This window comes from Phoxinus phoxinus (assembly GCF_949152265.1).
Source record: "Phoxinus phoxinus genome assembly, chromosome: 4".
NCBI lineage: Eukaryota > Metazoa > Chordata > Actinopteri > Cypriniformes > Leuciscidae > Phoxinus > Phoxinus phoxinus.
The window spans coordinates 19,657,210-19,718,157 of record NC_136879.1 but is presented as its reverse complement, the minus strand read 5'-3'; the positions used below and the strand labels follow the sequence as shown (position 1 = coordinate 19,718,157).

The 60,948-nt window shown below is 37.6% G+C and overlaps 2 protein-coding genes across 3 annotated transcripts; one reads left to right on the top strand and one right to left on the bottom strand.

The window, feature by feature from the left end:
* Window positions 1-426: 426 nt before the first annotated feature.
* On the top strand, window positions 427-15,061 carry LOC306996905 (protein sel-1 homolog 3). 2 transcript variants are annotated; one of them, XR_013797201.1, is made up of 25 exons: window positions 427-468; window positions 584-638; window positions 724-1,222; window positions 1,519-1,645; window positions 1,744-1,865; window positions 1,950-2,065; window positions 2,272-2,336; window positions 2,414-2,546; window positions 2,727-2,856; window positions 2,949-3,092; window positions 5,724-5,923; window positions 6,195-6,374; window positions 7,857-7,976; window positions 8,099-8,239; window positions 8,426-8,488; window positions 10,491-10,664; window positions 10,766-10,893; window positions 11,212-11,295; window positions 11,486-11,576; window positions 11,662-11,746; window positions 12,553-12,662; window positions 13,506-13,633; window positions 13,757-13,859; window positions 14,382-14,594; window positions 14,819-15,061. XR_013797201.1 is itself a non-coding variant. In XM_079609839.1 (24 exons), the coding sequence occupies exons 2-24, from the start codon at window positions 588-590 to the stop codon at window positions 14,526-14,528; spliced, it is 3,141 nt and encodes a 1,046-aa protein (XP_079465965.1). In that variant the 5' UTR covers window positions 427-468; window positions 584-587; the 3' UTR covers window positions 14,529-15,061. The 2 variants fall into 2 exon arrangements, 1 of the variants encoding a protein (XP_079465965.1); XM_079609839.1 differs by having other exon boundaries at window positions 14,382-15,061.
* A 1,954-nt stretch (window positions 15,062-17,015) lies between these two features.
* Window positions 17,016-28,267, bottom strand: trpc2a (transient receptor potential cation channel subfamily C member 2a). The gene is made up of 13 exons (XM_079610342.1): window positions 27,881-28,267; window positions 26,195-26,887; window positions 25,487-25,696; window positions 24,229-24,393; window positions 23,934-24,108; window positions 22,671-22,871; window positions 22,239-22,401; window positions 22,053-22,145; window positions 21,774-21,966; window positions 20,953-21,080; window positions 20,767-20,836; window positions 20,536-20,668; window positions 17,016-17,805 (listed from the first exon to the last, which is right to left on the bottom strand). Exons 1-13 carry the CDS (start codon window positions 27,893-27,895, stop codon window positions 17,483-17,485), a joined length of 2,562 nt encoding a protein of 853 aa, XP_079466468.1. The 5' UTR covers window positions 27,896-28,267; the 3' UTR covers window positions 17,016-17,482.
* Between the last annotated feature and the right edge of the window lie 32,681 nt (window positions 28,268-60,948).

Sequence of the window (60,948 nt, the reverse complement as noted above, 5' to 3'; positions counted from 1 at the left end):
TTCTCCAAAAATAGCTACATGGCCACAATCCTCAAAAAGAAAGGTGGCAGACGGACTCAACTATCACTCTGAGTTGTAATTCAGTAAATTCCACTTTCTTCTTTTTCTTTTTCAACTTCCAGTAAGGTGTGGTCAATTTAATTGAAATAACTCTTTAATTAGCCTAAACGACATTCATGAGCATGTCTGCATAGGTCACAGTCATATAGCATCATTTTAAGATCGCATTGAGTTTATTCTCGGTTTACACTACACGCACATTCTAATTCGAATTACAGGTCAGAATATCGCTTAATCGAGAATTATTCATGAGTAGTACGCTAGATTTGCATTCGAGGGTGGACCTGTCCCTTCTGTTTGCTTAAACACTTACACCTGCAGCTCAAACAGGATGTTATCCCGGGATCGGATACCTGCTTTGGCATTTGATCACGTGAAATCCTGCACTGCAACGGTTATTGGACGCGGGTATGGAAACCAGCCAAATAGCGCAATAATATGCGCGTCTGTGTTCATTTTAATTAAGTTATTTCGTTTAATGCAAATCGTCTCATAGCTGCCGGGTTGTTGTGTTTTTTTTAAGACGAATGATGGGAGATTTGAGTTTTTATTGGTTGAGTTTACATGTCATTGTTTCTGTAAGTAGCCTATTTCAAATGCAAATTAGTGGTAGACCAATAGTTTACATCCATGATTAAATGTGTTTTATTTGTTTATAACCAGATGCCTTTAACTGTCTGTCTGAGCCGATCCAGCACAGGTATTGTGGCTTTCCTCGACGCACCTGACGCGCCGGTCTCCAGTTGTCCTTTACGCGTTCAGTACACCTGTTATGAGTCGTCCGAAGTACACGTTCAGGTTCTGGTTTCGTTCGATTCTGGATCTACCTCAGTTGTTTTCCACAAATACTGGACCTGCGAGCCCGGTCGTGGCAGAACCCGAGTGGTGGTCGTGAGTTTTCCTGACTGGCTTGTGTACCGGCCCGATTGGATAACACGCAGTTCTTCTGACTGGGTTCTCAGCTGTTTATTGCGAGGTTGGATCGGCCCCTATGAATCCACCGGTCCGGGGAGGCTTTTTCGAGCCAGTGTCACGGTTCCCCTCGATGTTCACTCACCACTCAGTCGACCCTTCAAACAACACCTGCTTTGTGCTAACTGGGACACCGATCTGCTCTGGAGAGTCAGGGGAGATGGCATGCCACAGTGCGCGGAACAAAATGGTATTATATTATGGTACTACCATTGGACATGTACCTTGAAATTGTAGTAATAGCATTTGTTGTGGTACTATTTTAAGTATAGGCCTACCTACCTTGGGGTTTCATGTGAATAATATATTAATAATTCTGTATCATTGTGCACAGTTGACCCAAATAGTATTTGGACACTTAAGCAACCATTTGCATCAATGGCACAATAATATCCTTTTTTTGTGTGTGTTTTTATTTGCAAGCTTATATTAAAAGTTTTGTGTTGACGTATCTTATGTTTTCACACTCTTTTCTTTTCTTTTAAGAGGTGACGTCTCTTCTTTCCACATTGTATGCCTCTACTGGTGAGCGTTATGGCATCACCAAAACCATCCAGCCATTCAGAAACGAAGTTTTGGAAGGCCTGAGAATCAAATCTATCTATTACCCCTGGTGAGAGCTTGTGCATTTCTACTTATTTGCCAACCAGGCTTAAGTTTAGCACTTTAATCCACAGAATAACTGAGTTATTGTTGATTCTGACTCTTTAGGTGTGCCATATCTCTCTGGGTTTTGTTGACAAATCCTTGCAGTGACCGTTTGTGTGGCCTTCTGCACCACATTGACGTGAAAAATAATTATGCCACCCCTACCTTGTTCCTCACTGACACTGGTAAGGATGTGACAGTCTCGGAGAATTCTCACTCATTTCAGGTTTTGATAAATTACAGAATTGACCTTTGTCCGATTCGTTCAGGTAAGATTCACGTCCAGGTGCATGGAGATGCGGGGCGCTCATCAGCGTTCCTTTCATCGTTTAAGGTTCCTCTTCATCAGTGGTGTCGTATCAACCTGGAGATTCTGGGACGAATGGTGAGCTTGTGATTGGATGCGTGTGTGTAATAATATGTGTGATGAGCACACAGTACTGAATGATCAGTTGGTGGCACAAAATGGGCCAGTTATATGACAATAACATTTGTACACCTCTTTACTGTGTTTTGGCTCACTATTCTAGTGCAAAATGCTCCTGTTCTTTCATATTTGAAACTCATTATCATATGTTTCTTCTCCTGTAGGCAAAAGTTTCTATTGCATGTGCTAACGGACACCAAAAAACGGATATGAAAGCTGATGAGCACATGTAAGATTCTTCATTTAAAGCAGTAATAGTGAAGTTTCAAACTCATTGCTATAAGAAAGATCTGGTGTTTTGTGCAGATTTGGCATGAACATCATGTTGGATGACTCGCATGGCTATTTTGTGATTGGTGGAGGTAAATTCATACAGGGGATTGAAGGATATTACGGACCGACTACATTCTATCGCATACAGGGACTCCCAGCTGACCAGGTAGAATATGATTTTTTTTTATCCAAAGTGACTTGCATTGTATTCGCAGTATACCATTTTTACAGTTGATGCGTTCCCTGAAAATTTTACCCAGGATTTTTTTTATCGCTCTAGCAACATTTTGAGTAAATACCTTATTATATTCCCCTGGACTAAGCATGATATTTTACCTCTTCACAGGCTGAGATTCACCTTCCTCGTGTAATATCAAAGGTTAATATCACTGGATGGTTCCAGTCTTGTCAAAATTTCAAATCAGAGCTTTTCCTCTCTGTGCCAAGCCACTCGCTCACTTTAAAGAGACTGTCAGGTAAGTACCACAGATGTCCACCAGTCAGCGCTAGAGATCAAAATATGTATTTTTGTCATTGTCTACAATAATGAATGCATGTTCACATCCAGACAGCTGTTTGGACACATACACAGAACTGCTGCTGAATCACAGCACAGTAAACTCAACAGAGCAATGCATGTTCTTTGAATCTCAGACAAATCCTTACAGACGCCAAGTTGCACAGTTGACCAAACTGCTGTCACAGAAATATGGTAAGATTATATTTAAACAGTTTATTGATGGAATATCAAGTGTTCATATTATATATACTACCATTCAAAAGTTTGGGGTCGGTAAGAGTTTTTTTTTCTTTTTTTTTCTAGAAATTACTCCTTTTATTTCAAAACTGAAGATTTATAATGCTAAAAAATATTTCTATTTCAAATAAATGTTATTTTGAACTATATTCATCAAAGAATCCTGAGAAAAAAAGTATGTTTCCTCAGAAATATTCAGCAGCATGTTTTTTATCATTGATTATAATAAGAAATGTTTCTTTCTTCACATATTAGAGTTATTTCTGAAGGATCATGTAACACTGAAGATTGAAGTATTGATGATGAAAATTCAGCTTTGCCATCACATGGATAAATTGCATTTTAAATAGATATTACGATAGAAAACAGTTGTTTTTTATTACTGTTTTATTAATATTACTGTTTTAACTATTTTTTTATCAAAGAAAATGAGCATAAAATACTTTCAAAAATATTTTACTGACCTAAATGTTTAGGTAATTAATTTTAAAGGTAGCCCACTTATCATTAGTGTTGATTTTAATGGACAATACCATCCCATAAATTTACAATGGAGGAACCCAAGCAATATCTAGAAATTAGAATATATCATCCCTGGTGAAAAAGAAGAAGAAAAAAGCTTAAAGAAGGTCTAAGATGGTTTAAATCCATCTTGGTTTTTCATAGCCCAAATCTCCTCTAAGACCAGTCTACAGACTAGCTGGAACTGGGGGACCAGCAAACTAACTTAGACTGATCTAAGATGTTTTTTTTCGGCAGGCACATACTCTGATCCCCTTAGAAACTAAACTGCATAGCACTGATACTAGCTCTTAGCTTTCCTGTAGCTCAGTGCGGTAAGAGCATTGCATTAACAACGCAAGGTGGGTTCGATCCCAGGGGATTGCACATATCTATGTATAGGATAATGCAATGTAAGTCGCTTTGGATAAAAGCGTCCGCCAAATGCATAAATGTAAATGTAATGTAAATGATACACACACAGAACACCTTCGCAATCTTATAGCAATATTCTGGCAACCACCAGAGCGTCGACTGCACTGACTGGAGTGTTTTGAAGATGGAGCCACTGATTTCAGATGAGCTTACTGATACTGTGAAATCGGTTTCTGTGGGGACATGTGCATTCCCACCTGGATAACTCAACACATCATAACGATAAACCATGGTTCATGAAAAAATCAAACTGCTTCACTAATTCAAAGAAGATGCCTATAGAAGTGGGGGCAGAGCCTTGTATAAATGGACCAAAAACACTGACAAAGGACATAAAAGTAGCCAGGAGAAGCTACTCTGTGAAGTTTTCCTGTAGCTCAAACAGTAGAGCGTTGGTGCTTGCAACGCCAAGATCATGGGTTCAATTCCCAGGGAAATCAAGAACTGATAAGAATGTTAAATGTGTACCTTGAAATGCAATTAAGTCACTTTGGATAAAAGCGTCTGCCAAATGCATAAATGTGATGCAAAGTTGAAAACCGGTTCTAGCAAACGAAAACAAACGCCACCGTCATCTGCCTCATCCAAGATTGTGATGAGTCTGTATAGAAGAGCGGATGACAGCTGGCTGTCTGTGGTCACAACAACCTGGAGCTGAAAACGCTTAACTGGCTTAAATGGAACCCTAAGTCCTCACAATCTTCCTCCTAGTCCACACTTTCGTGACATATTTCCACTTTGACTGTTGGGAAGAAGTCTGCTGCAGAGCTCGCGGGCTAGCAGGATCGAAAGTGCACATCAAGGGCGCATATTGGCCGCAAAGGGAGGCACACGTGAGCACCCCTCTGAAACCTAAAACGACAAATGGGACAACTGACGGTCTTGTGGACTTAACAGACATGCGCAACCAGCGGCCATTGTAAGTCCGCATACTGCAAGTGCACATGAAGTGGGCCATTTGGGACAAAGCCAGTAATGATAGTGGACTTCAGGAGGACGACCTCAGCACTCCTCTCCTTTCCATCATGAAAACTCCTGGGCTCTACCATCTCTCAGGACTTAAAGTGGGACACTCATATAGACTATTGTGAAAAAGGTCCAGCAGGGGTTGCAATTCTTTCACCAACTGAGGAAGTTCAACCTCCCACAGAAGCTGCTGACACATTTCTACTCGGCTGTCACTGAGTCTGTCCTCTGCACTTCAACTGTCTGGTTCAGCTCAGCTACCAAATCATGCCTCTGAAGACTACAACGGACAGTCTGGACTGCTGGGGGAATAATCGGTACTCCCCTTCCCACTCTACAAGTACTCATCCAGAGTGAGGAAAAGGGCTCCAATCACTCTGGACCCTTCACACCCAGGCCACGTCCTCTTTTGCACTGTTGCCATCTGGTCGGCGCTACAGAGAACTAGAACAGCCAGACACAAGAAACGTTTTTTTTTACCCAGGCCATATTTTGTTTTTATTTTATATCTTGTCATTCTGTCATTCTCTCTGTGCACTGGAGCTTCTGTCACCAAGACACATTCCTAGTGTTTAAGCATACTTGGCAGTAAATCTCAGTCTGATTCTGATCTTCGAAACGTGCCTGTCTGTGCAAAAGCCGCTGCCACAATGATATGTACTTTTATTGTTTCCTCTATTGTAGGCAGGGTGAATGCTACAGCGGTAGGAAGGATGCTGTATGCTCTAGTCCTCCGTAAATTCAGTACAGCTCACAGTGTGGAGGTTATAACCAGGATGATGCCTTTCCTGCTGCAGTCTGGCTGCTTGGGAGACTATAGAGCACTGCATCTGTCCTCTGTGCTCTACAGCAGTGGAATCGGAGTCAAGAGACAGCCATACAAGGTGTGTATTTTGGGGTAATGTGGTGATCAGGTCACTCCGGTATTAATCTTCCGTGTGTAATTGTAATATGATCTCTGTGAACAATATCAGACAGCAACATAGTGTCGCCCAGATCCGGCCCACATCTGGTACGAGTGGAATCTATGTGCCAGATGTGGCCCGGATCTGGGCCGACACTATGTTGCTGTCTAGGTAAACAAGGCTGTATAATACAACAAAACGTGAATGAGAATTAGCCGATTGAGACGTAACCTGATCTGTGGCGCTGCAGGCTTGGCGGTTGTCCCTGTTGGCAGCTCAGAAGGACTGGAGATTGGCACTTCTGCGTTTAGGGCACATGCACCATGTGGGTGACCTGGAGACGACCCCTGACCGTGACCTTTCCTACGCTTATTACATTAATATTGCGAGACAAACCAGCATTGATCAGAAGAAACCCACCCCACAGCAAGTAAGAGGCTTTATTTAATTATTTTGCTTTGTAAGGCCCAATTACAAACCTGTATCTATAACAAGTCCCACATTTCTGTGGAGCCGCTAGGGTTGATGGTAAAAATAAATGTAAAAAAAAGATGGGATTGAAATACATTTTATTGTGTCTTTTGCAAAACATTTGCATTCCCTGAGAGATTCTGTTGTATTGAACTTGTTTCTCGGGGGAACGCGATTGTTTTGCTGAAATGAAATACTTTTTCCGGAGAATGCAATGTTTCTCGGTGGAATGGAAATTGTTTTGTGAGAAACGCAAATGATTTGCGAGAGAATGCAATGTCTCTCAGTGGAACCCAATACTTTTGCGAGAGAATGCCAGTGTTTCTTGAGGAATTGAAATTGTTTTGCGAGAGAATGCAATGTCTCTCAGTGGAACGCGAAAGTTCCTCAAGAGAACGCAATGTTACTTGGTGGAACGCTACTGTTTTGCGAGCGAACACATGGGTTGTTGTCCCGAATGACGCACTATGCACTTTTTTTCATTCAACATCGAAGTTTGATAGCCCCTTTCCCTCCGCTACGTAATTTAAAACTGCGTCAGTTGAGTGCATGCATGTCCAATGTTCCCCACTTTTGTTTTTTAGGCTAATTATGTGTATCATCCGGGTATTTATAATGGCCTTTTTTATTTTTGGAAATTTCAATCTGAACGTATTTATACTACAAAACTGCTTAGAAAAGTGCATAAGTAAGCAAATTGGGACACACCTAATGTTTTTCAGTGGAATGCAATACTTTTCCGAGAGAACGCAAATGCAACCATAACATAGTTTTCTTTTTTCCAAACACGATGTTCCTTTGAGCGCTCCATACATTTCATCCAGTATTATGGGTGGATAAATTAAGTTGTCTCCTGTAATAATGAATTTAACAGACAAAAATAAGGCTGTGAGGCACAAAAAAACATTGAAAATGTCTTATCTGTCTTATCTTATTAGACTGAATGCATGTGCTTCATTCTATTGATGCATTACATTTTAAAATAACATCTTCTGTAATACCTTTTGTAAAGGGTTAGTATAGATACAAATTCTGTCATTAATTAATTCAGTCACATGGATTACTTTTGTGATGTCTTTACTTCCTTTCTGGGCCTTGAAATTGTCAGTTGCGTAGCTGTCAATGGAGGGACAGAAAGCTCTCAGATTTCATTAAAAATATCTTCATTTGTGTCTCGAAGATGAACGAAGGTCTTACAGGTTTGGAACAAAATTATGGTAAGTAATTAATGACAGAATTTCAATTTTTGGGTGAGCTAACCTTTAAGTTCATTATGAAATTAGATTAAAGTGTAATTGGATTTTTATATTAAAGTGTGTTACCAAAAAATCCTTACGTGTTTACAATAGGGCCAGAAGTAGTCAGTACGCTCCTTTGCGCTTGATGTGTTGTGCAAGGCAGTTTCGATGGCTTTCTGAATAACATTTCATCTTCTCTGTAGACTTTTGTTGAGTTGATCCGTTTAAATGACGAGGAGACCCTGAAGGCCCAAACCAATGAAAACGACGATCTATTTCACTGGCTAAAGCTGCAGGCACGAAGTGGAGTGGCTGAGGCTGAGGTACTACAATTCACATCCAACAACAAATCAAACGCACAGAATCTTAGAAGATGTTATTCCACTGTACTGTGTGTCAATTGAATACATCCTTGCTGAAAAGGTTTGTTTGTTTTCTTCTTCAGCAAGCAATGGGTCGTATGTTATTCTGGGGTCAGCAAGGTGTGTCTCCAGACATTCAGACAGCAGTGAAGCACTATGAAAGAGGAGCCATCAAACTCAATGACCCCGTGTCCATGTACGACTACGCCATTGTGCTCCTTACGGTCAGTGACCTTTACATCTTTGTTATTTCTGATCTTATGTGCAATCCTGAATCATATATGTGATGGTTCATAAATAATATCTGATTTGGCCAGCAGAGGGCAGTCTTGCAAAACATTTAAGGTGAATACTGCTGAAGAGAAAGCTAAACCAGGCGCACTAAAAATCATATTTTCTTGTATTAACAGGGTCAAGGAGTTCCAAAAGATGTTCAGAAAGGTGTTACATTCCTGAAGAAAGCAATAGAACAGGTATGTCTTGTCAGTGGAACTGGCTTTTTAATTTTTTTTATATTGTTCTCTGAGGTCAACTTATGACGTTCGCTTGGTTTTTACATTTAAAAACATCAAAATGAATAAGTAATGGGCTATTTTCTACCCTGGTTTTGAGCCTGAAACGCTCAGTTTTTATGGACGTGCCACATTGAACACTTGGAAGTAAACGCACACTGCTATGATTGGATAACAGTTTTGCATATTATAATGAGTTTCATGTAATGCGCGAATCGGTGGGCGGGGCTAAACAGGCGGTGTTGAAGTAGCCGTTGATCATCTTCTGCGGAGGCGGTGTTTGATACCCTTTGACGTCATAGATCCCCACTTTGAAAAACACTGGTGTCAATAAAAGCTATTATTGGACAAACAAGGATGTTTTCAGTTCTGAAACTTTCAGGATATTAGGATAGTATTATGACCTCTTATATGTCAAAAGCTCAAGGAAAATTTGATTTCTCAGTTCATCACCCCCTTAAGACTGCGTCTTAAGAACTACCCTAGTGGGGGGGAACTATACTAAAATGTATTTTAAATACATTTATTTCGTACTAAGTTTACTACAAAACCATTAACATATATCACTTGGCACTCACTGATATATAATTAAACTTTATTGCACAATGCACTTCTTAATATAAAGCCTAATTGACCGTTCGCAAAAGCCACGCCCCTTAGTTATTGTTACTACGCCCGTCAAACAATTGAGAACCATAGCCATGGCTGGGTTGAGATCCATACATTAAGTGATTGGTTTTGGAGTAATGCAGCAGACGTATCCTCCAGGGCACGACAGAAAGTATAGACAGAATAGCGCACGGGAGCACATGCACAAAACAGTTTTGTAAAATTATATATCAATAATTTTTATTTGATCATATATCATTTTACAAAACTGTTTTGCGCATGTGCTCCTCAGTCACAACACTGCAATCAGAGGACGCGCTGAAACCATCAACTCGATGCTGTTCTCTTCATTCATAACTCAGCCGACTGAGAAGGATATATTTGTGTAAATAGTTGTGCAACTGCGCAAACTTTGTTTTGAAGTTTAATGTTTGAGTTCCAGAGGAATTTGTGACTGTGTACCTGTTCAACCACATCAAAGTTTCGTAATTAGTAAGTCCGTGCTTTTTCTCTTTTTTTTTTTCCTCTTGTTTGCTGACTGATGAGGGGCCGCAGTGCAGTAGTGAAACGGTGTTTGTACATGTAGCCTATTTTTTAATAATAGTTGCAAGCTATCATAAAATACAGCAAGTTTTAAGCCCGTGCAGACCTCATGCCATAGGCGCATCATTGCACTATCTTGCTGAAATCGGAATGTTTGACGGAGGTCCTCCTCCTTAGTTACAGTTGCTGAGCTAGGATTGGACAAAAACCGTTAGAGGGCGGGGTTTTGCGAACGGTCAATTGTGTCAACTATTAGTAAGGACAGTATGATCTCTGTATAATATCAGTGTTTAAATGCAAGATATTTAAAGTATACTTGCAATAGTTCCACTTTAGCACAATCAAATTTACGTAAGTATGTGTTTAGTTGGACCTCGTCTCCATTTCTGCACACTTAAAGTGCATTAAGTACTAAATTAGGTTTCAATTTAGCAGATTTTACGTATATCAGTTTAATATTCCAAAAGTACATTTGCAGGGTATTTATATTAAGTACATGCATATGTAAATGTTTTTGTTGTATACTTTGCATTTGAAATACATTTATTTTATGCTTTTTGGTATATTTATTTTTCACTAGGGTAGTTTGACCAACTAGCAGTTAGTTAAGATTCAAATTGGACCAACTTACCTTTTAATTGTCATATCTTGAACTATTTTGGCTTTAAAAAATAAACCGTTTGATTAGTTTATGCACACTGTTTATTAATGTTACTGAATGTAATAGATGCTTATGTATTTTAGTTTTTTACCGACACATTGACTGTATGTCACTCAATAGACACCCTTTAAGTGATCTGCCATCCCGCAGGGGTCTGTTCCCGCTCTCACAGCTCTGGGCTGGTACTTTGAGCAGTACGAGAAGGATTACGAGAAGGCGGTGCATCTGTGGGAACAGGCTGATGCCAAAGGTCACCCCGATGCTGCCATGAATCTGGGAGTTTTCTACTCTCAGGGCCTGTATCCCGGAGAACCTGCCGACCAGGTAAATACTCACACGCCGATGTGCTTTTAAACCCATTATATTAATCACATAAAGACTTGTGATATTGTTTTCCGTTAACTATGATTTTGCCTTTTCATCAGTTTAAGGCATACAAGTACTACTTGAAGTCAGCCCAGAGAGGACTCTTAAGCGGGGGCATTGAATTGGCCGACATTTGGATTCATGGGATCCCCGGCCAAGTTGTTCGACGCCCAGCAGACGCTGTTCTGTATGTAACTCAAAATAATATTATATATCATTTTTATTGTAGATATAGACCCAAGCTTTATCAACCCTTCATGCAACTTAACACAACTGGCTGAGTGTTCACTCTGTGTGAATGGGCATGATGCCTCTGCTACCCATAATCCCCTAGTGGCATTCTTTCTTAGTATTACTAGTTGACATTTTGTCTTTGCATTTGAATTGAAATCTGTCTGCGTCATTGAATCATTATTCTGCTGTTGATCACTGTAAAGCTGCATCTGTATTGTATAAAGCTCTATAAGGATATGCATTATTTATTTATTTTCTCTTTGGACTTTAGTTGGGTTAAATGGGCATCTGAACAGAATGGATATCTGGGAACAGTCTTGAGGAACGGACTGAATGCCTATTTCAAAGGAGACTGGTAAACCTTTTTGTTTGAGTGCAGATATTAATGTATAATTATCATAATATTAAATTACAATAAGAGAATCCTTTTAGATTTAATTTACATTAGAAAAGGATGTTGCAAAGGCCACTTTCTATTGTTTACCCCCCCCCCCCTCTCTCTCTCTCTCTCTCTCTCTCTCTCTCTCTCTCTCGTATTGTTGCAGGATCATGTCTTTGATTTATTACCTCAGTGCGGCAGAGAGTGGATTTGAAGCTGCTCAGTTTAATGTGGCGTACCTTTGTGAACTCAACTCAGTGAGTCCGTTCTAAACACTTGCTTTAGATTCAGATGAAAACATTCACTCGATTGGCTTTGATAGATGTTTTATATCTTTTATAGGGCTCTTTGGATCCAGCACTGGTGACTCGCTGCATGTTAAGATATTACAACATGTCGATACAGACTCAAGTTCCAGCTCCTTATGGTAATTGAAACAAATTTATGATTAATGCACTAATAATATATATATATTTTTTTTCATTTTATGTGTATACACATGAGACACTGTGTTTTTATATATATATTTATATATATACAGTATGTATGTGAAATTAAAGGATTAAAAAGTGATTTTAAGGAATAAAAAAACAAACGTAATTAGGACGGTAACGTGAGTTCTAGGTTTAATTGTAGCCTAGCTGTAAAGTAATCCATTTAAACTTTTTGCAAATTATATTTTAATTTAAGAAAATATGCACACATTCACTCTTATTTGTATGTCTTATAAGTCAAAAACACAAACGAGTATTACCGTCGGTCGCTGGACATATTTAATATTTGACAAATGTTTTACGATAGATGGGTAGTTACCTGCATCGTATACACTTTCACTGTAAAAACTAAAGTGTCGTGTTGTAATTCTCACTCGTCCTCAGTGAACAATAAGCCCCGCCTTCTTTAATCTGATTGGCCGTCTCAATAATTTGTATATTGACGAGCACTGTAAGACTGCTGAGGTTGGCCAGCCTTAAATGTACATTTAAACTGTTTTTGTCATCCTAACAAACAGTGTGTAATGGAGTGCAGCAGAGCAGTATCAAGAATTTAGCCATTTTTAATTATTATAAATACGAATATATGCCTGCAGTATAATATACAAAGACGAATGAGGGCGGCAGTCATGTCTTCACAGTGAAGGGCAGCTGAGGTTGGATGGCGTGCTCTTTCTCATGCTCCCTGCAGCTTAAGCTTCAGCGACTGCATGTGGTGACGAGTGTCTGTCTCTCTCAGCTTTGATCAGGATGGGAGATCTGTTCTACGGTGAACAGGCTTTGGGCAGAAAAGAGGTTTCTGATGCCGCAGAGATGTACAAGCAAGCAGCTCTCAAAAACGAACCACAGGTACCAGTGTCAGCTGATGCTCGACCTTGAATGATCAGGAAATGTTGTTTAATAAAATCTCAAGTCATTATTTGGGGAAAAGATAAGCTCACGCACACACTTATTTATTTATGTTTGTTTGTTTGTTCTAACACATTTAAATTTTTTTCCAAACTGCTTTATTTATTTGTTTATTTATTCATGATTTGTTTTTTATTCTCATATATATATATATATATATATATATATATATATAAACAAGCTTTATTTATCCTAACAGAAGTTTTTTTTTTTATTCTAACAAGATTTATATAACAAAAAAATACAAGCTAGATGTTTTTGTTTTAACAAGGTATATATTTCTCCTAACATAAATGTTTATCGTTTTATTCTCCCAAACTATATTTGTTTGTTCTAAAAAACTTTATTCACTCTAACATAAATATTTATTGTATGTATTGTTTTTTTAACAACCTATATTATTTTATTTAAAAAAAAAAAGTATTTGTTTTAAATTAACAGAAATATTTAGTTTGTTCTAACAGGCTAGATTTATTTTAGTTTGTTTTGAGCTATATATGTTTGGTTTAACAAGCTATATTTATTAAATTATTATTATAACAGAAATATATTTTGTTTTTATTATAACAGAAATATATATATATTTTAACAAGCTGAATTTATTTTTATTTAATATTTTAATAAGCCATATTTGTTTGCTGTAACAAGCTATATTTAATTACTTTCAGGATTTCGTTATTTTCAGTTTACTTAAAAAAAATAATAATAATAATTGTTGTGGTTTTTGTTTAGGGTTGTTTTCTCTTTTATAATATTTGAATATTCACATTTGCGTCTCCTCAGGGTTGGTATAATCTCGGCCTGCTTGTCCAGAACGGAGAGTCTCTGCCGTTCAGTGTTCTTTCTGAGCTCAATTTGCTCCACCTTCACTTAACAGACAGACAGAAGCTTCTCAGCACCCTGTACCAAAGGTAAGACAACATCTCGATCAAATCTCCTAAATCTCGGAGGAACCAACGGCGAATTAGTCTTCCTGGTTCTGAAGTCATACCTGCTCATACCACTCCGTCTTATTCTCCGTGTTTTTCCCGTAGATGTAGAGAGACCAATAGCAGCGACGCATACCTGCCGTGCACACTGGCACTGATCAACACACACCTACGATCTTTCCAAGTACATCAAGACACTGCTATAAAGGTCTGTGTATTTCTTGTCATTAAATGGGGATAGGGATAGTTCACCCAAAAATTTAAATAGTTTTTCTTACACACCCTCATGTTGTTGCAAACCTGTATGATTTTCTTTGTCCTGTTGAACACAAAAGAAGATATTTTGAAGACAGTTGGACCCCATTGACTTCCATAGATTCTTCAAAATATCTTTTGTGTTTGATAGAAAAGAGAAACTCGTACAGGTTTGCAACCACAATGAGGGTGGTTTAAGTAATGACGATTAAATCATGTTTGGGTGAACTATCCCTTTAAAGTGCAAATGTTGACTGAATGTGTGACTGGTCCAAAAGCATACTGTATCATGAATAATTTAGTGTAATTATAACACGAGTCAGTCAACGACAAAAGAAAGAAATAGCCTGGATGAGCTCCTTGTTATTTAAATTGTTTAATAGTGTATAATTGCATGATGGCCTCATGGGGACGTTACCGTGTTGACATGATGATTCATCTCTTCATGTCTAATGATGAGTCTGTGTTCCTGTAGCTCATTGCCACAGTGTCAGCAGCAGCGATAGGATCCCTGTCTTTTGCATTCGGACTCTTTAAACGGAGGGCAACACCTCTCCACCAATCATCTGCTTCCAGCCAATCCCAGGAAGAGGAAGAGGAAGAGGAGGAGGAGGAATCCTGACGGAAACTACTAGATAACTTTTATTCTTTTATTATACTCAGTGGTTTTCCTCAACGCAAAGCACTTGTTAACCTTTGCTTTTTAATAGGAATAATTGGTAACACTTTACGTTAAGCCTTTATGTATAATGCATTAAAAGTATTTTTTTTTACACCTTTATGCATTAAAAGCAATTTTAGATGTAACAAGGAATCTGTAAATAAAGTGCGTTTTAACTTTGGTTACAATTATTTATGAAAATATACATTTAGAATGCCTTTTATAATGCGTCATAAAGGCTTCAAGTAAAGTGTTACCAATTTTTATTTTATTTTTTTAAATCGTATTTGTCATTGAGAGAGAAAGTCTTATTTATAAACTAGTGGATATGATGTGAATAAGTTTTGTTGGACAAGTACTTTTTTGAAAAGAAAAAAGTTCTGCCTCATTTTTGTCACTTAAATCATTAGTGTTTTAAAAAAAAAAACTAAAAAACATGACAGGTAAAATTATTATTCTCAATAAAGTACTATTTTGAAGTTGAATTCCCATTGAACTTGTTGGCTTCTTGTTTCTGACACGTAATTTCATCTGACTGTACCACTTCGGTGTCTCAAGGCAAACTCACTGTTCCCCCTCTTGGAGGTACGGTGTCCCAGCGGGGGCCACTCTGACTCCCCAGGCTTCTGATGCAAACAGCAGGTGTGTAGCAAGCTGCGAATGTCATGTGCCCACGGCCACACACACACACCGAAGCTCACGGTTAATTAAAAACAACACCAAAAGCTGACTGATCCCCAGTGACCGGGAGTGTCGAGTGCTGAGTCATCAGGGGACCGCAATCTCACTGCGTTCTCTTGAAAATAATCTCATGCTTTCTGTGGGACACCCTCATGCTGGAAGCCTGCGTCTCGTCATAATTCATGCATTTCGTGGGCTAATTCACAGTATACATAATGTGAAGATGTTTTATTAAATGGGCTTTTCTAAACTGCTCGGGGAATATGGACTCTGCACACGATTCAATCAATGTAATAGCTAAAGAAACAAGTTTTAAAGCCCTCAATCATTGTGAAAAATTGCCTCTGCGCTCTTTGTCCCTTGCTGGCTTTTATAATTGCTGAACTTTAGATGATGTTTTTGACTTTAAAAGCCACTAAAGGAGCAAGTCATATTTGGCACTTTCCACAAATGGGGTACAAAATGGTGCTTGCAACTCTTAAATGTACGTCAAAGGAGGTGCTTATGGTCTTTTTCATCCATCTCAGGAATTCTTACTAAATATTAGCATTTTTGGTAACACTTTACAATAAGTTTACTACTTTAGTTAAACTAAGAATCCTTCTACAGCTTTTATTATCTTAGCTAATGGTAATTTCAACATTTACATATACATTATTCAAATCAAAAGTTATATTTGGGAACATTAGTTAATGCATTGTGAACCAACATGAACAAACAATGAACCGCTGTAATTCGTAACATTAACAAATATTAACGGCTACAGTAACAAATGTGCCCATGGTTCGTTAATACATTAACTGGTGTTAACAAATGGTGTTACTGCTTTTTTTTTTTATTCTAATATTTTGTATTACCAACTGTTGCTTTTCACACTGTTATCTTTTCCAAAAGTAAAAACAAACAAAAAAGTAACTTTACACTAAGGTTTATTAGTTAACTACACTAGTAAACCTGAACTAACAAGGACCAATATTTTTACAGCATTTCTTAATCTTAGTAAATCTTAATTTCAACATTTAAAATCAAAAGTTGTATCTGGTAACATTTAGTTAATGCACCATGAACATCATAACTTGAACTAATTAACATAATTAATATAAATAAATATGTATGTGTATATATATATATATTTTATTATTTTTTTTTTACTAACACTAACAAAGATTTATAAATGCTGCAAGAATAATTGCTCACTGTAGTTAGTTAATGCATTAATATAAGGATGGGACCTTATTGTAAAAAGTTAGCAACATTTTTGCATCACTCTTTTTTTTTAAACCATTAACTTTGAATTGGAACCAAACATTTAAGGAGATGGGAACCAACTTTTAATGTAATTTTAGGTAATATTATTTTTTTCTTTGTTCTGAAGTACACAGTTAAAAAGTTTGGTGTCAGCAAGCTCTCTCTTTTTTTTTAAATAATATTATTCATCAAGGATGCAGTCAATTGATCAAATAGTAAATGAATGACAAAAGTTACAAAATATTTTAATATCAAATAAATGTTATTTTAGACTTTCTATTCATCAAAGCATTGTTTCCACAAACATATTAGCCGTTTTCAACATTGATAATCAGAAATGTTTCTTGAGCATCATATCATCACATTAGAATGATTTCTGAAGGATCATGTGACACTGAAGTCTAGAGGAATGATACTAGAAAATTCAGCTTTGATCACTGTAATAAATTACATTTTACAACATATTTAACAATGTTACTGTGTTTACTGTATTTATCAAATGAATGTAGCTTTGGTGAGTAGAAGAGACTTCTTTCAAAACCCCTCATTTGTATCTTTTTCGTGGAAAGTGCTTTTTTTTTTCATTGATAATCATAATATAACACATGTTATATATCACTACAGTGAAAGTAATATGTGCTTTGATTTTGTGAAAATAAGTTTTTCATTTTTGGTCATTTAATTTAAGGTTCTAATATTTCACATTCATTGTGAAAATGTCCATAAGAAAACAGAGCACTCAGCAAATGTATTTATCTATGATATATTTGTGGCATCATCTAAACCTCATTAATCTTAAGAAAGATTTATCCATCTAGGCGTTTTAATTCAAATATCAATTACGATACAAATGACATATTAAACCTGACTACAGTATGTCAAATTTAATCAGAAATGTAAAGTGTTTTGAATGTGTATCTAGAAACTTCTTACTGGATATTTAGTCAGGGAACGGCAGTGCACTGCGCCACCCCAGTGTTTGTGTCTCATACATCAGGAGTGCTAGCAGTTTCTTCTCCTGGGACGGGCTCCACCCTCCCCCCTGAGACGATCTCTCCTTTCTTCTCCTCCTCCTCCTCTTCCTCTGTGAGCTGCATACTGATGTGCAGACCTGTATTTTCACACCCCATGGCCTCATCCTTATCAAAGTCACGGAAATTGTTCCTTGCCCCCATGATGTATTTGCCCAGAATGTTGGCCTGGTCTGGCTGGCTTTTGCGCCGCCACTGCAGCTTCTGGTGGAAGTCCTTCATCTCGGTGTGCAGCCGGCCCACAACTTTATTCAGCTCGGTGATTCTGTTCCCCACATCTGAGCATCACAACAACAGGAATTAGTAGCAGAGACAATGGCAAGGTTCAGAATAGCATTCCACTTGCTGCATGAATAATACGCATTTTATATGCATGAAATTCCTGGATGATAAACTACAAAGTGTTTTTCTTCTACTCTTTATTAGACTGGAAGTTTTGAGGTTTTATATTATAATTTTTTTTACACAAAATTGGTTTAAAAATATGAAATAACCATTTATTTCTGAGATGCACTAGCATTTTTAAAAACAAATCTCCTATTCTGCATTTACTTGACCAAAAATACAGTAAAATAGTAATGTTGTAAAATATTTTTACGAATTAAAATAACTTGTTTCTGCCACAGAATAAAATAAAAAAGGGAACCATCGCACAATTCACAAGATTTTTTTTTCCCCCTTTCAATTGCAAAAGAAAAATGTATCATGCCATTCAGACTTTTATTCTCAGAATGTAAGATATAAACTTGAAATTGCGGGGGGAAAAGTCAGAATTCTGAGATAACATTTATTTTAATTTCATAGTGGAAACAAGCTTCCATAATTTCAATATAGGCCTTTTTTTAAATATGTAAATTGCACCTATAATGGAAAAGCAAAAAAAAAAATTCAGGATTCTTTGATTAATAGAATTTTCAAAAGAACAGCATTTATTTAAAAATATACATTTTTGAAATATAAATCATTAAAAATGTATTTACGGTCACTTATTGTGTGTTAACTTATGTGAATAAAAGCCTAGGCCTAAATTCAACCTGTCCATCATATAAAGCGATCGTGTCTCTTCAGAAAATGTTGGACAAAAGCGCTCAATTCATAAGTATTAGTTTTACAATCTCTTTATGAAATCTTTGATGCGGAGTGATAGTTGCGTAGCTGTCAATGGAGGGACAGAAATCTCTCAGATGTCATCATAAAGATCTTAATTTGTGTTTCGAAGATGAACGAAAGTCTTACGGGTTTGGAACGACTTGAGGGTGAGCAATTGATGACATCATTTTCATTTTTGGGTGAACAAACCCTTTAACTCTTGATCATGCAGCTCAAACTCTTGTGCCTACCTTATAGACCCACCATTAAATCATTCATTCAACTATTTTCTTTGAAGGAGCAAAAATTTATATGTTTGACAAAAAACACATTATTTAATATACACTTTTTGTTTATTGATATGTTATATAAAATCGATTTCAATTTTGCAATATGCTGTTCAGGGTGAAACTGCTCACAGTAGAAACAAGTTGCTGCCTTGAATTTTTAGGTTAAACTAAATTGGTTAAGGCATTTCAACTTAAATTACATTAAACAGACCTAAACAAGTGGTTGAATCTTGTATAACTTATATTAAAAAAAAAAAGATTTTAATGTGTTGAAGCAATATACAAACCAGCCTGTTCTCACCCAAATGCGTCTCTATAGCACGCAGTGTGTTTATCGTGCAATTTATACGCGAAAATGAGTTTTTACGTGGATATGATACGCAGTTTTGCGCGTGCATATGATACGCACTTAATTTCGTGATATACACACGCACCCCACATCACTAATCCTACCCAAGCGTATAATACACACGCACCCTACCCAACCCTAAACCCAACCATGTGCTATCCATGCGTATACTATGCACGTAAAAACTCATTTTCGCGTATATATTACACGATAAACACACTGCGTGCTATATAGACGCATTTGGTGAGATCGGGTTGCTGTACAAACATATGTTGTAACTTATTGATCATATACTTTTTTACAGTGCACTCTTGTTTGTGAAATTGCTTAAATATAGTTATAAAAAAAGGCTTTTTTGCTCACATAACTTGAGTTTTGGAGGCATTTTTGTCACAAGCCCCTGTTAGTTTCAGACCCTGGTGTGCGTCAGTCAAGATACAAGAGCAATGAAACGATAGACTATTCCAGTTTCAAGAAAGTAAACAATGTGAAATTAAAACCCACTTACAACACTTGTACAACACTTACACTTTAGAATTAAATTCCTTACTGAAGGTTTACTGATTTAAAATGTAGGCCTATTATTTTCTTGATAAAACAAATGCGTTTATAAACCTGTGAAAACATTGCTGCTACTTGCTGCGCCCCTGGCTAGTATGCACTACACAGTGTTTACTGAATTATGATAGTATGCATTACGACTTCTGTACCAAGTCTGTACTGAAATTTAAAAAATGTGACTACCAGCATTTTAAACGCTCCCGAGTGTCTGTGTAAGCGCTCAACGAAGAGCGTCAAAGATAACGTGTTTTTGAAGCGTTGATGATTGTAGCCAATCACAGACACACATGTTGAGCACGTGAACACAATGGCCAATCAGAGGTGTTTAAGAATCCATTCAACAGTGCTCAAAATGCTAGTACTCTGAAATGCTGGTATCGTCACATTTTTTTTAATTTCAGTACCGACTTGGTACAGAAGTCCTTTTGACAACTCTAATTCCCAAGTGTTGATCCCAGATGATCAGAAGTAGACTAACTGACTGTCTTAAAACAAGTAAGTAAGTATTAAATAATCAGACACTTTTATCTGTATTCTAGTACACTTATTCCATTCTTTAATTACAGAGTCAGTTCCTCTGGAGAAACTTGTCATATCTTTGACCACTAGGCACAGTTAGGTAGTTTAATGCTGTATGTGTCACTCTTGTGGCTTTTCTTTTTTCCTGAAAACCGCATGCTTTTGGATTATTACCCAAAGATGCTGAAAATATGACCTACCTTTACGCTTGCTCTCTTCAAACTCTCTGCGTGCGGCTTCAATATAGCGGTGCACTAGAGCCTTGGTGACCTGCAGGCGGTATGGCACTCTGCCCTCACCTTGACCTCCGCTGTTATTCAGGGTATTGCTAGACTACAAAACAAAACAAAAAAGTATGAAAAACACCACCTCAGCCAAATTTAACCAAGAATTATAGAGGATCTAGTGATAGAAACCCCTCGGATACTCACCACAGATGTGATGGGAGGATATTCTGGGGCTTTCTTCTTACAGCAGCAGCAAATCTTTTGGAAGATCCTTCTACACAAAACAGCGAGGAACATGAGGGTTACATCTGGTCCTGAAGGTGAAGGACCACATAGAAGTTCACATACTCTGGGATACAAGGTTTGACATTGCTTATGAAGTTTCCCTACCTTAAGACATAAAAGAGAGCCTTTGGAGATGGGATGATATTAAAGGGAACTGGCATAGTGAGACCCTCCCTAAAGTAACTGAGGTAGAGTTTAGAGCGAGCAAACTTCCACTCGACATCTGCATCGTCCTGTGAGGAAGAGACGTTTTGAACAAAACATACGTAAATAGTATTAACCCTCATCCTTCCCGTACGTTTTGTAACAAATCCTTCCCTCGCGGGTCAAAATGACCTGGAGCTCTAAAATTATACTTAATTTTTTTTTGTCCAGAAAGCTTATTTTATTTCATTTTGATGATATTTTTTTCAATTTTTTAATGCAATTTTTTGGAGATTTTTTATTCTATTTACCTTTAAATTACTAGATTGCAATAAAAAATCAATAAATAGTATTTTAAGCACATTCCTCACATTCTTTCAACTAACTCTAAAAATATCTTACATTGGGTGTTTTTGCCGACCTATTGTGGGAAATAAAATAATATAACTCTTGCCACTAAGCAAATGAGCTGTTCCTCTGGGTCCTAAAGTCATTGCCCTTCAGTATGCATTCAGATACACATGTAGACATGATAAAATACTTTTTTGGTAAATATTTAGCCTTTTTTAGTTTGAATTTTGAGGTTTTTCAATGTGTACTGAAGCATTCCTTGCATTCCAATCATTCCTATGGTGGTCAATTTGACCCGTGAGGGAAGGATTTGTTACTTTTTTTTAATTCAAACCCATTCTTTTTTTATTTATTTTTTCTGTTTTTTGAATGCTAAAACAGCGTTTCCTACCAAATCATTTAAAATCATTCTTCATACTATGCATGCTCACCTCAATCCTCTGAAATGAGTTTGAGATCATGGCAATAAGCATGTTCAGGAGCACTATTACGATGAGCAGTGTGAATACCCCGTAGAAGATCCTTCCTACAAACTCAGCCAGAGCGTAATCATGCATGTCTACATATTCTTGGTTTGACATTCCAAACATAGTCCAGAAGAGGAAGTTAAATGTCTCGTTAAATCTTTAAAGGAATACAAGAGACAAACACATTTACAATTCATCTCCGACCAAACACATGAAATTACATGCAAACAAATTATGAATCACCTGCCAAGATGTGCAGAAACAACATATGGGACGTATATGTTATTAATTCCGCACAAAAATGCTGTTCCTATAATCATGAGGATGAACATGAACCTGTAGAGGAAGAAAAAACATTTGATGAAAGCCGCTCTCCTCTCGTGAGCGTATTGGACGTGCGATCGCGAAGATCAAACCCCGAGATCTGACCTCATCATGTCATCGATCATTCTTCCCATGGATATCTGCAGGGTTCCCAGGGACTCATGGGCCGGCAGAATGTAGGCGAGACGTGTGAAACTCAACATGCTGGTCACGGCAAAGAGAGTCTCTGCAATCAGCTGAGGATCCTCCTGTTTCCAGTCCTCTCGTACTGTTCACATACATGATCAACATATATACAGCTATAATAATAACAGTAGGCTAGTATTTTAAATAAACTTTTTTTACATTACTATTATTATTTTCATTTTTAAATGTATTTTTAAATACATATTATTATTATTATTTTAAATGTATTTTTAAATATATAATAATAATGTTTTTAAATGCAAATAAATAATAATACTAAAATTATGACAATTACTACTACTACTTAATTTAAATTTTTTTTTTAAATCAGCCCTCTTTGTGAGATGTCACCTGTGTTGGTGAAATAGTCACACAGCTCTTGTGTGCTGGAGTCCTGACAGAGGAAATGTCCCTTTAGCACGATGAGGATGCGCAGTGTGAAGGATGCCAGGTACATGCTCAGCACCATCATATCCAGAATGTTCCATAAATCCAAGAAGTAACTCTTCAAACCCTCGAGCCAAACTTCCTTACACTCAAACCAGAAGAAACCTACCAATATAGAAAATGAAGATAATATTTAGATCATAATCATTATCACTCTCCCTTTCGTATATAAGTTCCAACCATCCATATTAGCATGTGTATAACTAGCTTGGATGTTTATTAGTACTTATAAAGCATGTGTTAATGCCTTATTCAAAGACAATTATTTATTAGACGTTTAAAGGGGTGATATGATGGTTCTAAAAAGAACATTATTTTGTGTATTTGGTTTAATGCAATGTTTACATGGTTTTAGGTTAAAAAAAAAGGTAATTATTTTACACATAGCTACTGTACATTATTGTTGCTCCTCTATGCCCCACCTTTCTGAAAAGCGTAGATTTTTACAAAGCTCATCGCTCTGAAAAGCGCGGTGTGCTCTGATTGGCCAGCGATCCAGTGCATTATGATTGGCCCGAATACCTTAAGAGTGTGACGGAAATGTCACGCCCCTTACCATATTTGGAACATCAGCTCCCAAAGCAATAATGACAGGTGATAATGTCAATTCGAGCCCAAATCTGATCTGGAAAATGCAGATGGCCAAGATGATCGATCAACTTTGCCAGCGTGACTGGACCAGAACGGTAAAGTTTCATTTATTGGGGACATAATTACTGATTATACTGTCTTTTTAACGCGTCGTGCTACGGGTGTGAGAACATGTGAACATAAAACTATGTCTGCATTTGTGATCGTAGAAACAACGGCGGCAACAATAAAACAGCGAGAATCATAGACTGTTAAAAAAATAGGCGAGAATAAAAGTTACGCCTTCTTTATTTGCGTATACATTTGGGTGGTGTTATGAAACCCCGCCCCCACACACTGACGTAGATTTGTGGGGCGAGTTTGAACGAAGCGTTTTAGGAAGGCGTGGCTGAGCCTTAACTTTTACAAAGAATATCTCTTTAGGTTTGACACTTTGAGCTTTGTAACTCTGCAGATCTTATACGTACACTAACAGCTATACACAACACACTAAAGAAAAAGGAAAACAATAAAACGCATCATATGACCCCTTTAAATGATTTTTTCTATGGATTCTTTTGGGGCAACATGACCTACCTGCAACCCATATCATGTGAAGAGAGTTGTGGAGAATGTTCTGCTTCCGCGAGGCGAAATCGCTACGGTAGATCTCCATGAAAATCGACTCCGTCAAGAGAGTGATGAGGAACCACATGTATGATGCAGAGTGTAACAGGAACTTAATCACGGGAACCTTCAGCAATTTACCCAGCTGGTAAAACAAAAATAACTCATTGAAACCTGTATGAATGCTGTTTACATCAGCCGTGGCATTTGGTTTCTTGATTATTAGGATGTCATTGAACTATTATCACCACGGACTCAAATTTACCTTGGACTTTGGGGCGATCCAGTAGACAAGGCACAGAACCGGCATGGTAATGAAAATGCCCAAAGACACCAGCAGTTTCCAAGTAGTTCGACTTCCCCTCCAACCTGACAGGCTCCCGCACCAAATGGAGGAGAGCACTTGCTGGCAGATGGGATGAGTCACAAACTAGACGAGGAAAACAAACAGTCAGGCCTCCCAGCCAACTGTCAATCAATCAGGCATCCCATACGGCATCAACGCAGGGGTCAAACGACTGTGAGCTTTTGAAAGATGAGGTTCACATGCCCTGTGTTTCTCCTCAAATACATTAGTATGTGTGGGCAGTGTGTTACCATAACCAGGGTTATTATTTATATATATTATTATTATTTATTTATTCATGTCTTTCAATCTTCAATGAAAATAACTTCCCCTCCCTCTTGCAGCGACATCTCTTCTCTTATAACGTGTTTACTGACAACCTGTTACTCAATTGAGATCGACCAATAGCAAACTACAAGAATCCAACCATCCAATCAATTGCCCTTGGACAAAATCAAGTCCCACCCTACGTTTTTTCTTGTTCAAAAAGCCGTTTCCCTCTGATATAGGTCACAATAAGGAGGAAAAGACTATCTCAACTTTCATTTTATGCCAACTTTAAAGCTAAAATGCAAAAGAATAAAAACTAGATTATTTTTAAACATATTTAAGTAAAACGTTGTTTTTGATCCCAGAACAAAAGATATGCTGTTGTTATAATTTTAGCTAGTAACAGGACAGTCTGTTATTGTCTGGGTGCTATACTGCTGGCGACTAACAACCAACTCTTGCTTGTATACTCTTGTGTAGCTACTGTATGTAACGGAGGCCAACCAGTAAGAGCTTGGCGAGTAAACCTCACTCCCCTGGCCTAAAGAAGCACGCTAGTGACTGATGATAGAGACTGCAGTCTTTAGCGTCCTTGTTCGCATGCCCACCTCCCATGCCAGAGACACATGAATCCCGCTCGGAGTGGGCCGAGTAGGACCGGTTACGTGTATGTACATTTTTTGTTCTCCCTTGTCATAATTTTTTTGCGAAGCATTATTTTGCTCTGCTTCAGCTATGATAAGGAGACATCCACTCTTGCATTGCGTGTTCATGCATTTTGTGGGCGGAGTAATGAAGGGAGGGATCTCTTACTGCACCTTTAATGTAGGTCTTTAGATTTAAAAAAAAAAAGTTGTATATATTACTTTTTTCAGTTATCTCCTGCAATTAAACCAAGATGATTTACCTGTTTTTGATTGTAGTTGACCGCCTGGCGAAGACGAGCGAGGTTGGGGATGCCTTCCTCAAATGTCTGTTCATCTAGGCCTAGTTCTTCATCCTCGCTGTCCCCCTCGGCACTGTTGAGGATGGTGGAGACCTCGCTCTGGTTCCGGCACATTCCCAGAAGCTCCACAGCAAACTCCTGACACAGCTGTTCCAAAGCCAGGTACTGAGGCTAAACATCAATAAAGAGTTTGGAGAAACAAATGCTAAAAATCAATTAAAGCGTGCAAGAGATTTGAAAATGGAGTTGTCTCTGGCATGATTTCAAAGCACAAACAGACATGCTCGCAAAGGTTTATCTGGCGGTAATGGCAACAGATTTGTTTGCTTAAATTGTTTTTACCTGATGAAATAACACAATTAAATCATTTACATTACTTTATAGTGTATGTTAACAAGTTATGAAGCATAATCTGTGAAAGCACATGCATGTAAAAAAAAAGAATTCAGTTATGGGTAGCAGATTGGTACATGAAAAACAACAGCAACATAGTGTTGGCCCAGATCTGGCCCACATCTGGGCCGTGTGGAATCCACGTGTACCAGATGTGGGCCGGACCTGGGCCGACACTATGTTGCTGTCTGGCACTTTGACTCTGACGATTTGTCTATTGAATTTGTTATTTGTGATGTTTACAGAAAATTAATGACCATTTTTTTCTGAGCTCACCTTAAATTCTGGTTCTTTCTTAGACAGTTTGCGCAGTTCTCGGCTGTGGTGGAAAGCGCTGAGCATGGCGTCTTCCGAAGTGATCGACAAATATGCGCGGCTGGCAATGCCTCTGTACGTATTTATACGGGACAGCGAGAACTTGAGCAAGTCGTATTGGCGTCCGTTACGGCACTCCAAGCACGCGCACGAGATTGAGTGAGGCATGGGAATATCATGGCCTCTCTGGGTCAGCATAGTTACGATCTCATACAGGTCCTTCTGGCAGGCCAGCGTTAGTGGCGTCACTCCCGGTGCGAACTGAGAATCGTCGATGGAGTGGTCGAAGATGGCCATGCTAAAGGAACGAACGTCCATCTTATTGCCTTTTTCCTGATCCAGGCGGTCCAGGAGGTGTTTGACGTATTGTGGCTGGTTGGTGTCGACAGCCACCAGTAGAGCTTCATGGATCTGACGGAAGTCAAACTTGACGCCCAAAAGAAGGGAAGTCATGATGTCTTCACCGCCCAGTCGGATGGAGAGGTTCAACGCTTCCCTCCATAACCGATCCTCAGACTCTTCCAGTTGACGGATGATCCCGTCACCAAGGGAGAGGAGACTGTCCACCCAGGCCATGTTGCCCTCTTGGATAGCAGGGATCAGCTCCGGTGGAAAGTGAAGCTTTTTGTTCACAATCTCCCGCCAATTGTCTGACTGCGCAAAGAGACGGGACACAGGAGATGTTAAAAACACCAAACCAAACATCATTAAAGGGGGAGACCTCAAGAAGCAAACCAAAAAAACATAATATCTGATATTTAGATGCATTACTCTCACGTTAATGATACTGGTGACTTTTTTTGTGTGTATTTTCACCATTATAACTTACAATGCCGTTTAAAAAGTTTGGGGTCCGATTTTGCCCCCCAAATAAATTAATACTTTTATTCAGCAAGAATACATTAAACTGATCTAAAGTGACAGTAAAGACATGTCAAATGTTACAAAAATATATGTTAATCAATTCTGAAAAAAAAAAAAAAAAATCTCAGCTTCCACAATATTAAGCAAAAAGGAAAGTTCTGTCATCATTTACTCATGTTTTACCCTCACGTTCTTCTAAATCTGAGTTTATTTTTTCTGCTGAACACAAAAGAAGACATTTTGAAGAATGTTGGTAACCAAACAGTTTCTTGTCCAGATTGACTACCATAGTATTTTTTGTATATACTATGGAAGTCAATGGGGCCCATTAACTGTTTGCTTAACTATATTCTTCAACGTATCTGCTTTTGTGTTCAACAGAAGGTTTGGAATAACTTGAGGGTGAGTAAATGATGACAGATCTTTTTTTCATTTTTGGGTAAACTATCCCTTTAAAGTTTCTAAGCGGCTTGGAAACCATAAATGGCGTACAGTTCTTCTAATAAACTACTCAGCAGAACTACTTTCAGAATGAATCAGAATTTAAAAAATGAACTGTTATTAAACATTGCTATATTTTACCATATTGACACAATTAAAACCAATGAGCCACTCAAATCAATCACAGTTACAGTGATTTTACGACTTTTAGGCCCTCCACTTTGCAATGTGCCTACAAACACCCTTTATTTGTGATAATTTTTTTTACTTTTGGAGCTTATTGCATTTAATTTAATTGCATTTAATAATTGATTCATTCAAATATACCCATCTGAAACTCACCGTAAGGTTTTCCATATTCTTTATAGGAGCACCTCAAATCAGTCAACTTCTCTTGAGAAAGACGTCAGACCAAAATAGCGAGCAGCTCTCTCATGTCAGCTTGAAAGGTGAATCCAGAAAGGAACAATGTGGTTGTGTAAGACCCGTTTAGTGATTTTGTGCCGCTGTACCAGCCTTGTTTTTGTCTACTGATGTATCATCTTGTTCTGGGAATTAGCCTGTACCACCCACTCATCACCAATAACAGAAATGCTCCCTAAGGAGAACACTCATTAGCACACAGTACTGTTGCATTTCATTTGGTTAATTACAGTTCAAGTTCTGCCTTTACAGTGTGACTTTTGTGGCTTGATACGCTATTGAGCTCTAATGATTCAAGCTATACCTTGACATCTTGGGGGAAAATTGGGAACGTTACTTTAAAAGTGATGTTACAATTAGTGCTGTCAAATTGATTAATCGAGATTAATCGAACCCTAACATAACATATTGTGTTTATATAATGTGTGTGTGTGTGTGTATATATATATATATATATATATATATAATTTTTGATATTAGGACAATATAGTTCATTTATGTAAGTGAGGATAGCACTAAAAAATGCTGGGTTGTTTCAACCCAAATTTGGGTAAAATATGGACAAACCCAGCTGTTGGGTTACATTTTTAAATTAAAAATGTTAACCCAACGGTTGGGTTCGTCCATATTTGACCCAAATTTGGGTTGAAACAACCCAGCATTTTTTATAGTGTAGAGTAAACTGTGACATAATTATACCCAAAAATACTGTATTTTTTTATACTAAAATACAGTGGACTACCAGTACAAATTTTTAAATGTTGGGACCAAAAATTATTCAGACACTTTGACCTGACCATGTTTTGCTTTAATTACTAATTCAAATTAAGCATTGCTTGGTTATTGGTTGACCTAAATTGGTATTATCTAATTGTGTACTTAAATTTAACAGCTGACAGCTATTCAATCTAATTCATTTGTGAGACAGTCCATAACCAGTGAAATATCAACTGATTTAATAACTCTGAGTTCTTGTCATATTTTTCCATTTTCTAAACTATAGAGAATAAACTGTGATAATTTGAGAAAAGTTGAAGGTATCTGAATAAAGTTTGGTTTGACTGTATATATACTGTATACACACGCACACACACACACACATATATTATATAAACACAAACTTTTGTCAGATATGATTAATCGCGATTAATCGATTTGACAACACTAGATACAATATGGTGTTACTCCCTAAAAAAGAAACTAATTACATTACTTAGTTACTTTTTATGGAAAGTAATGTGTGTGTTTTTTTTGTGTGTTTTTTTGTGTTTTTTTTGTTACTGATAAGTTCTTTTTTGCAAGTGTTCAACACAGTAATGCATTCAACAACACAGTCTATATAACACACACTGTAATTTTCTTTTTAAAAACACATTTAGAATAGTATCATATTTGAACACTTAAGAGTATTTCCTGACCATAGAGCTATGAATGCCATACAAAATAAATGTACCTAGGCCTACTGTACAAAACTTCTATTGAAAGTGGAAAGTAATGTGTTTTGCACAATTTGCACGAATGAGTACTACATTAGGACTACAATGTCTACATTATGGAGAAGAGAGAGTATTTTTAAAATGTTTCACCAAATTAATTAAACTGAAAAGTAATGTGCATTACTTTTTTTTTTAAAGTAACAAAAATTTGAATGTGTAAATTTATAAAGTAATGCGTTAATTTACTTGTTACATCAAAAACGTAATCGGATTACATAATGCACATTACTTGTAATGCATTACCCCAACACTGACTATCAATATATATAGGACAAGACAGCATATTATGTTCTCTGCTACCACAACACATGTGCTGGCATTGCTTTGCAGCTTGTCAAACTTGGTTTAGGCTAAACTTATCTGGACTTGATTAGCATGGGAAGGGTTTCTCTGAAAGCACACAAACAAAAGCATTAATCATTAAAGATCTATGTCGCCTCCATCTCAGTCGTCATGATAATCAATTGATTATGACCCTTTGCCACTTCTCTTACCGGCCTAATTTCGAGAAGTACACCCTACGTCCTTTAGAATGTGGCAAATTAATTACCCCGATGGAGTCTGGTGGCCCTGTCAAACCCCGTCTGGAACCACGCTCCGCTGCGGCGGCTGACAGCCTTTGCAATTCTAATGAGTGGTCATTCGTCAGCCTCTGACGGCTGGACAATCCACTCGATGTTTAAATCTGCTGATAATATCAAAAACATGCACTTGCCGTAATCCGCAAATTATTACTTAACTGTCGATCATATTAGTTTGAACGTAAACAAGATTTATATGGCTACTCTGCACAGTTTCCATGCATTTATACATTTAAAAAAAAATCTTCCACAGAGATTTTAAAGAGATTCTTCAAGTAGTTAACGGTTCATTTTAGAGCAATTCTAGTGGTTTTCTCTTTAGGACACAATGGTTTAATGCAATTGCTGCTGTTATTAATCGGTTTACATGTACTTGCATTGCACTACCATCAGTCTCGCTTGGAAGGTAATGATGACAAATGCATCGGCTTGTACAATATGAGACGTGTAAACCATGAGTTTGTTTTCTCATAGTCGTGTTTCAATCTCTCATGTTGGAGAGATTGATTAAGGAGTTTTGTTGTTGTTGAATTGGGGATAATTTTTGCAATGGGGATAATAATAGTTTCTGATTAGCATTGCAACTCAAGGAAGGCAAAGTAGAGAATGGAATAATGTGGTTGACTGTAGCCTTAAAGTGCCCCTATTATGCTATTTTAAAGGCTCACAATGTTTGTTTTGAAGGTCTCCTACAACAGGTTAACATGCATCAAAAGTCAAAAACAGTTTAATTTTCTCATAATATACATTGCATGTTACCACGTTTCAATGAGTCTCAAACGACTTGATGGATGAATCAGTCTATCTAAATCCCTCCTTTCCGAGAGGCTGCTCTGCTCTGATTGGCCAGACAGCTCAGTCTGTGGTGATTGGTCTACCACTTACAGCGAGTATCGGAAGCTTACGCTCATTACCATAACTGAACTTCAACTCCATCCAGAGGCTTCCTAAAACTCAGCGATTGAACACACGATGACGTCGATTTCACCATATCAATCCGAGCGGAGTCCGATGCTGAAACATTGGAAGAACTATTCATTCAACCCGAACCTCCATCGCAAGCACGACTTGAGCAGGACGTTTCTCAGTGATACACTACTCAGTTTGAAGCACATTATGAGATGTTGTAACTGTAATGCCTCACCATCAGCATTAACAAGTGTGTCCATCAACAAACCGATGTGTATATTTCTATTTTATTGGGGTGAACATGCGGTGAAAAAGGTGTGGTGAAAAGTGCTAAATTATTCATTGGCAACAAGACTCAGAGAGTAGTTATTCTGCTAAAACCTTTATCTTTAAAATATTTTGGTCAGTTTTTCCAATTGAAGGATATCTTTCCAAAGAAGGCAGTCCCCTTCATTAAAGCTGGAGAGAAACCCCGGGCATGCCCAGAATTAACAACAGGCCTCCTCCATAAAGCCTCAGACTGGCAGAAAACAGCCGAGGTTCCCTCAGAACATTGCAACAACAAGGCTCCGCCCAGACATGATAGTTACCTCCGAGGTTTCAAAAAATCGAATCATGCTGGAACTCACGGTGCCTTGGGAAGAACGTATTGAGGAAGCCAATGAGAGGAAACGCGCTAAGTACCAGGAGCTGGTTGAGGAGTGCAGGGAGAGAGGCTGGAAAACCTTCTATGAGTCGGCTGTAGAGGCTTTGCGGGACGTTCACTTTGCAAGATCCTCAGTCGTTTGGGCGTTACAGGCCAAGAAAAGGGCCATTCAATCCACAAGCGAAACCGCAGAGAAGGCCACAAGGTGCTTTGGATTAAGAGGGCTGATCCGTGGACTGCTATTGGGACGCAAGTCAGAGTTTGATCAACCCCAGCTGGGTCACCTGGATGAGGGTGTATGATGTTGTGAGACCCGGAACACCCAATGATCCCAGGATACATCACTGCGTCCCAGTGCATCCATGAGATGTTTCTGCATAGTTAATATATATATATGGGGAATATTGCAGTAATTTGGGTTTTCATACAATGTAAGCCATAATCATCAAAATTATAACAAATAAAGGCTTGAAATATCTCACATTGCATGTAATGAGTCAATATAATATATTCGTTTCACCTTTTAAGTTGAATTACTGAAATAAATGAACTTTTGCACGATATTCAAATTTTTCGAGTTTCACCTGTATTTATATAATTATATATATATATATAAAAAAAAAAAAAAAATTTGCATCTCTTTTTAAATGTGGCCTTCTATAATTGTGGTACTAAACACTTTTGTTTGGCCATGTATACCTTTTTTTTTACCAGGTCTCTGTTCAATCTCTTTATCCATCAACAGTTCCTGTTTGCCTGACTAATGTTGAATACCCCTGTTTTAAGATCTTACAAGGTTACTGCCATCGTATTTTCTTCGCCAACATTAGGCAAAGCTACATAGGTAAACATTTCCCCCAGAGAATCAAACCCATGACCTTGATGTTGCTAGCACCATTCTGTAACAGTTGAGCTTCACTTCACTCAAAGAATAGCAGTTTCAATTGAATGGCTCCCCTCCACCGAACCGTTCCAAGCCGGAATCGTGCAAGTATTCAAGCCAAACATTAAATACATTTAAAGGCAAGTTAATTTGAGAGTGAGACAGGCCGGCACAAATCCGAAACAATGAGTCTGAAGGAAACTGTGCAGATGCAGGGCCACCTAATCAAATTGCTTTCATTAAGTCTGTTGAAATGACAGAAGCTTTTACTTCACTTCTATTGGATTACCAGGAATGCAGCTCTCTTATGACAATCTGCATTATCCAAACAATTTCTCTCCTCCTCCTTTACTCTTTTGCCTCACCCCCCCCCCCCTCTCTCTCTCTCTCGTGAGCTCCATCTCTCCCTCGCTTTGCAGATGGGATGAGCCTGGGAGGAAGGCAGAGTGCTTTGCCAGTTGTGTGTGAGAGAGGGCAGGAATTCCAACCGTGCGCAAACTATTCCGAGAGCGCGGGGAATAATACATCGCGGATGCGTTTTCAAGCTCTGCTTTGAAGACACCTGCTGATAGAGGTAAGCCAGACGAGAGGAACTTCATCTATGTCTCTGCATGCGGGTTAGTGTGTATGTCACATGGCGTGTGGATGGAAGTCAGTCACAGTGCTCTCACATTAGTCTTACATTACTGTTGAGTGCAGTTTAGAGTGTATATTATGTGCTATTCAATATCATTCATACAGTGCGTAATCTGGCAGTTTTTTGATTGGTACATATCAACTTTCACAGTTGGACTTTATGTAAATCCATTGTCAGTCTCTGTATTGATTGGGACACAGCTTGAATTCCTATGAAGGCAAAGCATCTTGACGGATCTGGTGTGTTAAAGAACCAAATGTTTTCTTGAATTTCAGAGTCTCGGCCAGATTCTGCACACCTCTGTGGTTATACTAAGACATTTGCTAGTTTTTTCTTTTTTTTTTCTTCTTCTTTCTTTATAAAACTCTCGCATAGGGCCAATAATTGCAAAGGTTCCAGAATTACAGTACTTTTATGCTTTATTTGTCCCTTTTAAGGGAAATTTGTTTTGGGCAATACAGATGAAGCTGCACAACAAGATTCCCACACCAATAACAATCACACAGTCGTTTTCGCTAGAGTTTAACAGCCAAAGGAACAACATCATTTTTACAGTGGTTGTATCTAAACCTTGGGGGTACAAAAACGTCGACCAGATGGAAGTGGTTCGAATTCTGGATTGAGCGCATGAGAAGGGTCCAGAGTCATTTTCCTTGTCTGTTTAAAAGTAATTTAGTTGAATATAGACTGTAAACCCCCCAGACCAACCACCTTCATTGCCGTACGCACCCAACGGTTCAGCTGAGATTTAAGGGTAAATGTCAGATTACCAAACCAGATGGAACACAGTAAGATGGATTCAAGAAGGCATGATAAAACAGCAACATGACCCTCTGAGCAACTCCAAAAAGTATGAGCCTCTGTAAAAAGTTAAGTTAAAAGAAAATGTCAACAGATTATCCACATGCACCTCCCAATGAAAGTTAATTATTAATAAGTAAACATAAGAAGCAACCTGTCTAATGGGCTCATCGTTGATCATGATAGGAGGTTTTCTACAGTCATTTCCTCTGTTTTTCTAACGTTAATTACAAGACTGTGTTCTTTACTCCATGTAACAAATTATGCAATCTGCAGTATAATTTTTAATGTCCTTATCCTTATACAGAAGACCAAGAATGGCATGTATCATATGAAAATTTGACAACAGTATTCAAAGGACTCCTATTACTTATTGGTACAGTGTAAATAAGAGAGGACCTACACTCAGAAAGAGTGTGCTTGACTCTAACTTGTTGAGTCCTACCAGTAAGAAATGCATGGAACCATTTGATGCCAGATGGATTGACAACAAAACATTTAGTTTGGAGAGCATACGGTGTGGCTGCGCGGTATTAAAAGCAGAGCTCAGATCAAGAGAAACATGCATGAGTTTGTTGCTTGGAGACACGCAAGCCTTGTCGATTTAGCTTCTTTTGGAACTATTTTCATTGGTGGAGGGAGAAAAAACGGTTGCTGATACTCACTCTCACTGATATTGCTTAAATGGCTTGTCTGGCTTCTGATCTGGCTTCAATATAGTTATGACACAAAACATCTGTTCACCATATGCAATAATTCATAATGTGTTTATAGTGTATTTTTTGCATGGTGTCATTTTCTTATGTCAGAGACTCTTCCAGTGGAAGGAGACCTCTTGATTAATTTGCTTAAAATAACATTTAAAATCATTTAAATTATGTAACAGGTTTTAAAGGTTAATGATTATTAATCATATTTATTATTTAATGTTTTTAGTTCTTTATTTTATATAGGCTCATTTATATATTGGCTTGTTTTTTAAAAATATCTATTTTTAATGTGATGGGTTTATTCAGATATTAGTGATGAATGCATTTTATTTTATTATGTAAATGTATAATTATAATTATTAATATAATATTAACTTATTTTTTTAAATGTATCTTTTTCATCACGAATATCCCAGATATTAGTGATAAATGAGTTTTATTATATTATAGGATTATTGATATAATATTTGCTTATTTCTTTTAATGTATCTCTTTTTAAATGTGATGATTGATGAATTTGATTTGATTATTTAGGTTAATTTATATAATATTATCTTATTTTTGTATGCATCTCTTTTTAAATGTGAGCTTATTCAACATCCCGTATATTAGTAATGAATGCAGTTTGCATGAATGCATTTTGGTTTTGTTCTGTTTTTTTTTTATTTGTAGTTTTATTTATATAATATTAGCTTATTTTTAATGAATCCCTTATTAAATGTGGGCTTATTCATCATCCCATATATTAGTGATGAATACATTTTATTTTATTTTACTTCATTTTATTCTTTTTGCTTTTGTTTTGTACATTTATTTATGACATTTTCTCATTTTTACATGTATCTCTTTTTAAATGTGGGCTCATTTAACGTCCCAGTGATGAATGCATTTTTTTTTTTTTAGGTTTATTTAGTATATATTCATACTGATACCTTTTATAGTTTACTGCCTTTAAGACAACTTTGTTTTAGATGCTTTTAATGCCTGACTTACAAGGCAAAAAAATAAATAATCTAATACCAAAAGAGACATTTCCATCAGGGCCTAATGCAAGAACACCTTAATTTAAGCTTGGGGAAAATGTTTTAAAACTCATAATAAATGTTCACAGCATGTCAAGCTTACAGCAGAGGAGAATTTAATTGGTTTGTGTCAACATCACCATTGAGGATCTCCTCTCCGCTGAGTGAGGCTCCTAACGGGTTTTGTGATTTGGCAGAGGCCTGCCACGCTCAGGGGAGTTTGCTGAAATGTTTGCCGAAATCCACGGTGGCACACTTGCCCTCCAAGACCTCGACTGTGTTTTATTTTTATTTTTTTCGTCTTGGCACTCCGAGGCTCCCACATAATTACATTCTGACAGGCCGATGGACAGCACGTCTTCTGCGTCCACACCTCCGCAGCGTGAACCGATCCAACAGCGTTCAGAACCACGGACAGCTCCTTAAACATATCCTGACGTGACAAGATAAAAGCCGTGTAATTGTGGATGCCTGTAAGGCTGTCGTTATGCAGAGCAGCCCATTCGATGGCTAATCTCAAACAGGTTGTTGTGTTTGAGAGCCGTGGCGCATGTTGATCTAGCAGACAGAAGGAGGAGGAGGAGGAGGAGGAGGAGGAGGAGAGGGGAGAGGATGACAGGAATCCAGGCGCCTGGCTGTAGCCGTCCCACTCTTCACCAATCTGTCTCTCCTGGGCCTGTGTCCAGCACTGCCCCGGACCTCTGAGCAAGAGTCATTGACCACCGCCATCCACGCTGAACTCCAGCCCGACGTGGAAGTAGATATTGATCAGGGGAATTAGTCTTCTCTGTGGCGCCTACTTCTGTCAGTGTAGATGCAGGTTTGAAACTGAAAGGTTCTTGTGATATCGACTAGGGTAGAGTTTTAAAGGGTCAGTTCACTGAAAAGTTTACATTCTTATTCGAATCGAGTCACATTTGTTTGTGTAGCACTTTTCACTCTCGTTTCAAAGGGAAATCATAATGTTAATGTGTGTTATATCTTGTAGTTATTTAGCAGATAAGAGCTGGGCAATAATATTGTTTACATTTTAAAACAATGTAATCAGGCAGTTGAGATATGTTAAATTTTATATATCGCTCTATGCAAGTATACTGTCAGGGTTCTGCCCTTTTCTGTTCCTGTCCTCCATCCTGATCCACCCTGGCTGCTGTTTTCAAGACCAGGCAGTGTGACTGATACAGTTTCCGGTTCCTCAAGCTACTGCCTGATCTCCAGCCATTATCTGGTGCTTCTCCATCTCCTCCATTCTCCTGCATAGCCTTGCCCGGGTCGGATCTCATCTGTCTTCCCTTTCTCCTGTTGACTGCCCTGTCCTACTGTTTGGATCATCCTCACTCTTAACCATCCCTATTGTGCCTTGTCTTGTCAATAAAAGTCCTTCCCTTGGTCATTCTGCATCTGGGTCTTCTTTCTCCATATGACTGCTGTGACAAAACCTGACAGTATCCTGTACTTATGCAGATAAAGACACACATCCATAGCTGGACGATAGGCTATAATGTGCTTACATTTTGGGAAAAAAATCAGTCATGTTGAGATTTGCTATCTAGTATATTGCTTTATGTGAGTATACTGAATGTATGCAAGTCAAAATGAGGCCAACTCTTTCCAACTTTATAAATATTTACCTTTTTTTAGCATTTAAGATAGATAAGAATGGATACACGTGTTGTTATATAGGCCTATTTGTTATTCGTTATTAATTGTATTAATTAGAGGTATTCATTTATTGTGGACATACTGATAATTATGAAATGTGTGTGGTTTTGTTATTTTTAATCACTTTGGTGTAGTCATGACAAGCTAATTACTATTTGGTGATCTGTGTTAGAAATATGCTGGTCTTTATTTTTCATGCAGTTACTGTACAATGAAAGAGATTAAAAAAAAAGCATCATTAATCAGTGCTGGTCAACTTTTTTTTTATACTGAATACTCTGATTGGCTGGAGGGAGTGAAATAATACAGGTAGTTCCAAGTCAGTTCTATCACCGTTCTGTATTAATGCGCTGCTTTGATGGCGCACACGCGCGTAGGCCTACATCACTGCACACAGAGTTCGGACTCGATCGTGATACGCACACACACAGAAACAGGAAGACAGAAACTTGTTGTCGACGCTGCCCCGCAACTTTTATTAAGAATCGCTACATTATATAACTTTCAGTTTCAGCGGGGGACAGACGTTGCTAGTAGAAAGAGGCTGCACTGTGCACAGACACAGGTAATTCTCTCTCTCTCTCTCTCTCTCTCTCTCTCTCTCTCTCTCTCTCTCTCTCTCTCTCTCTCTCTCTCTCTCTCTTAATAGGCAAATTAATTCCAATACATTTTATAATATAATCATAAATGTAGCTTTACCGCACTACTTTATCTCTGTCAGTAGAGACAGAGGAGTGGTAGCTGAGAAGACAAACTACCGTCATTGTAACATGTCCAGTCTAATTGATGTTAGATTGATGTTGACGCTTATAAGCGCTGCAAACATCATTGACAGCTTTAAAGGATTAGTTCACTTTCAAAAAATATTTTTTCTTGATAATTTACTCACCCCGATGTCATCCAAGATGTCCATGTCTTTCTTTCTTCAGTCGAAAAGAAATGTAGGTTTTTGAGGAAACCATTCCAGGATTTTTCTACACTAGTGGACTATAATGGCAACCATTATCCCATTCCCATCCTATTCAAAGGTTCCGTCTCAAAGTCTCTACACGATCCCAGTCTAGAAATAAGGGTCTTCGTGAAACGATCGCTAGGCTATATACTTTTTAACGCAATTGCTCGTCTTGTGCTGGTCTGCGATGCTCCACGTATTACGTCACATCACGTTGGAAAGATCACGAAAAATAAATAAAAATACAAATAAATTAAAACAAAGATGTCGGATGATTTTGAATTTGGAGGAGAAAATGAGATGGATTTTTTCCATAGACAGTTTCAGAGTGTTTTTTGCCCTTCCCTACTTTTTTGAACCGGAGTACAAAGACAAATAACTTGGATAAATGACGTGAACCAACTATCCAACGTGCGTGGGCGTGGCAGCCCAGCACAAGATGAACAATTGTGGTTAAAAAGTATATAATTATATATTTTTTTAGAAAATGGCTGTTCATTTCACTAGATAAGACCTTTATTTCTCGAATGGGATCATGTAGAGACTTTGAAGCTGCATTGAGACGGACATTTTAACCTTCTTTTGAATATTGGGATAGATGGTTGCCATTGAAGTCCATTCTGTGTAGAAAAAGCCTGGAATGTTTTCCTAAAAAAACAAAATTTATTTTCGACTGAAGAAAGAAAGACATGGACATCTTGGATGACATCAGGGTGAGGACATTATCGGCAACATTTTTTTTGAAAGTGAACTAATCCTTTAACTTGTCAATGATAGCAAATGACCATGGTATAGGGATAATCCACGGCTGTGCATTAAACGCTTTTGCTCTTTGCCTCGATCGTGGATTAAAACCGTTGAATGTAGCCTATTCTGCTATAGTGGATTACTCCTAGGCCTACTTATTGACAATTGAAAAAAAAAAAATCTCAAATTAAAAAAAAATAATACTTAAAATAATTAGCCTATTTATTATTTTTTAATACACTTTTAAGAGCAAAAAAAGGACAGAAAAATGCCATAAGTATCACAATATCACTTTGTTCTGTTTATTTCCATATCCTGACCAGCCCTAATATTGAATTAGACAATGGTCAATCGAACCCATTACCCGGGTCTGTTAAATATTTTTTCAACAGTCTCTGACAAATGTGCAAGGCTTTTTGTTTTTCTTTTTTCTTTCTTTTTCCTTTTTATTTATTTATTTATGCTCTAGCAAATTTTACAGGACACCTAGCAGTGTGAATCTGATCTATACAAGCCATAATTCTTGGTAATGATGTCACAGTCATGCGCAATTTGCAGTCAGCCATGAATGATTAATTCTGTGACTGAAACTGTCCAGTTATTAGAGGTTATAGAGATAAAATATTCAGTATTACGCTGGTCACGTGATCTCAACATAGCGGCTCCCATGAGACAGACTGCTTTATATAAAATGCAGAAACTTTTATTAAACCACTAAAATATATACTGTATTTAGACAGTCTTTTTAGCCCTATTTTTAAAAGTAGGCCTACTATTATTTTTTATAATATTAATGGTGTTACAATACGTCTAATGCGCATTCTGTCTATACATTCTAACTGTAAAAATAGTCTCTTTAATTTCTTCATGCTCAGTCTTGACTTGTGTATATGCAAATGCCTGGGCTTTTAATTCCAGCCAAGGAGCTATTGATGGAGAAATAAATTAAATAGTTGCGATGTGAAATGGAGGCTTATGATTGTATTTACCCTTTGCTACAAGGCAAGCATGTCGAGAAGTGTAAGGGTGAGTGATGGGAAAGTTAACCAAGTCAGGCATTATACATCACTGGTCTGACTGACCCAGACTGAGTATCCATGAAAGAGAGAGAAATCAATACAAATCCATAAATTGATTTGTGTTGCATTTACAGTATGCTATTGGTTCTTTCATTTGCATTGCATTAACTGCAATCATTTAAGCATGTTAGGGACTTTAAGGATTGCGTGTCACTGCCACAGCCGACAATGAGGAATGTCTCATACATAACGTGTAGTAACCTCCATTTCATATTGTACCGAGTAATAATTGTGAGCTGCAACTTCTGCCAGTTTTTCACTTAAACCGCAGTCCATGTCAGCTGGGCATGTTTTAGTTATTGGCATCATAAAGACATAATACTTCATTAAGTGTAATGGTAACTTCATAAATTTAGGCCTGAATGCGCCTCTACAAACATATCGTTAAAATTTGATGAATTGTTGGTTCATAAAAGCTTTGTGTTTAATGAGTGGGACATTCCAGACCGCGAGTTATATTTCATAGCAGTCGTCTTACTCTCAGTGAATTAAAAAAGAAAGCTTGGCTACGTCTTGCATGGCGGGAATGTCGCCTCTGATGAATTGTGCGCGGCTTTCTTTCAGAATTAGTCCTTGGATATTGAAGTAATCACGTATTGGATGCGTCTTACTAAATAAATGTTTTGTAATATCAGAACATGTCTTGACTTTCAGATATCCTTTGAGATATTAAGAAAAATGGGAATTTATCTTGTGACCATGTCTCGGTTACATTCATAAACTTGTGGATTTTATATTTTGAACCACTGACACAATGTTCACACAACACAAAAAAGGAACTGTACTCTTTTATATTTAGTACTTGAAATATGAACTTTATGAATGTCAGGGCAGGGTAGTGCTGAGGGTACCAGTTTTGGGGAAAGTAACTTTTAAAAGTAATGCATTACATTACTTCCTAAAAAGTAACTAATTGCATTGCTTAGTTACTTTTGTGTTATTTTTTCTCATCTGGACTGGGCTTGCTTGTTTATTTTTTAACAACAACAAAAAGTTAATTGTAGGCCCTTTCACACCCAAAGTGAAATAAATAAGTTTTAGACTGAAGGAATTGCAAATTCACACCTGTACAGTAGAGGGCGCCGCTCAAACAAACATTTCAGGAAAAACAACAACAACACACGTGTACCTTAAGTAATTATGCTTATCCATATGGTTGAATTTGATCATCAAAGGCTTAGCAGCAAAGACATAGGTTAATAAAGTGAGATTAAACATAGTGAATTTCTGTTATTTAACATATTTAATTACTGGAAGTTTGCACAATATTCTTAATTTACATTCCACAGTTTTTATTAATTTAGATGAATACTGAAATCTGTTTTTGTGCACGTGAGTAAATGAGTAAATGTACAGGTGAAACTCGAAAAATTTGAATATCGTGCAAAAGTAAATTTATTTCAGTAATTCAACTTAAAAGGTGAAACTGATATATTATATAGACTCATTACATGCAAAGTGAGATATTTCAAGCCTTTATTTGTTATAATTTTGATGATTATGGCTTACAGCTTATGAAAACATTTTCACAATATTCTAATTTTGAATTTGGGGTTTTCATAAGCTGTAACCATAATCATCAAATAAAGGCTTGAAATATCTCACTCTGCATAATGAGTCTATATAAGATATTAGTTTCACCTTTTAAGTTGAATTACTGAAATACATTTTCTTTTGCATGATATTCAAATTTTTCGAGTTTCACCTGTATGTTCATATATAGTCTAGATCTACAATAATCATAATGTCCACACACAGCACACACAACCCCTCTGCACTCACTCATGATTTCTCTCAACACGAGGACAGGAGAGTTGTCAGTCAATACATAAGAAAACAAAGTAACATGCGTTTCTTATTTTAAAAGTAACAGTTGTTTTGTTGTAAATTTAAAAGTAATCTGATTACATTACTCTTTAGTTACTTGTAATGCATTGACCCTAACACTGCTGCTGACAGTAAAATACCGTTTATTTATTTTGTATTTTAATTAATTAATTTATTGAATAAAAGACTGAATTCATTATTTTCAGATTACCGTACAAATATGTGCTATATAAAAATCTTTCAATCTTTCCTATCTGGCAGTAACCAATGGTGTCATGGCCACCCACCCAGACCGAGCGAGGTGTGCTGGTGTCCTAGCTGGGCCTCCACTCCTCCTCATCTCCTGTGTCCTGTGGATCCTCTGCACACACTCAGTGGATGCTCAAGGGCAAGGTAAGAATCAATATTTCTTTATCATTCACGGATGCTTGTTCCTCGAATGTTACGAGCACAAATGCCAATGTGAATGCGGCAAGAGTACGCTACTGCTTTTGTGAAAGTTTGGCCAGATTGACTAAAATGACTGGTGTTGTGTAGTGATGATACTCGAGTGTCTTTAAGGATGATTGTATTCATTATTCTTCAGCTGAAGGTTGAAGGTCATCAAAAGACTTCTGTTGTGTGTGAATATATACAAAAATGCAAAACCTAGATTTTTGCTACACAAGAAAATGTGAATTAGAAATGCACAAAACCTTTCATTTGTTTTCACACCAGATTTCTTTTTATATTGTCATCAGATTTTAATTGTATGTCATACTGTATGTCAAATTGTTTTTTATGATACAGCAGCAGGAACAAAGTATGTGAACACTTTTCAAAAGTATACGAGTACTTTTGAATGTCCTGACAATCATTTATGGTGAACTAAAACGTACTTGAATGTCATTTCTATTGCAACTTGTATTTACATATATTTTAATATTAGGAAAATATTAGTAATTTTAGGAAAATATTAGTTCGTATTAGTAAAATATATTATCTTTAAATGCAATATCAGATTCCAATCACATATTTTACATGTGCTTTAGTATGTTAGCCAACATATCGAAATAAGTGTACTTTAAAACATGACAAAATATTATTAAAACATGATTTAAAATGCACTTTAACGTAAAACTTTTAATGTGATATTATTCTAAAGTGCACTTTTTAAAAGTTACTCAACACATTACAATAAGTGTGCTTTTTAAAGCATGACAAAATATTAAATCAATAATTTAAAATGCACTTTAAAGTAAAACTTTTAATTTGACATTAAAGTGTACGTGTGTTAAGAAACATAACCATGAAAGTATAAGTTCACTTGCATGGCCTTTTATTTCAGTTTTTTAAAATGACTTAAGATTTGAAGTACATAAGTGCACATTCAATACATTTAAACGCACTTATTTTAATACCATTTTAATACCTTAGAGCAATAATTTGTGCCCCACTATAAACTATTAAATGTAAATAAGGTACATATGTCCATTTAAGGCCATCCCTTATAGGGAAAACTGACAGAACAGCAGTTTCTTTCAGATTTCCCCCCCTCCGTTTGGCCTAAAACACTGTGTTCCTAGTCATCCAGTTTGAAATGTTGACTAGAAACATGGAAGTCCTCCAGATTTTACGTCGTGGCGTTCTCTCCATATTTACGATTCTTTGCAGCTTTTATCCACTGCCTACAACACACTGGATCCTTCACTGGAAACCGAAAGTAAATCACTCCCGCTAAACATTCTCTTTGAATTCTTACAACAATACAAGTCAACTAAATCATTATGACTAAAAGTTTGCTAAGAGGTATTTCCTCCTAAAGCAAGGCGGTACTTGACTCTGATCAAGCGTATCCAATAGTTGCAGACTGGTGGGAATGGCCTTGGACGGCAACATGCCCAGTGCATTATGGGTGTTGAAGTTTCATGTCTATCTTGTATTGTTCAACTGGTCGAGGTTGATATGGGATGTAGAAAGTAATTAGTAATAATTAATGCAATACTTTTTAGAGAGAGTAACTGATATAGTAATCTAATCACACTTGAATATGTAATTAGCAGCTAGTTAATGCCTTTTTTAGAGTAACTTACCCAACATTAGCAGCAAGTTATTCTTTATTCTTCAGCAGTGTGTCAGATTTCCTTGTGAGCACATCAGAAATACTGTCATTTAGCTGATCATCTCTGCCATCCCGGTAGATTTGAACTCTGCTGTTTGACGCCACACACGCTGCATGCGAGCGATTTTTCAAAACTCCTTAGATGACTGGCTGACATCTTGCAGCAGCCGTTACTTCGAATCTGCTCCATGCCAAAACTCATTTCTCATTCTCTCAAGTAGTTTGCACACTTTGGGTTCGGGTCCAGTTTTAATTGGCGTCTCCCAGTGAGACAAGGCCGTGTTGCCCTCTACTGTCAGTTCCTCTGCAGACTTCCACCTCTCCAGCAGCCAGGCTTATTTATAGCGAAGCCGGGAACCGCCACACACACACACACACACACACACACGCACACAGACCCATTCGCTCATGCAGCTCAGGGCTGGAAACAATTTGAGAAGTTCTCCTTTTCCCTTCATTGCCAAGTACCGTTGATGCGCGAACCGTCTCCGTCTACAAGGTTAATACCGGGCCTGTTTTTTTTTTTGTAGCTTGGAACGGCGCGATGGTTTAACATTCAGCCCTCATACGAGCAGGGACTGATTAATGGAACTCAACTGTGGCATATGCCAAAGTAAAATATGCGGGAGGGCGATAGAGACAGGCTTGAATGAATGAGTGAGTGAGGGCGAAAAGAAGAACAAGTCGAACATAACGCATAACAAATCCTCTGGGATGTGGTGAAGCTTCACTGGGCAGAATTATTTGACAAAGCTGACATCAGGTTGCGCTGGTAGTTTGCGATGCGTGGCTGAGGGTTTATTTTTAGCGTGAGGCGACTCGTAGAAGAACTCATCTGCCATGTAATCATTTTTCTTTTCTGCTTCTCCTACGAGCTCGGATATCTTGCCTGTGCAACTTTGATGTCACTGAATGGAGATGTTCAATTCAATGGCTTGGAAACCCATAATTATTTAAAAGCAAAACATTTTTCCTTGAATTTTGTTATTCATGCTCCTCAGCTGTGACAGGTGTTGCTTTTTTTCACCCTATTTTCACATTTGTCACTTTGAAAATGTTATATATTAATATTATAAATGCAAAACCTATATACAAAATTATATAGTTATCCACGATATAGTAATTCAGTCTGTAAAGCTGCCTTACAATGATTTTGAATTTTGGAAAGAGCTATATAAAAAACAAACAAAAAAAACATGATTTTGCCACTTTTCAAATTACTTCCATGTTTAGACTTTCTTCCTTTTTATACCTGTAAAATATGCAAATAAATAATGGCCATACATTTTAAACATTTTTGATATATGTACTTTTATTCAGCAAGGACACATTAAATTGATCTACAGTGACAGTAAAGACTTTGAAAAAGTTGCTAATAAATGTTGTTATTTTTAACCTCAATTCATCATAGAATCCTGGGGGGAAAAAATCACGGTTTCTACAAAAATGTTAAGAAGCACAATTCTTTTTAACATTGATAATAACAATACATTTTTCTTGAGCATCAAATCATCATATTATAACGATTTCTGAAGGATCATGTGACGCTGAAGTAGTGATGCATTCCCTTGCCATTACATAATGCCATTTATATTTTAAATTGTAATAATATTTCACAATTGTACAGGTTTTTTATCATACATATGGTGTTTGGTGAGCATTAGAAACTTATTTCAAATATATCTTTGAATGGCAGTGTATATCACATTGGTCTCCTGTAGACCAAGTGAGAAAAGTGTTTTAAGGGATTTCTAAAAGTCTACAGGCCACAAGTTTTAATTTAAACACCACAAAAAAACACAGACTGATGACTGTCAGTACAGTTCAGGGTTACAAGGGACAAACAGTGCTTTGCGTTAGTACCAATGAAGTTTACCTTTCCCAAAGAAACTCAATTATAGGTGGAGGGAGAGTAAATCACATTTTTGGCTTTTTGGAAATGACTTCCTAAATCGAATTATTGCTCCATTATCCCAGAAAACAATGTTTCCAGTTTTGTTGATACCTTTTAGGGACGTCGGCAATCAGTTTGAGGCAAATCTCCTATTTGTAGTTGCCGGGGAGGTTTATGTTGGGATGTTCATCTATGAGCGGATTCCTTTCTCCGCAGTAGCCGCAGGATAACTGCATTACGGGACATCCATCTTCGTTACCTGGACTCTCTGGCTCCACTGTGGCTCTGTGTCAGGTTGCAGCTCTTTACCGGAGGAGAGAATGTAACGCCCCTCATGTTTGATCTTGGGTCAGTGGAGATGTTTTCCGCTTGTGATCGTCGGCGTGGATGACACGCTGAGGGTTTCGGTTCTTGATCCGCTGTCTGGAGGACTGAGGCTCACTTTGATGTGATGGAGAGCGTGTGTATTCATATACTGTAGATGACGCATGTGTAGCGAGGTGTTTAGTTTGCTCGCGCACAATTAAAGCTGCCAAAAAGCTTACTATAGTGGAATATACAGTATGTATTTTGTCTTTTATTTGAAGATGCATCCCTATGTACACTGTTTAATGAAGACATGCTGCACCAAAGCTCAGACAATTTGATTTGTACACAAAATAAACAGCCACTTAAGTGTGACTAAAGTTTGCATGCTTAGTTTTTGAAAAGCATATTGCAAACATGATAATTGACCAATTTCCCCCACCGATTAAGCCGACTTTGAAGTTTAAATTGGATCGAGACCTTTAAAACTCATGCTAATCCTCTGAGCTAATCATACTCTAAGTTTTTAATCCTTACTAAAAAGCAGTTTCTCAGCTGAGGCAACTATTTACAGAGAAGAAATCATTTGATACAATTATTTAAGATTTCGCTCGTGTCTGTAGCGCAAATAATGAGGCTTTAGGTGTGTGTTTAAATCTCTCGACCACACTTAGAGATCATTTTATGGATTTAAGTTTAATTGATCAATTTTGTTTTGATCTCCTAGTTTGAAAAATGTTAATAACCTGTTAAACATGAAAGTATTATGCAATCATTGATGATATTTCTCCTTATATTGAACCTTTTTGGCATTCTTTCAAATTGAGTCAAGAACTTAGTATAGGCAATAGTAATGATAGTTCTGATCTAGACATATTATGCATGGATTTCTGAATGATTCAATCTCGCAATTCAACATTAACTGTTTAAATGTATTCATTTAGAGACAAATTTGCTTCACGCGGTTGTCACTGTCAAGTCAGACACATTTAGACAGTTGTAGCTGTGTTGTTTGGATAGGGTCATTGATTATTCAGCATTCCTTGACAGTGCCTGCACTCACAGGTATGTTGGTGCGCTTTCTGCAATGCTGCAAAGTCTGTGATTTATCATTCTTCACCGCCATCAGTATACTCTTGTACGCAGCTAACAGCTGTCCTACCAGATGTGTTCTCTCCCCAGGGACTCTCTCTCTCTCGCTCTCTCTCTCTCACACACACACACACACACACACACACACACACACACACACACACACACTGTATGTCCACACCTAAGCGCATGTACACAATTTTCCCCGTTCTTTCTCTCTGTTTTATCATATCTCTTTTTCTTTTCGTTCCACCTTGTGCTCAGGTAGCCAGCTGCTCTTGGCATTTACAACACCTTGATAAGCCAGTTGTTGTTTATATATGTATACAAGACCATCTGTATCCCTGTCAGCCTTCTTTTACTGCCTGGATGAGCTAGTGGTCCAGAGAGAGGGACCTCCAACAGAATCAGGACACTGCTGTCCGCCAACTTTCTTAGCAGTAACTAATGCTATATCAAGTTTTTTTCAGAACAGAGACACCTTGGCAAGGGAGCAGTGTTATTTCAGTATTATTTGTATACTACAATAGAATATCTTTAAAGGTTCAATCAGCATTTACTTTTAAGCCAGAGACACACCCAAGTCGACGGTCGGCCGCTGGGCAACGTCGTGGCAATTTTGATCATCGGACGATTTCGCTTTTTTTCCCGCCACAGAATAAAAATTAAAAAAGCATGTTTATATCTCGCAATTCTGACTTTATAACACGCAATTCTGGGAAATAAAGTCGAAATTGCGAGATGTAAACTTGCATTCGTGAGGTAATAAGTCGCAATTATCTTTTCAAATGTTTTGTTGTGTGGCGCAAACGAGCTTCCATAGTTGGCTCTAGTCGGACGGTGTCATTTTATTCCCCCGACAATTCAACATGTAGAATCGACGCCGTGCCAACGTTGAGAGAGAGAACTCTGATTGGCTGTTCAGTGCACGAGAATAAGAGCAAAAGTGATGAAAGCGAGCACAGAAGTCGTGAAAGCGCAGACAGAAGGTTGTTCTAATTTTACGTCATCTTAACTGAGCACTCCACTGCGCACATATTTTCATAATAACATGAGCGGAGTAGAATAAAGAACATGATCAGCATGATTGATATTCAAAACAGTAAGTCATTTGTTCCCCCGACGCGAGGCAACAACACAGTCGGCTTTCAGCAGCGCTAGTTCTTTGGCGTTATTTTGTTGTGTCCCTACCTTTATCTTTTCAGTTTAATTTGAGTTATTAATTTATATATAGTTATATAGTTAATTACAGTTAGTAATGTTAGTACTTCAACAGAAAGCTGTCAAATGGCTTCGGAAGACTTGTAGGCCACACAAGCTGTATGAATTTTTACGATGCTTTTATGATGCCTTTTTGGCCTTTTGGAGCTTGACAGCTCATGGTCACCATCCACTTTCATTTAATGGACGAGAGCAGCATGAACGTTCTTCAAAATCTGCTGGTGGTTCTGGAACAATATTAGGGTGAGTGAATGATAATTACGTTTTTTGTGTGAACTATCCCTTTAATGTCATTGTCATATACATTTTCCTCAGATGAGCTTTGACAATAACTAAATTCCATCATGCATGAGACTGCAAATGACTTTACTCGTGTTAAACATTGCATCTGGGTTTATTTACGCTTATTTGCTGAATACAATTTGATGGATTTCCATGGGGGCGTCTTTTTCTTCACTGTAGGCAGACGTGTAAAAGGAGCCAGTGAAGTGTAATACGCCTGAATGCAGAGGAGCAGTAGAGGTGACAGCACCTCTGTGCACATGACACTGTCCCATCTGTTTATCAGCCCCTGTGGTTTAGTCCAGACTCTCACGTCTGCGATACAACTGCCCGTCAAGGTGAGCTTTCTGCTAATTTGAGCGAGCCTGACACAATAACCTTTAGCACAAGACAACTCCTTCAGAAGCTGTCTCATAATCACAAACTTACAATTATGACATGACATCTCTTTAAGATCTGGGTCAGTTTTTTATGTCCCAATGAAACCATACTGAATATTTGACATAATATGTTAATCAAGTTTCATGCCGCATGGTTTCCAATGCATTGATTTACCCCAGTTAACACAAATTCATAATGATTAGTACCTAAGAATAGGAATAAGAATAGTCTACCCTGTTACATTGGCGCATTTTCTATATAAAATCATATGCGTATGCCCAAAATTACAGTGGAAGTTGCATTCCCTCCAAGGAAATGATGTAACTTCAAAGGTAAGTATCAGTCATAAACTTTTCTCTCTTTTTTTTCTTAGAAGGCTTATCTAGCATAAAACGTATGCTGTTGTGTCACTTTTATACTGGACATGAAAGTGTTTATTTTTACATGAAGATTAGTAAATCTTAATATTTTGCTAGCATGTTGGTCTTAAAACATCCACCCTGTTACACATTGCATTTTAGATATGTCACGTAACAGACAAATTTCTTTTTAATGTTGATGTGAAATATTTTGCTCAGGATTATTAGGTGATACTAGCCTGAGCTTGACCAGTGTGTTTTTAGGATAACTAAAACAAAAAAAAGAATTGAATTTTAAAAATGTTTTCAACAAACATTGGCTTCTCAGTCCAAATCTTTATGACCCATTTGACCCTTTTACACGGGCAAAATGCCTTTGCATTAAAAAAATAAATAAAATAAAAACACTGAATGCTAGCTATTCTAAATCCGAATTCGGAGCGGCACAGAACATTAAAAATGCATTCTACGGAGCCCCTAAAGGGACATGGTTAGGTTTGCTGTGGTAGTCAGTTACATTACTGTGAAGATAGTAAGGAGAGATGACTGACAGGACGATATTGGAGGATTTGGTGCACAACAGATCCTGAGCGTCATTGACAAATATCTTATCTATCTTGTTAAAGTAAAGTATGCGTGATCACGAATGCGCATTCAAAAACGATTTTAATACCCCGCATATTGATAGCGGCTCCCTGATGCCTGCAAATCATATACAATATAATTACCCAAATATAATTGTGCGAGAACGCAAAAGCATTGAAATATTTTTTTTCCTCCTGTCCCATATTTTTTCCCATCCCCATGTCCCTGTAGAGGCTCTGTTGAATGCATAATTTCCCTTCCGAACAGTAGTATTTGGCTCCGGGCACATCCCTACTGACAGGTATTCTTGATTTCCTTATCCGAACTTGGGAGTTTTGAGTGATAAAGAGTTCACGTGGTTAAAAATAGTTCTTTAAGAATCGACTTTGACTGCTATAGCAGGGGGAAAAAAAGACTTTGAGGGGTGCTGAAATAGATCTTTTTGTGTGGTGTGGATGTCCTAATTTCCAGCACTTTTTGACAGATCTGGGATCAGCGTGACATAAAGTGTTGCTGCTCGAAGCTGTGGAAAGTGGGATAAGGATGTGTATGAAACTATCATTCAGAAAGTCTGCATTGATGTTTAAAAAAAATACAGAACATTTTGTAAACTCTCAAAATAGAATGAGAGCCTGTACAATGGTTGCTGCATATAATATTAAAGGGATAGTTATATAGATAGAATATTTTGCCATCATTTCTCACCCTCATGTCGTCTTGCATGATCTTTTTTATTCTGCGAAACATATACTATACAGATAGTGTAAACCGATTGTTTTTCCCCAATACACTAAAAGTCTAATGGAGTCCAATAACATGGTGGGAAAAGTAGGGTTCTATATAGAATCCTAGGGTTCTTGACTCCATTTTAGAACCAAAAAGGTTCCATAGATAGAATATTTTGCCATCATTTCTCACCCTCATGTCGTCTTGCATGATCTTTTTTATTCTGCGAAACATATACTATACAGATAGTGTAAACCGATTGTTTTTCCCCAATACACTAAAAGTCTAATGGAGTCCAATAACATGGTGGGAAAAGTAGGGTTCTATATAGAATCCTAGGGTTCTTGACTCCATTTTAGAACCAAAAAGGTTCTATATAAAGAGAAAGATCTTTAATGATTGCATTATAAAAGGTAACACCATTTTACAGTGTCCTTGTTACATGTAGTTGCTATAGTAATTACTATAAATTATGAATAATTACATGCAACTAACCCTAAACCACACCCTGATCCTAACCCTAACCATATAGTCATATAACTGGTCCAATTGACTTCCATAGTAGGAAAAATAAAATACTATGGACGTCAATGGGACCAGTCAACTGTTTGGTTACTGACATTCTTCAAAATATCATCCTTTGTGTTCAGCAGAAGAAAGAAATTCATACAGGTTTGAAACAACTTGAGGGTGAGTGTATGATGACAGAATTTTAATTGTAAAGTGAACTATCCCTTTAAATGTATAATTACACTGTAACATGGACACCTTAAAATAAAGTGTAATCGAAAACCATTTAAATGATTATACAAAATTGTTTTTTGATTGCATTTGTGGGCAGTTATCATAATAAGCGCACTTGACTGCAATCAGAAAACACAAACCCTTGCAAATTCTCCTCAAGGAAAGTAATTGGAGTACTTCGTGTTCATTACGCTTCTCCACCATACAGCATATTGTTCTACATTGGCATGAGGTACGTGTCAAAAATTGCTGTTGCTGCCACAAAGCAAAACCTCTAAGCAGACTTTTACTCATCTTTGGATGATTTTGAGAATTCATCACTGAAATGGCTCACAGTCAGCCATTAGACGGTGGCCCGTGCCATGTTTTTCCCCGAGATAAATGGAAGGGTGATGGATTTCAGAGCGAGGAACTGCTGAGCAATAGCAATTCAAAACAATCCGGAGTGAAAAACTCCGGACCCACGTTTGTCGTTCTGCACGGGTCAATTTGTAAAGTGTAGTGCTCTAGAGATATTAATGCCAGACAGAGACATGCCTCCGTGTGTCTGCTATACTGATGGCTTTGCAATGCCAATACGTCTCAACTTAAAAATCTTTCTCTCACAATAGAAGGATAAAGGCTGGAAGAATGTATGTTTATCATCACAAATGGCTATTTGTTTTTCTCTGAGCTTGGATCCCTTTCGTTCCCCACGGGCCGCGAGTCATATTAACTCAACGCATGAGAAATCTCTTGGAGATTTTCAGATAACTGGCCATCTGTAGTCTGAATATGAGCCACTGAATTCAGCTCGATCCCACACATAACCCAACAATAAGCAGACAGTCGTTGAGTCTCAAGCAAGCAACACACAACAAGGAAGAGGCTACTTGTGTAGTTTAATGTATTTTTTTGCTGTGTGCATATTCAAAATAGCTCTTTTCAACAGTAAAAAAACTGAAGACTGCACATTTTAATAAACAAAAGTTTCATTGTTTACATTTTTATCATCCATCCATCCATCCATCCATCCATCCATCCATCCATCCATCCATCCATCCATCCATCCATCCATCCATCCATCCATCCATCCATAATATAGGCTATTGTTATTATAAAAATTATGAAGATAGATGGATAGATAGAACGACGGATATTGTAGATACTGTAGATTCAGTAGATATATGGATCGATAGATATATACAGATAGATAGATATACATAGATTGATACAGATAGATGGATGAATAGATGGATATATATATACTGTAACAACGATAGATAGATAGATAGATAGATAGATAGATAGCACAACGATAGATAGATAGATAGATATATAGAACAACGTTAGATAGATAGATAGATATATAGAACAACGTTAGATAGATAGATAGATATATAGAACAATGTTAGATAGATAGATAAATGGATAGAACAACGATAGATAGATAGATGGATGGATAGATAGATGGATATATAGAACAACGATAGATGGATAGATAGATGGAAATATAGAATAACGATAGATAGATGGAAATATAACAACGATAGATAGATGGATGGATGGATAGAACAATGAAAGATAGATAGATGGATAGATAGAACAACGATAGATGGATAGATAGATGGATATATAGAACAACAATAGATAGATAGATGGATAGATAGATAGATAGATAGATGCATATATAGAACAACAATAGATAGATGGATATATAGAACAACGATAGATGGATAGATAGATGGATATATAGAACAACAATAGATAGATAGATGGATAGATAGATAGATAGATAGATGGATATATAGAACAACAATAGATAGATAGATAGATGGATAGATAGATGGATATATAGAACAACAATAGATAGATAGATGGATAGATAGATAGATAGATGCATATATAGAACAACAATAGATAGATGGATATATAGAACAACGATAGATGGATAGATAGATGGATATATAGAACAACAATAGATAGATAGATGGATAGATAGATAGATAGATAGATAGATGGATATATAGAACAACAATAGATAGATAGATAGATGGATAGATAGATGCATATATAGAACAACAATAGATAGATAGATGGATAGATAGATAGATAGATGGATATATAGAACAACAATAGATAGATGGATATATAGAACAACGATAGATGGATAGATAGATGGATATATAGAACAACAATAGATAGATAGATGGATAGATAGATAGATAGATGGATATATAGAACAACAATAGATAGATGGATATATAGAACAACAATAGATAGATGGATATATAGAACAACGATAGATGGATAGATAGATGGATATATAGAACAACAATAGATAGATAGATGGATAGATAGATAGATAGATAGATAGATAGATAGAGATAGATAGATAGATAGATAGATAGATAGATAGATAGATTTATAGATAGATGGGATATAAAAAAATATGTTCTGCATAAAAAGTAACAGCACATGGGTTTGGAACAACATGAGTAAATAATTAATAATAGTAAAGTATGTAAATTATGGCAGAAGTTTTAAATATTATATTCCTATAATTAACTCTCAGTTCCATTCCTGATTTCAGTGTATGTTTACACACTCTGGAAGTTTCCTCAAGCATGTAACTCTCACTGCCCAGCGGTTACGAGCCACCGCCTGCTACCTCACTAATAATGTTTGTGTTTTGGTGATTACTGAGAATAAATGGATGGAAAGGCCTGGAGAACAAGTAGCCTACATCTTGGCAAAGGGCAGGCAATGTTTTTAAGCTCCTGCGTCAGAGAGTGCGGGTTGTCGTCTAGATTGATTCTATTAGCTGCTGTGTTTTTCATACTCTCGGTGGGCAGGTGTCAAGACACGACTGGAAGAGACAATGAAGAGGGATCGTTCCACCGGCATTGGAGTGTCATTCAGTATTCACCTCATGTTGTTTATGCCTTCCAGCCAGGTTATGTTCTCTTGCACCTATAGGCTATTCTATGAATGAATTTAAAGCATGCATTCAAGATGTAGCCTATATATCAAATGCATGGTTTCAAGAAATTCAGTGCATTGTGCTTAGTTCTGTTTATACAATGGTGCAACAAAAAGTTCCTTGAAAATGATTTGTGTCATTTAAAGGCACATATGCACTGATAAATGTATTCTGTTTTGTTAAAAAAAATTGTAATAGAGAGTCATTTCCAGGTATGGAACTCTTGAAGCGCAAGTGAAGGAAGTCTAAGTAACTGAGGCCCTCTAGTGGCAATTCATGGAAACAAATGGGCTACTGGCATGTATATAATGGGCAAATTCATTCCATTATCATTCTTATCATTGTGATATAGTGAGTCTTACTCATGAATGAGCAGATTTGCTCATTCTGTGGTATTATTGGATAGCAAAGTTTCCACTGGATGGCACACTTGAGAAGTGGATGCAGACAGTATAAGTGTACTCTGATTTGTCCAATCTCCATAGCTTACCTCTTACCTGTTTAACATGCTACTTTTGTATCTGTATTTGTAAGGGTGGTTATTCTCACTTCTGTAAAGACACAATACATGAACAATTCCTGTCTTTTAAACAATATTATTTTAATGGCGCCTATTGTTTAGCTAATGTTTTGATGACATTGACACCTATAAGTTACCACTGATTTATTTAATCAACAACTGTACAAACTCATATTTTTTGCAGAAAAGTTTGTGAGTGAGGACAGTTTGTATACGTAATTTGTTTTGAAGCTCCGCCTATTAAAACGAAGTTACCTCAGAACAACACGACATCGATTATAGCGGGAACGTGCGGTAAGAACGATATTGGTGGCTATACTCATTGTAGCGATTACTGTATATTCATGATGTAAACCCAATATTTAGAGGTTTGGTTCTGTGTAGGCTAGATCTGACAAGATTACCTCAGAGAGAATAAGGCACGTTATGGCAGTTTAAAACGGTATGGATGTTATTTCGAGCAGGTAGGTCATGCCCGGCTACAAAAAAAGTTACAACAATTATATTTACTTCAGTAATACAGTAGTAAATGTTTGACGTGGAAGTTAAAATCAATCAAACTAGTAGAACTATTCTGAAAAGCTTTTTGAAAGAGATATTGCTAATGTTTTTACGGCAGTGACAATTGTATTTGGGAGGGAAACTATGATTACCAGACTAATTTTATAGACGCAATGCAATTAAAAGTTTATTTTAATCTATATGTTTTATAAAAGTGCCAACAGAAACGCACTGCACAATAAGCAGTGTGTTTCTCCTCTTTAACACTAAGTGGCGCTATTGACATCTTTCTTACTCGAAACACACAGCAGCTCTCTACACAAAGCCCTGACAGCTGAAAGAAACACTACCATAAAACAAACACACACACACACACACGTTCACTTTTGGTTTCTTTGTTCTTTATGTTTGTAAACTAATACCTTCTATGATACATGAATACAACTAATTCACTGTTCTAGACTGTCAGTGTCCCATTTTTAAGTGTTTTATTTCACATTAATGGAGTGATCAGGCCTATATATATATATATAATTTTTTTTATTTTTATTTTTTTTTTATTATTCTATTTTTCCACCTCTCACTTGAAATCTGGCTCCTTCTGAAATTGCTTCTGCGCTCAAGCTACCTTATGATGTATGGTTCAGTGCGTAACGGGTCTTGTCTGTCATTGCCAGACTTCATAAAGCAGACATACTGCGAGAAACATAACCCAGAGCAGCCACAAATGACTTTACGGCCACGTTTACGAGGTACTGTTTGGGCCAGTCGTTGAAGATGTCCGCCTTCATTCCTCCACAGGGATGACCTTGTCGTTGTACGGTGTCGTACTTGTCACTTCCTGGGCTCATGAAACATTATTGAAGCTTGCATCTTTTCATAGCCCTGTGCAGAGCAACCCAGCAGACTTTTGCATCATGCTGCAAGCCCCATTGACTCCTTCCCTTTCGTGTCTAATGCCAGACTTGTCTTCAATGGGAATGCTGATGATCTCCATTTCCATATAAATGAAGAGAATGGAGTGTATGCTCACTTAAAAGGAATCTCTGTTGGTTGGAAACTACTTCTTTTTGATGACCTTGAAAAAAAAAAAAAACAAGATGGCTGATAGTTAATGTGCACCTTTCACTTCAACACAGACAATTCCGCATCGCATTGAAGGAGAATATTATTTTTGTAATTTCACTCTTGAGGATCTTGCTTTGCACCCCTGTGGCCATGCAATTTTCCCACTTTCTTGTAATTTGATGGCTCATTCGTTGGAGATGCAATTGCTTTTTGAAACCGAAATGGGGCGAGTTCCAAATGGAATTTTACTCCTGATGAAAGAGTGGCTTCCCTCTTGACCCAAAACGTGCTGGTTAAATCTAATAGGGGTTCTTCGATTAGAGCTCACGTCCTTTCCTGCAAATAAACACACGGAAGTATGATGGAGCAGGCCGTTGTTGATGTGACTCGCCCTCTGGGAGATGTTACAATTACACAAGAAAAGCGCCCATGTGACCTTTGGCCTTTGGAGTGTGCGTCTGAATGCTGCCCTGTCCTTCCCTGGAGATGCCTGAACTCCATGGGGACCACGTGCGAAACGTCTCCCGCCCCCCCTATTCAGCGCTTCTGGAGCACCCTACAGGCTAATGACTCTCTTCCTCAAGATTACAGGCGATGTAGCTGTTATTATGGTGAAATATCTGACCTTTCACTTTGATTCATGATCATAAATGAGCTTTTTGTCAGGTCAGGCGGCAAGACGGATGAAAGCGGTGACAATCAAGCAAACGGAATTTGTTTCACACTGTAATGTACCGTAAAAGATTGCATGGATCAACTCGGCGCACACAAGTAAGAAAGTGGTTTGTTCATGGCGTACCTGTATTTTGGTGCCCTTCTGTTTCACAAAAGCCTAAATAAACTAATACGAATACCTTGAAATGCTGATTTACCACTCGACTCACTGATTCTGCTTCTGATTCATACAGCACAGATCCTCTCAGGAAGCCACGACTCGTTCAGGGTGACATTGGAGAGGAACTGTTTTCCCCATGCATCACTCTCTCATCAAGAGTAGCGGTGGCTGTAGATTAATGAGCCTGGGAACTGATTATGCCGGGCTGTACATCATGTCTGTCTTCCTGCTGCTCGGCCTGTCAATACCCCACCCTCCCGTGTCTGCCTTTAGCCTTGTGCTTGACCAAAACCACTGGACCTCAACCGCTGGTGCGCCTCATGCACTGAGGTTTGTGTACTGAAGAGCTCCAGGACTGTCACAGATGCAGCTGAACACGAGTAACATGAAGGTGATGTCATTTATATATATATTAGAAGAATCTCTAAACAAACATTTATGACTTTTTACAATTTAAAATAGCCCTAACAATCTCTCTGAATGATAATAATCAGATCCTCTGACTTTTAATAGTGCCTTACGAAGGGAAGAACTTTTACAGCATCATTTAATCCTGTGCATCATTAATCTTTTATAGGATATACTGGGAAAAATAAATGTTTATAGTGATGCATTTGGAATATGCTTTTATCCGAAAATAAGTATAAAGCAGCAGCTAACGTTGAATTTGTATATTTACGGACATCTGAAACAAGTATAGCTTAAATAATCACTTTTAGTCAATAATTCATTGGTTTTGCACTTCGTGTTCATTTTACGACTTTTCTTTTCTTGTGTTGCAGAAAAGACCCTCTCTACATGTCTCACAGCCAGCCAGTTATAAATGGAGTGAGAAACAGGTGAAAAATGAAGAAAAGCGTCGAGCTAACACACCTGGATGTTTGCGCTTAAAAATACACCCACGGAAAAAAGCCTTTTTTTTTTTTTTTTTTGAAGATGCTTGTTTCTGTTGTTGTCACACTTTGGTGTTTTGCTACGGTGCTGCCCTAAAGCTTGCATTTTTATCTCATTTATCAGTACCTACACAGGTCTCATAAATCTGCCAGCTTGTTTGCCATTCTGCCCAGCCGTAAGCCCCAGGGTGATCCAAGCCTCTCGTAGGCGTCAGTGAGAACAACCGATCAGTGTCTGCCTGTAGCTTTAGGAGGCGCAGGGAATGCACAGCAGAATTTATGACACGTTATTAATGCGGTCTGTTTAGTCCGGACTCTGGGTTGCTCTGCTTGAAAAGGCTGAGCACGTCACCAGTCACCAGGGCACTGTTTCTGCCCGGTTTTGGAAAATGTGATACTCGCATACACTGTTTATACCTACATATAGCCATATATATGTAAATATATTGCTTATTACTTTGCAACCCAATTACGGGGCGCAGTGCACTGTTTAGCAATGCAGTCCTGCTAAATAACCTGAGCAAATAAAAACTAATAGCCTCAGACCGACGCATTCTATTGGCTACTTTGGAATGGGGGCAGTTGTATCGTGCGGTTGATCAGATTAAAATGCAATTGTATTGGGTGCATCTGCTCCAGCGCTCAGTCCAGCTATGCTCATGGGAGCAATGTGTCCCGAAAGTTAGAGATTAAGTTAAGTTCAATTTACCGCTCTCCTAGTTCAGTGGCCAGCTGTGGCTCCCTGAACAGAAAATTTGCTGATGTTTTTTTTTTTTTTTTTTTTAGACAGACCTTGAGCAGCACTGCCATGCATAAGCCACAGCCATTGATGTGCAATGGTGAGCTTTCATTTTGAAAAGCTTAAGCACTAATTAAATGAATTGAAACAACTAAAATGGGTGTTTTTACAGCCTGAACTGCCGTGTTGTGCTAGCTGTGTGCATTAATTGCCTCACTCTTATATAGAGTGTGCGTGTTCGTTACATTTGCGAGTTTGTGTGTATATGTTTTTGATGGATTAATCTTTCCGGCACATTATTGAATGTGTTCTCTGGATGCAGAGCGGGCGATAAAATTGTGAGCACCACAATGGCCCTGCACCTGCTCGCTGCGGCCTTGGAAATATCTAACAAAGCTTCATGCTTATGCTGATAGTGCTCACGAGTCGTGCAAAAATATAGATGTATGAAACATGAACGCAAAGGAGAGTGACAAAAAATAATCAGATAGATAGACTATCTATCTATCGATCTATCTGTCTGTCTGTCTGTCGTCTGTCTGTCTATCTATCTATCTATCTATCTATCTATCTATCTATCTATCTATCTATCTATCTATCTATCGATCTATCTATCGATCTATCTGTCGTCTATCTATCTATCTATCTATCTATCTATCTATCTATCTATCTATCGATCTATCTGTCGTCTATCTATCTATCTATCTATCTATCTATCTATCTATCTATCTATCTATCTATCTATCTATCTATCTATCTATCTATCTATCTATCTATCTATCTATCTATCTATCTATCTATCTATCTATCTATCTATCTAAAAACTGTAAGCCAAACGTATAGTCATTTCCAGATGTATTTTGGAAAAGTTCACATGGTCTTTCTTCAGTGTCGCAGTGTTGGAAAAATGTCCCTGTTGACCTTTTCATGTGTGACTGGTAAATTTAATACAAATGGAGCATCTGTATTGTGAAGCTGCAATGATCTCCGTAAGGCCAGTGAATGGGCGTCTCTGTCTTAATGGCTTTCTTGTTTTCTCCGTGGCAGTACAATCAATGACTAAACAGTCCACTGAACTAAATTAGTCTGCCGCCTCTATCTGATACGTTTTAACAAGCCCCCCTACACCAGCAACATGAATATTTTGCCCGTTTGACAGCAAAACAGCAAAATCAATGACCACTTTTTACGCCTCGCCCGCGTTTTGTGCACACAACTGCGGCCGGGCTTGCGGCACGGTTTTAAAAACATAGTGATTATTCTTTGTGCCGTAGTCAATAGGGAACCCGCTCCTCTGCTCATATCGGTAAACATCATGTGATAATTGCAGGGTTTGTGGGAGTGGTGATACCTTTCTCTAACTTTTCAGTTTCTCTCTCACTCTCTCTTTGCTCGTAATTGCATGTTTAAACCATTTAGCCACCGGGGTTGTTGCCGACGTGTTGAGTGACAGTTCACATCACATATAGTTTTTATATAGATGCTGCTCATTTGATTGTACATACCATTTCCATGCACCAACAACAGTGTACAGTAGCTGCCCGTTCGTAGTACTTAGAGGAACAATTTTATGTCTCATCAGCAGGGGGAGCTTTTACCCTTGAAATAGCCTCAGTTGTGTACACCATCATACCACTTTTGGCCGTCTGTCACACACACTCCTCGCCCCCATCCTTCGTTTCATTCCCTCCTCTCCTTTTCTTTTGTCTCTTGTTTCCTCATCTGTCCTTCATAATCTGTCAATTCCCTCTTTTCACTCTCCAATTATTTTTATGTGGATTTAACACTCTCTCTCACAGCCTGCTGAAGTGATTGAGATTGGAAAA

Bases quoted from the DNA above. Each gene is read 5' to 3' on its own strand.
- LOC306996905 (XM_079609839.1), top strand. From the start codon at position 588: ATGATGGGAGATTTGAGTTTTTATTGGTTGAGTTTACATGTCATTGTT. The intron at 1,223-1,518 runs GTATTATATTAT...TTTTCTTTTAAG, and splicing joins ACAGTGCGCGGAACAAAATG to AGGTGACGTCTCTTCTTTCC. The intron at 1,646-1,743 runs GTGAGAGCTTGT...CTGACTCTTTAG, and splicing joins AAATCTATCTATTACCCCTG to GTGTGCCATATCTCTCTGGG.
- trpc2a (XM_079610342.1), bottom strand. The intron at 24,109-24,228 runs GTAAATTTGAGT...TTGTTTTACCAG, and splicing joins GGATCGCCCCAAAGTCCAAG to CTGGGTAAATTGCTGAAGGT. The intron at 21,967-22,052 runs GTGATTCATAAT...ATTCCTTTAAAG, and splicing joins GTTTCTGCACATCTTGGCAG to ATTTAACGAGACATTTAACT.